The sequence below is a fragment of the Cryptomeria japonica genome, chromosome 4 (assembly GCF_030272615.1).
Source record: "Cryptomeria japonica chromosome 4, Sugi_1.0, whole genome shotgun sequence".
NCBI lineage: Eukaryota > Viridiplantae > Streptophyta > Pinopsida > Cupressales > Cupressaceae > Cryptomeria > Cryptomeria japonica.
In genome coordinates, this window is record NC_081408.1 from 614056322 (window position 1) to 614128410 (window position 72089).

At 35.8% G+C, this 72089-nt stretch overlaps 1 protein-coding gene across 1 annotated transcript; it reads right to left on the minus strand.

Annotated features, from left to right (window-relative positions):
• Positions 1–21771: 21771 nt before the first annotated feature.
• Positions 21772–40563, minus strand: LOC131032201 (aluminum-activated malate transporter 14-like). Its single transcript, XM_057963148.2, has 8 exons — positions 40381–40563; positions 25319–25410; positions 24159–24502; positions 23628–23765; positions 23269–23541; positions 22849–22967; positions 22527–22670; positions 21772–22432 (listed from the first exon to the last, which is right to left on the minus strand). Exons 1-8 carry the CDS (start codon positions 40561–40563, stop codon positions 21833–21835), a joined length of 1893 nt encoding a protein of 630 aa, XP_057819131.2. The 3' UTR covers positions 21772–21832.
• Positions 40564–72089: the final 31526 nt, after the last annotated feature.

Here is a 72089-nt window from a genome sequence, read left to right on the forward strand (position 1 = left end):
GTTTATATACTTGTCAATTAAGGTTGATAGACTGATTTTTCCGACCTTAGGCCGACCAGGAAACATTATTTCCCGAATTGCAAACTTAAAGACCCGATGCCCAAAAGAGACCGGGCCCAAAATAGGGCCAGGGACCAGGGCGCTAGGCGCCATGGTCCTGGGGGACCAGGGCGCTGGGCGCCCTAGTCCTGAAGGACCAAGGCGCTGGCGCCATGGTCCTGGGGGACCAGGGCGCTGGGCGCCCTAGTCCTAAAGGACCAGGGCGCTGGGCGCCATGGTCCCACCTCCCGGGACAGCAGAGTGCAAGTAGGGATCAGGCCAGGGTGCAGAAAAATGCAGTTTTTGGTGTTGTAAACAGGTTTCGGGGTCTCCATTCAGGTTCAACATTGCGTCACCATCGTGAAGACCCAAATGCAGTCGAAATTGCAAGTGTCACAATTTTAGGATGCTACATTTAGCCCCCACTTTAGCGGGAGTATAAGCGTACGCTCATACTTCCGGTAAAGTACAAGGAAACAACATTGAAAGACTTTCACCATGTCAAGGAGGCAAGATACACCAAGCCCCCAGTGGACTAAGGATCTTACGACTTCGATTGACAAAGTAAAAGGGAAGATCACGAGGGAGAACCATGACTGTCAGTAGTAAGGTTCCCTCACTATGAGTCATGCAAGAAAGTTATCAAAAATTTTCAAGGCAAAGCTAAATTTGTCAAGAAATTTTCAAGTATCTTGAAAAGATATGAACGGGATGTATGCCCCCCTACGTTAAAGCAATCACACATGCCTCACCGGGGGTGATTGCTTTAAGGTAGTGATACATATAAGAAATGAGAAGGTAAAGGAGCACGTTATCACAAGGATTTAGCCCCCAAGTGTGAGATAAGCCCAAGGATAATAGACACAAAACACAAATCACAAGGTGACTTCGCTTTCCTCAGGGTCAGTATGCTGTATGATAATTCATGTATATCATATGTATGTATGCATAATTTTTCTCCATTCGCCAATCAAGGAAGGTCACCTAGAAGAAGGGAACACATGTGTCTTTTGAGTCAACATGAGAGAGACCAAAAGAGATCTCAATGTTTTGCATCGTCCTCAAGTAGACAACACTAAGGACAACAAATAGAAGAATGAGAATAACACATAGAAGAAGTAACAAAAGAGATCAAGAGAGGAGGAGAGAGTCTGCTATGCTAATGAAACTAGTCTAGCACGTCATCTACCCCCCGATATTGCTGATCAATATTTCGGGAAGGTAGGAAACACACTAGAGGAGGAACATCCAACACAGCAGATGGAGCTATCACAAGATCCAAACAAGGGCTATGTTCATGTTCCAAGCCACGTTGTTCTTGTCTAGGAGCTAGGATAAGTGCTTTAGAAAATTCGTTAGATAAATGGTTATCAACATCAACATATTCATATTCACTATCAGAATGAACAGGAGTAACATTTTCATCATGAATAACATTTTCATCTATATCATCATCAAGATTTATAAAAATAGGATCTTTAACTCGCACAGGATCAAGACCATCATGCATCTTATGTTTAGGAGATTTTGGCTCTATTTTCGGCTGAGGAGAAAATGGAATAATACTGGCTGAAGGTGTTTTTGGGGATTGCAAAGTTTGAGAAGCAGCTGCCTGAGCTCTAAGACGACGCTTTCGTCGGCGTTCACATGCAGAATGATTTCGTCTAGTATTAGTAGGAAGTTGAGAAGATTGAGGAGGAGGAATGTTCTCATCCTTATCACTTGGGTGTTTAGGTTGTGGTCTCTTAGGTTGAATAATAGGAGAAGAGGAAGGTCTCTTCTCTCCATAAGAGGAAGGAGGAGGAACTGCTCCATATAAGGGAGGAATATTTGGTTTAGGAAGGAGACCAAGCCCATCATGACGAGGAGGTATAGGTCTACTTTTAGGAAGTTTATTAGATATAGGCATAGCCACATTCATAGGGATGGGTTGGGAATCTTCTTGAGGAAAGACATTAGTTTTATCTTTCAAAGGAAGAACTTCCTTCTCAAGAATAATAGGAATGTCAAGGTTGGGTGTTCTAGGTTCACTTAGAGATAGGATCATATCTTTTTTCCACTTTTGATAAGATTTGAAAAGATGATCACTTCGCGGTGGAAGAGATTGGAATTGTTTAGGCCAAAAATAATCAATAGGAATGCTAGAAGTTCTTTCAGCTGGTTTAAAGAGGCTATGATTGACAGTAACAACTTCACCATTATGGGGAAATTTCAAACACTTGTGAATAGGAGAAGCGATAGCTTTCATGGAAGATAGCCAAGGATAGCCTAGCTTCACACGAAATTGTTCGGACGATGGAATAATAGCAAAGCTCACATCAAGGGATTTGTTATGGACCTCAATAGGTAATGTAATAGAACCAATTGCAGGAGAAGAAAATGCATCAAATAATTTCACAACCACATTTGTTTCGTCATAGATCACTTGATTCAATTGCAAAGTAAAAAGAAATTCTTCAGTAATGACATTAACCATGCAAGAAGGTTCAATAAGCACTCCACGGCAAGGTGTATTCTTGACTTTTGCAACTATATATAGAGGACCATCAGGTGCCCTGATAGTTTCACTGGAATCAAATGTGATGGAAGGTTCTTTAGGGATTTTCTGCTGTTCCACAAAGTTAATCACATTCGGAGTCATAGACACTAGATCATCAGGTGAGACAGAGGAATCATTAGTATCAATCGCATTAGAGGTATGAGAAGGCAATGGATCGGTAAAAATCTTAAGATTTTGGTTAGGAGGAGCTACAGATGTGTTGCCTTTATCATTCACACCAGAAATAGAGATAGTATTATTATCAATCAAATCTTGAATTTTACCCTTTAAAGCAAAACATTTTTCAGTATCATGCCCAGGATGACGATGAAATTGACAAAAAGATTTGTTATCAAAATAGGGTGAATTAATCTTTGCAGGATGTATTTTCCTTATAGGAGGAAGAGTAAGCACATTTTGTTCCAATAACTTATTCATAATACTATGCAATGATTCATTCAAAGGAGTAAACTTTCTTTCTTTCTTGAAAAACTTAGAAATAGGAGGCACACCTGATGCTGCATTCACATTGTTGTTGATGATGTTTTCATTGAATTTAATTGACTCTCTATTCGGTTTAAACTTCCCAAATGGTTGTTGACTACTATCACCCTTATCACTCGGAGCCATAGGATTTGCTTGTTCCATTTGACTCACAGTCAGTTGATAATTGTGAAGAGTTGCGCACAACTGTTGGAAAGAAGTAAACTCGGAAAATAGAAGTTTTTCTCTAATATCTTTTTGTAAATTAGAAATAAAGATTCTTTGAATATCATTGTCAGGTACTGGAAAGGAAATTTGAGCATACAAATGCTTATATCTACCAATGAAATCAGTCACTTTTTCTTTAACACCTTGTTTACAATGCATTAAATCAATCAAAGTAACCTGAGGACTTATATTGTTTTGAAATTGTTGAATAAAAGCATTTGCAAGTTGTTCGAAAGAAGTAATAGAATAAGAAGACAATGAGCAATACCATTGTAGGGCTTTATCTCTTAATGTTCTAGTAAACAGTTTTGCAAGCAACCTTTGGTCATAAGCAGAATCAGTACATATTGTTTGAAAGGTCTTAACATGTGTTAGAGGATCACCCTTACCATTATAAAGCTCCAAATGCGGGATTTCAACATGTTTAGGGGGGATAGCTCAAACAATGTCAAGAGAAAGTGGGCTCGCAACATCAAATGTGGGCACACTAAACTTAGATTGATTCAGAGAGGCAATTTGTTGCTGTAAAGAAGAGACAGTTTGTGCAAGATTATTAATGGTCGCTTCAGTCGAAGAGTTCATATTAGACGTGTTAGATTGTGATGGAGGTATTATGTTATTGAAAGAAGGTATTGATTGAGAGTAAGGTGGTGGGACGCTATGATAGTTAGTCATAGGAGATGATTGGAAAGGAGGAACACTACAAGGAGGAATGGAATGGTTAAATGAATTGCCCTCTTGCGTCATGTTCATTTGTGGAGATGTAATAGGAACACTCATTGAAGGAATGAATGAAGAAGTTGGATTGAATGAAGGAAGAGGGTTGATTGAAGAAGAGGGATTGCCCCCATGACTAGTGATCATAGGAGGAATGTCTTGTATTGAAGTAGTCATTATGTTTGATGTAAAAGTAGGTATACTAGCAATAGGAGTTGTCAAAGGAATAGAATGATTGACTTGAGTAGGAGGTTGTGTATAACCTAAAGTTTCAGCACAACTCTTCATAGGCATCACATTCGAATCCACAATGTGTGCAATACCATGCAAAATATCAATTCCATTCTTATCACTTTGAACCATATGTTTTAGACCCTTAATTAATGAAAGAGCTTCGCTATCGGGGTATTCTTGAGACATCCATTGTCGAAAATCATCAATTTGGTTATCCAATTTCGAAAGTTGTTCTACAGAAACCTCATGGAGAGCTTCTTCATCATTAAGAGGATTAGAGGAATTACCCATGTCCTCGTTAAAAAGGCCATTCAAATTAGGTTCCATCTCCTCAGTAATTAAACCTTGGAAAGACTTAATTCTAAGGCTTCGTCTAATGGGAATAGTGTAAGTAGGGCTTATTGTTGTAAAACTCATGCACTAAAGAGAGAGAGAAGATTTTGAATTTTAGAGGTAGCAAATTTCAATAAAATCAGCCAATCTCCTAGATTTAAGCTATTAAATACAATCAGGACAATCTCCCGAAATTTCAAAAAAAATGTCAGGGACCGTGGCGAACGGAGTGCACACGGTCCTCGCAACTTTTTTCGAAATTTTCAAGGATGAAAGTGATGATGATTTTAAAGCCAATATGAAAAAATTGAGTGATTTTACGATCTGTAGATAGGCCAAACTAAAGTTGCAATCTCAAAATTGAACCCTACCAAGATTGTTGAAAAATGTAAAATTTGAATTTTGAAAAAGACAGGGAAACTGAAATTTTGAATTTTATGATTTTAGAGGGAATACTAAAAGCAATGCAAGTTTTGAAATTTTAAAAATTGACTCAATTTCACGCAAAATTCAATTTTGAAAGTGGAAATCAAGGTTGTTGCAATTAAACACTTAATTTCAAAAGTCACAAACTGCAAAAAATTTGAATAAAGCACTGAAATTTTGAATGAATGCCAACACACTTTTCAGATTTAGGACAGTAAGAAACACAATTTTGATATGAATTTTAATTTCAACAATTTTTTGAATGATTATAAGCCTTTATCCAAACAATCACTAGACCAACTTTGACTTTAATTTTGAAAGTGTTAAAATTGATAAAATCAGCCAAAATTCTGGATTTTAGCAGAAAAATACAGTAAGATCTAGCTCCCGAAATTTCGGAAAAAATGTCGGGGACGATGGTGCTTGGGGTGCACACGGTCCTCGCAACTTTTTTCCAAATTTTCAGGGATGAAAGATATTGTGATTTTGTTGTATAATCCAAAGTTACAGCCGATTTGGAAGTGTTTTGATCAGTGGAATTATCAGTCAAAGGTTGAATCAAGAAGGTTTTAAAAATTAGGGTTTTGACACTTAACCACTTAATTTTCAGAATTAAAGCACAAATATGAATTGACAATTTGCAATAGAAGGGTAGATCTGAAACAAGCATTAACAATTAAACATTTCACAAGCTCAATTACTAAAAAGAAAATTTTAGGGTTTTTATGCAATTAACCTCTAAAATTTGCAAAAGATCAAACATGGAAATGTAATTAAGGAAGCAAATTTTTCAGATCTAACCATGAATAATCAGAATTAGGATGTTCACGTCGGGTTCACCAAAATGTAAAGTGGAAAAATCGAACCCTAGTTGTTCTCCCCTCCCCAACTCCAAGGAGATAGAAGGGAGGTCACTAGGGTTGATGGTTTTCACTTAGGAGAGACTTTACATTCAAAAGAGGGGTTGAAACCCACAAGATCCAATCCCACACAATGCAGGATTGGATTCTAAATGAGTTTCAAGGGTTGAGACATCAAGGATACCCTCTTTTGTAAAGATTGTAGATAGAATGATTGAACTAGGAATGTATGTAGAAGCAAGAAAGATTCGCTTGTAAACAGAGATAGGGATACGGGATGAAGCTACGAACTTGGAATTAGCAGTAAAATGTCGAGACAATGCTGTTCTGCAAATTTGAGCGAAAGTTGACGGGACGATGGCGCCCGGAGTGCACACGGTCCTCCGAAAAATCCGGGAAACGAAGGTGGATCTGTTCGTCTCTGCACAAGGATTCCAGATCTTCAATTACAGCCGCGTACCTGCAACCTACACACAGAAAAGAGAGGACGATTGGGGGGTTAGGGATTAGGGGTTTGTCTTTAGGTCAAACCCCAGTTTTGGAATTAACCAAGAAATGAGAATGCTGTAAATGTAAATGTTTGTAATGTAAACAAGTACTGATACCTTGTTGTAAGAATGTTTGTATTCTTACATGCGAAGGTGTAATGTATGTTATGTGTTATATGTTGTAAGTGATCTCCTCTTCAATGGTTGAATCCTTGTCTTGAATGCAACACCTAGCCTTGAATGGAGACTTAGAATGCTCAATTGCTTGAAGAAATGCTTGAATGCTTGAATGTTTGAATGTTTGAATATTGCTTCCGCGTCTTGCTCTTGCTTATTTCCTTCCTTCCTTTCTAGGAGAGGAAAAGTAGTTTATATACTTGTCAATTAGGGTTGATAGACTGACTTTTCCGACCTTAGGCCGACCAGGGAACATTATTTCCCGAATTGCAAACTTAAAGACCCGATGCCCAAAAGAGACTGGGCCCAAAATAGGGCCAGGGACCAGGGCGCTGGGCGCCATGGTCCCACCTCCCGGGACAACAGGGTGCAAGGAGGGATCAGGCCAGGGTGCAGAAAAATGCAGTTTTTGGTGTTGTAAACAGATTTCGGGGTCTCCATTCAGGTTCACCGTTGCATCGCCATCGTGAAGACCCAAATGCAGTCGAAATTGCAAGTGTCACAATTTTAGGACGCTACAGAGGCCTTTAAGAATCCACTTCCAAATTATGACAAAGGCACATAATCATACTCAAACAATAAAGGGGCATGCATCAATCATGTATACAACAATGTTATCAATAACATATCGGCATCTAACAACCAAGTTAATATCATAAAGATCAAAGACAAACAAGAACGTGTTCCAGTCAATGTAACTACACGAGCCCAATTTAGATATTTATTGAAAGGGAGTGCCTCCAAAATGACAACATATCCAAACACTCAATACAACATAGTAGATCAATTGAAGAAGGCACCATCTCACATATCCATATTAGAGCTTCTCAAGATCTCACCCGCACACAAGGATATTCTGAAAACGGCTCTTGTTGACACTACAGTTCTAAATAACCTGGATATTGATCGATTCCAAGCCATGGTGGGACATTTAATTGTGCCTCATAACCTATCATTTTTAGAGCATCACGACGTCTCTCTAAATCATTTGCATAATAATCCACTCCATATCAAAGTTCTGGTCTATAAATATCGAGTGAAATGAGTACTAATAGATGGAGGAGCTGATCTAAATATTTGCACTCTAAAACTTATCCATGCATTGGGTTTCTCAAAAACAACCATTGATCCTAAGAAAAAGATAACAATTAAAGCATATCATGATTAAGAAAGATCATCAAAAGGGCTCATGGTATTACCTATTCAAGTAGGACCATTTCAAAGAGATACTCTATGTCAAGTCTTGGACATAGGCTTGTCTTATAATATACTTTTGGGTTGTCCTTCGATCCATGAAATGCAAGAAGTGCCCTCCACATATCATCAATGATTGAAATTCATATATGATGGACAAGAAATTTCCATCACAGCAGACACAAACCCTTTCTAGTATTGCAATAATCTCAAAACAATTCAAAATATTCTTGTACCACATAATAGGGAATCTCTCGCTTCCACATCATCAAACAGTAAGGATCAGCTCAAAACTCTATCTCTAGATTTTGAGAAAAATATGAAGTTGAAAGACAAAGGCATGGGAGAGTAATCTTTTGAATCCCTGTGTCTATCATAATTTCCAATTTTGCCAAGATCTCATGGACAATCGTCAACTTCAAGACAACAATCTTGACAACCTATCAAAATATTTGATGGTATGTTCATTCAAGAAGGAACTCCAGCAGATGAAATAGAGGACAAGGATGTCCTAATTGGTTGTACAAAGATGATGAAGACACACAAGTAACAACTATTGATATCACTCTCCCGACAAAATAATATGGTAATGGATTTAGAATCATGCAAAGGATGGGATACTCAGAAAAAGGCCTATCGACAAATGTCAAGAAGGCATCACAAAAAAAATTCAACCTCATTTGCAGCAAACCAAGGACAAATCGGGCCAAGGCTATGGACTACACAATCAACCACATGATCAACAACATCATCAACCAAACAAAAAATCAGCACGACAACAAGAACTGATACAAAAATAAGCAGCTGAAGAAACGATCTGCAAACAAAAGGAATAAGAAGATGAACACCAACATGAGGAGCTTGCAATAAAAAAGGAGGAGGCTACTCAGAATTTATATGAACAGATCCACAAGCTATAGGATAGCTTTGAGACTGACTCACATGAAAAGGATATCCTTATCATCCAAAGTTACATGCCAATACCCTATGATAGACAAGGTTCAGGAGCTAGACCATTTGAAGTTGGAGCACAACATATCGATGATTCTAGTGAGGATGATCAGGTTTCAAATGAAATAGATTCTAAAGAGGGTACAATCATATACTTTGATCTCACTAATGGCAACTTTGACAACGTATCCATCATGACCCTCACTGCTATAGACCTGAACCTGCCAAATGATCCTTTACCATTAATACATGTTCAACTCATAGACTAGGAACAAACTAAACAACTCAACATACCTATCTTCCCAGATGATGACACTATTATCCAATACCCTTGTTTTATGAACCCGAAAACATGTTCCACCAATGAATCTCATAATGAAGTTATCAATTAGGAGACTGCCAAGTCTCGTAGTCGCAAAATAAATAAAATTAAAAATTGATCTAATGGTGAAAACCATTTTAATGGCAATATTAGATCATAAAAAGGTTAAAATAAAGGATGTATCCAATGGTGAAAACCTCCTTGAGGTGCCAGAGGATGAGAGACTTGACAGTCTTCTTGAACATTGTGAAGAGAGATCACCAATTTGGATTTAACCAACTCAATCAATCAACATCGACACTGAAGTAGTAGCAAAGACCATACACTTGGCAAAGTCATTAACATGACAAGAAAGGCTTGATTTCAACATTTTCTTCAAAGAAAAGAAAATAAATTTTGCATGGTCTTATGCAGATATGCTAGGGGTAGATCCATAATTCATCATACATCACTTATCTATAGCTCCAAGAGCTAAGCCATTCAAACAAAAACTGAGAAAAATGAACCCGCATGTCGCCATATTGGTTAAAGAGGAACTAAAGAAGTTACTTGATGTTGGATTCATCCTACCCATAGATTGTGCAGAATGGATCTCTAACATTGTACCTATATCCAAACTAGATAAAAGCATCATAATTTGTACAGATTTCAGGGACCTCAACAAGGCTTGTCCAAAAGGTGACTTTCCTTTACCCAATATCAACACAATTGTAGATCTAACAACAGGACATGCTATGTTATCACTTATGGACAAAGACTATAATCAAATCAAAATAGCACCTGAAGACCAAGATAAAACAACATTTACATGTCCATTGGGTACTTATTGCTGGAATATCATGCCTTTCGATTTGAAGAATGCAGTAGCAACCTATCAACAAGCAATGACCACCATATTTCATGACATGATGCACACATTCATGGAGGATTGTGTAGATGACCTATTTGATAAATCATTCACAAGAGAAGGACATCTAGAGATTTTGGATAAAATCTTTCAGAGGCTAGAGCAATTCAATGTACGAATGAATCCTAAAAAGTGTGTCTTCGGTGTAACAACTGGCAAACTCTTGGGATACATAGTCTTGGAAAAAGGAATCAAGGTGGACCCCACAAAGGTACAAACAATCATGGAGATTCCACCTCCTAGAAATATTAGTCAATTAATATCTCTACAAGGACAGATACAATCCATAAGAAGATTCATTTCTCAACTAGCTGACAAGTGCCTTCCATTCCCTCATCTACTCCACCAGAATGTCCCTTTTAGATAGTAAGATCATTGTGAAGAATCATTCCACCAACTCAAATAATATTTGATGAATCTACCTATCTTGGTACCACCAATAGCTGACAAACCTCTCATTCTTTACATATCAGAGCTGCAGAGTTATCATTAGGAGCATTGTTAGCACAAGAAGATTCAGTGAGCAAGGAAAGGGAAATATACTACATCAGTAGGACATTGAATGGTTATGAGCTCAACTACAGCTTCATTGAAAATTTTTGTTTGGTTGTGGTGTTCGCTTCCCAAAAGTTTCGCTACTATATGCTAGCTCATACAATCTAGTTGATAGAAAATATCGATCCATTAAAATATTTACCCAACAAAGCCACTCTCACAGGAGGTTAGCCAAATGGGTCACGATTCTAAGTGAGTTTGACATTCACTACACAAATAGAAAGGTTATCAAAGGTCAAGCTATTGCTGATCAGATAGTAGAAGCACCATTATAAGACAGTCATCCAATCCATGTTGAATTTCTAGATACACATATTCTCACAGTATCAACAAAACCATGGGTCTTGCACTTTGATAGATCATACACACAACATGGATCAAGAGTCGATGTCCTATTCATCACTGCAAAAGGACACCCTATTCCTAAATCTTATAGATTGTTGTTTCCTTGCACAAATAACACTGTTGAGTATGAATCTCTAGTCACATGAATCAAAATGGTTGTTGAGTGGAAGATCATAGAGTTGAAAGTCTTTGGAGACTCACAATTGGTCATTAATGAAGTTAATGATGATTATCAGACAAAGGATGACAAGCTGATGCCCTACAAGGGCTAGGTGAATGACTTCAAAAAGTACTTTGTGGACATCAAATTTGAATAGATTCCAAAGATGGACAACAAAGTTGCAGATGCCATGGCAACCATTGCCTCACTCCTGCAAATACCACACAAACAGAGTTGTTATGAGTTCCTCGTGGAACAATTATTTTCCATTGCCTACAAAAAATTTGTATCCCAAGTCATATGTCACATAGTCAGTTCCGACTCACCCCTCTATGGAAATATCTACACCTACCTAAAAGATAATATCCTTCCAGTAGATCTATCTCGAAACTAGAAACACAACTTTATTTGCCAAGCAACCCGTTATACCCTAACCGCTAACACACTTTACTGCCAAGGTGTTAATGGTAAGTTCTTCTTCGATGTCTAGATCGTAACGAATTTGAAACCACCTTGCATGAACTTCATGAAGGTATTTGTGGCACACATTCAGGTGGTCCTACTCTTGCCAAGAAAATTATGAGGATAGGCTATTATTGGCTGACCATGGAAAAATAATCATCAGTTTGCTAGAAAATGTCCAAAATGCCAAATTCATGGTAATCTCATACATGCACCAACACAAGAGCTGAAACCATTCACTACATCATGGCCATTTTGTCAATGGGGACTCAACCTAGTATGCAAGATCCATCCTTCCTCATCAAATTGACATAAGTTTATCATCACAGCCATTGAGTATTTTACAAAGTGGATAGAGGTTGTCCCATTAACTACTGTTACCGACAAAACAATATCCTCTTTTATCCTAAATTATCTCATTTGTCGATATGGCATTCCTAGTTCCATTATCATAGATAATGGAAGACCTTTCAAGAATCAAGATGTAAAAGAACTGTGTGCATGATTCCATATCCAACATCATTTCTCCACACCTTACTATCCACAAGGGAATGACCAAGCAGAGGCCTCAAACAAAACCATTTTGAAAATACTCAAGAAGACAATGAATGAGACTAGTCATGATTGGCATGTTCAACTCAGCCCAACATTATGGGCCTATAGAACTAGCATCTGCACACCTATAGGAGCAACACTATACTCACTTGTGTATGGATCAGATGCTATTCTACCTATTGATGTTGAGATTCCATCACTTAGAGTATCACTAAAGGGACTCATTCCAGATGAGGAATATCGTGTAAATAGACTGCAAGAGTTAGAGCTGCTAGATGAGTGTCAGCACCATGCTTTTGATCATCTCAAAGCATATCAGCAACGCATGTGCCGGAGCTACAATAACAAAGTAAAACCAAGAGCATTTCAAATTGGTGACTTGGTAATGAAGGAGAATCCCTGCAATCAACAGGATTGGGAAAAGAAGGGCAAATTTGAACCAAATTTGCTAGGTCCTTTTGTCATCATATCCGCTTATGGATGGAGGGCATATCAGTTATCTACATCAGAAGGGGACCTATTTGACGAACCTATCAACAATGTGCATCTTAAAAATTTCTATACCTCAGTTATTCAATGCATAGATATAAAAATAAAAAATAAAAAAATCTTGAAAACAAATAAAAAAAATGTGCTATAAAAACAAGTAGTGAAATCCTAGCAACATGCGCTATTTGTAATAGATCGACTCTTCCATCTATATGTAACCATATCATATCTTTTTCATCCATTTGAACTAATCCTATGGCCATCACAAAACTTTGTAAAATGTAGCACAATCTTAGACACACTTAGCGTAGTCACTGTCCTTGATTATCCAAACAATTATCTGCATAAATCTCTCACCATGGCTTGGTGATCAATGTAGATATCCTCATCGAAAGAAGTGTCTAAAGCTAGGGGCAAAATCCTGATCTCAATGGGGGCATTCCGCTTTATTTTTCATCAAACAGACAGAATTAAAGCAAACAAGGATCAAAGAATACCAGAGTGACACATGTCAAAAACCTAACTGTTAGACTTAAAATCAAAATCACTGTCAGAATCAACACAAAAACAAAACGCGATGGATGATCTTTTCTGAATCATGATTTGTCTACTCTTAGCATGAAGTTTGACTGTTTGTATCTTGATTTTTTATTTATTAGATCTCTTGAGCAACTCAAGGATGCATTGAGCTAGAGAAGCAAAGAAGGAGCTTGATATTTTATTTGGTTTTCTATCTATGAGGTGATCATTCATATGATGTGAATTTGTCTCGAGACATGATTGGAAACATATCATTGAAGACATTTCACATTTTTCTCATAAAAATGGTTAACTCTTGTCTGTTTTACGCAAACAACACTCAGGTCATCTTGGTTCAATTATACCTCGATGCTTGTGTCATTTTACAATATCAAAATCCATGTAAGTGGTACTCAGGTCATCATGGTTCATATATACCATTTATGTTTGTATTAACTCCCAACATTTCAAAATCTCAATGATGACAAAAAGGGTGCAAACAATTGGCTAAAAGGAGTGACAATGAGAAACAATTAGACTTGCATAAATCATTATCATTAGTGCATTTAGTGACATTCATCATCATTATCATCACATCCTATGTATATCATATACCCATCACATAAATGCATTTACCATAATCATCATCATATCAACATTTTTTTATCAAGTAAGCATATATCACCTTCAAAATATATAGATTACCATCATCATATAAATAACATCCATTGCATCCATACATCATCATATACTCAATACATCCACACATTGCATCTATAAATCATCATCACATTATAAAACATCATAAGATAGAACTCATCACATCAATCATCATCACAGAACATCACATGTGAACCAAGGGAAAATCACTGTCATATCTCAAATAATCTCAAAAGAAAGGTTAAAGTATACAAATAAATATCATTTATGTATATAAGTACATCAAAGATGATCTATATCACAAAATGAGACAATCGAGTATGACTATCTCCAGAGGTAGAAGGTCTCATAGCATATGTCCCCACTCCTGGGTCCCCACTAGGAGGATCACACCGTAAAGGTCCCATCACACCTTTGCTCTCCATCCTAGAATGACTACATCGAGATCAGGTGGAAGCTATTGCAACGTAGCTAGGTGCTCTCTGCTCTCAAGGGACCAAATCATCATATAAGCGCCAGTAATACTCGACCTCCTTGGCTGAGTACTATATTTCCCTGAGCGTATCTCGAAGTGGGGTACCTGCGGCTTCTCTATCTAATCTGTCAACAAGGACCTTCATTCATCTTTGTTTCTCTATCATAGTATCTCTCTTGGTCTGCACCTGAGTAATGTGTCGCTGCTGCGCCAAAATCTGTGCCTGCAATCGTTGCACTAAGATCTACAAAGGCCTAATCTGTGCATCTTGCTGATGAGAAGGCACTCTAATCTGAATGGGCACTTGAGAGGAGGTCCCTACTACACCTGTACCTATCCGAGGAACCGATGGAGGGAGAATGTCTGATCTCCTCCTCTGTGCAGCCCGCTTACCTCCCACTGCACCTAGCACAAGACCACCACCACCACCTCCACCACCCGCATCGTCACCCTCATCATCATCATTCCCGTCATCATCCTCTTTGTGCTTCTATCCTCCTCAACCCTGTAGACACTCCTCCTCATCATCAAAAGTTGGCACTGGCTTTGTTGGATCGGATAAATAGGCCACGACATGTGCAATCCAATACGTTGAGTACTCCTCAGTCATACCCGTGTCTACCACTCTCACTCTATAATCCTAGATCTGGCCAGCTAGACTCATATACTCAACTACCGCCACAACACTGTTTATGGTAGGCCCCCACTCTGGTACATCTTGCTGATGATGAGCATATAAACAGGCTCCATGTGGTATACCCTGTTGTCGTCCATACTGTCTATAGACCCGATTGTGTAGAAATCTCTCAATAATAAAGGGTATCCACTTGATCAAGTACCTGGACATATATACATAGGGAATCTCTAGCCCATCCTCCGCCCATACCTCACAATCGATATACGACCTCCAGCTGACTGTGTCTATATCATCCAACACTCGACGATAGTACTTTAGTTTGCCCAACTTTCGTTGGACAACTACACCTGTATATCCATATGTGTAAGGTCGGCCAGCTAGTCTATCCCTATCTACAAGTGGTTGTGTCACCTCTATATGGTCCTAGGCCCACACCTATAGAAATGTAATCCCTATTGATAAACTCGTGTATCCTCGATATATGACCTAGTGAAGCTCCCTGTATAGGTGGGCCAACAACATGACCCCCACGCAAACCTCCTCCCCTGTGTCACCATGTCCTCCAAAACTAAACCCCATCCCACTGCCAGTCTTTTCGAGCTACGGTTGGGACATAAGAAACCACCAAGAAATCCTGCCATTATAGATGGTAGAGGAGAATAACTGTCTGCTATCTCCTGCCAAGGGATCTCATAACCACTAATCTGCTCATCTTGAAATACTCATCATAGGGCCTCAGTGCCACCCTCCTTAGTGTGCTCATATGGTAGCAAGTCTCTTACCACCAAAATCTGCAAGATCCTGTAGAAAACCTCAGGCATCACCATCATCTCCTCTTTTGCTAGATGGAAGGTGTTGGTGTTGTTGTGCCAACTCTCTGCCAAAGTTGTCAATAAACCCTAGTTAATGATATATCGGAGCATGTCAAGAAGAGACTATAATCCACATCTCTTAATCTCTCTCTCTTTGCCTGTGTAAGTCGAGGGATCAGTCTCCATGGCTTCGAGAATCTCTCGAGAGACTGTAGCACACCTAATACCGCTTGCAAATCCAAACATATCCACCATCAGTCATCGATCCGATCAATTCTATCAATACAAATCAACTCAATCAATTACACTAAAAATGTAATATCAAGATCCCACTATGAATCAGAAACATATCAGTGAATCATATCCAGTCAAGACCATCATATCAGCAATAAACTTAACGAATTCATATCAGAGAGCTTCATATCAAGATATCAGTAATCCATATCGTGACTCATATCAATGCACCATATCAGAGAAACATATCCAAAAATTCAATCCAAAGACCCATATCAGGCAAAAAAACTCCATCGGACCCATATCAACATCAAAATAATCTAAACACACCCATCACATCATATCTCAATTCATTCAAAATCAAAAAATATCTCAACAAACAAACATTTCGCAACTTTAGCCTTATGCGCTAAATCAGACGTTCTACATGCTAATTTGCTCGATATGAGTTATTTTTTCATTCAATTCACTAAAGATCACGGTCTATGCGCTAAAACAAACATCAATTGCACTATCTTATGTGACCAACACACCTAAAAATGCTATGCACTAAATGTCAAATCGAATACGCTAATATATTTTTCGTATGGGCTACATCTAATCTATGCGCTAACCTATAATTTGTACATGCAAAAACCTTACCCTAGGTTTTTCATCCACTATTTTTCATCATGTATGCACTAAAACCCTAGTCCTACGTGCTAAAACGTCAAAATTCGACCCTAAAAATTGAAAAACGTGACAAAAATCCATGAAAATCATATAAAAAGATAAGGATTTTTGGCACTTACTGGTGGTCCATACATGACGGGTCTATGATATCGCCTAACGCGCTCAAAATGGTGAGAATGGTAGGGAATCAACATTGTCTCGTTAGAGCTCCAAATGCACAAATCACAAAAAGACAAGTGTAAAATACCTTTTTAAGAGGGTAAAAGGGAGGATTAATAAGTGGGTATATATTTTTCCACTTTTTCGTATTTATTAACCTAACCAACATCATTTTTTTCAGGAGACGAATCGATTGATGAATCTTTAACCAATTTACCAACATCAATACGATCGATAAAATCACAAAATTCAAAAAACAATTCAAACTTTTTCACCAAAAATAAAAAATTCTCGATTCATCTCCCGAGGGGGCATCATCACAATATCATTAATCAAATCTGCATCTGGGGCATTATATCAAATAGTTTGACAAGCGACACCATATCGATAAAAATTTTGCAACATATCAAGAGATTTTTGTTTGAATCAACATGTGTACACACATCACTTCAAAGAGGGGCAAAATGTAGATTTATAAATCTGACCATCTATTCATCAAAACCACATTCCTCTATTAATTAAATCATATTTAATTAATTTCCCCACTTTCATCTATTTGATTAAATAAACTATTCAATTTATTTAATTAAATTCATCTAATCATGTTCTAGATTTTAATTAAATAAATCACAAGTTATTTAATTAAATCTCCTTCCCCTTTTAATTAAATTCACATTTAATTAAAAATTCCCTTCCAATTTAAATAAATCAAAATTTTATTTAAATTAGGCAAGTTGTCATCCACTTTTTGGAATAAATCAGTTTATTTCAAAAATAAAATCCAAAAATACCTCCCAATTGCATTCTCCTAACAAATCCATTTGCATGAATAATCCTCTTCTAAAGCCTTCTAGATTCTTCTAATCATCCTAAATTAGCCTAATTCATCTCTTAAACATTTGCACATTCCTTAAGAGAAGTCATTTCTCAAAAATGCCTCAAAGTCTTTGAAATGCATTGAAGGCTTTATCTCCTCAACAAGTTAACCTTCAAAGTCTTCCTAATCATTAATGGTTAATCCAACATCAACTCATGGTTAGAGGCTTTTGCTCTAATTTAACCCTCATTTAACGTAGGGGTTTCATCAAACATTCATTGTTTTGACCCTAGTTATCTTATTAAGCTTTGAAAAAGAGTTTACCCTTTGGGTAAAAGATTTATCCATTGGTTAATTCTAATTAACCCTAACCACACTCTCCTAGGGTGACCCTCATGTCTTCTTGGGCATTTAATGCCTCTTACATCTCCTCTCAAGCCACCTCTTGTTGACAATTGTCACCATTTCATTGGTAAAACTTGTAAACATGGACTAAGTAACTTTCAATCCTAGCCCTTGTTAAGATTATTGAATCTTAGCCATCCATTTCCCTATTTTCCCTATAAATAGGAGTCACTTTCTTCATAAACCATATCCAAGTTTTTATGCATCTACACTATTGTTTGATTAAACCAACCATTTTAGTTTCTCTTTGTTAGAATAGCATTTTTAGCATTTAGAAGCATTTTATATCATTCAGATAGCATATCCATGTTAGTATATCATGTTAGCATAGTTTGTTAATATCCTTACCATAGCTTCATCTTCATCATAGCTTAGTATCATATCTTAATAATCATCAACATATCATATAGATCTTATATGCATTATTGCATATAGATCATTTTTATCACTTGTTCTTGGAGGTGTCATTCGTAAGTCATTTTGCTCAATGATCTGAGAGAAACCATTGACTTGAGGGATCCTATAAGATAGAGAACAATTAGACACATCTTGGGAAGTTAACTTGTTTAAATTAGTTTAAGCTTAGTTAATCTTTGTACTCAAAATTTTCATTGGTATGTTAGCTTTTTTATCTCAATTTTCAGATTTTGATCACACTAAATCTTGCATACAGTTATAATAATTTTTTTTTTTTGGATTTATAGCTAACATATTATTGTTTACAAAAATGTATCTAAAATGCACCAAGATATCTCTTTATTAAGGTACCTATTTTTGACCAATTATCATATAAAAATGAAAAGAGACACCTTGAGAAAGATATCTCTTCACATATTTTAAATAGATTTTTATAAATATAAACAAAATATTTTATTGAACTGTCTTAAATATATATATAAATGTCGTTAAACCCTTTCATATATTAATAAAATATATTTTCAACTAAATGTGTACTATGATTTCTTGTAACACTATAACCTTATTCATAATCTATAAAAAATAAACATAAATTTTAATTAGTTAGAATTTAGTTCACGAAAGGATTTAATATAACTTTTTAATATGATAGCCTTTTACATATCCATGAAAACTATACTAAATAATTTAGTATAACTTTTTTTAGACAAAATAATATAATTTTTATAAAACACATTAAATGTTATCAATTATATATTTCAATAGAAAAATTATTACTTTATTTTATTTTGATCGGTAACCTGTATTTTCATTAATATTATAAGAGTTTATACAATAATACTTCTAGTAAAGGAAAAAATGGGGTGAACCCTTGAGCCAATCACTATTACACGTCCTCTTCTTTTTTACCCTTGCGAGCCACATTGCCACCTCCCTTTCTCTGATGTATTCCTTCAAATTGTCCCAACCAAGCCTTGCTTCCTTTGCCATTGCACTATGATCCACACCATCATACCATAAAACAAATGGCCTAACCTCCACATCGCCCCCTTCCAACATAATTCCTTCACCAAAGGGGCATCTCAAGCCCCTGGCCACCATCTCTCTCACCAACAAAGAAGTCAAACCACAAAGGGAATGGTTAGGGATGCAAGCTTTAGCAACCTAAAGAACTTCCTCCTTTGTTCCAAATGTCAAGCCCCAAATGATCACCATGGAGATTATATTTGCATTAGTCCTATGTAAAAATTTTGATTGAAGATAATCTTCCCCTAGCAATACCTCCATTATCTATAAAAAGGATGGGTTGTCGAACTTGAATATACCACCTAATCTCTTCTCAAACACCTTCCCAAAGAATGCAAGTTGTTGTTTAATGGAGTAAAATGAGAAATTTGATTCTGTCACAGCTTGTTGTTCACACCACAAGCTTACCCCTATCACCATCTAAACCTTGCCACACATTATGCCACCTTGGAAAACAAATAAATTGTCTTCTTATCAATTTCAGCTCCTTCACCTCACATCAAATCAAACTAATAACCATAAATGCAATTCCCCTTCCTTGATTCCCAAATCTACCAAGTCATCATATTTGAAACTCATCGCACATGCCACCTTTTATCCACCGCGCCATAAAGCTGAGATTAAAAAATGGTGGCGGGCCACATAAAATGTCATAATAGCACGAAAAGGACAAGACAGGAAATGCCCAAAAAAAGCCTAAAAATTTGAGAGTAGTACATCACATGCCAGCTTCGGCAACTGTAGGGGACCCATCATCATTTGAACCAAACTACCACCTTTCTTCATGACAACTTAATTTTCTCCCTTTATTGGACATAAAACCAACCTTTGACCTTCTCTACGGATATGTGAAATTTTAATATCTTGAAATTTTTTAATTTTCTACCCAATAATATTAATTATTTTATTGATTTTCTAACAGTGGAAGATGCCTTTAGAAATAGCCTCCGTTACATTTTTTAATCACCTTCCAAATGCATCTTTAAGGCTGAAAGTTTCTTTGCAAGTGAGACTGCAAGCTTGCACTTCTGCTTCATTGTTTGTTCCATACTGCAAAGGCCTAACTCCTTTTGCCAAAACCACTCCTTCTTCATTTCTTGCAATGCAACCCACACCCAAAATTTTAGGGTTACCTTGAGCCGCACCATCAAAGTCGATCTTGACCCAACCGTACTCCATTTTTTCCCAACCACACCAAATTTTGTATCATGGGTAGGATGAATCCTACTAGGCTCATTAATGAACAATAAATAACTCATTATTTTAATAATATATATAGATTTAAATAATATTTAATTGTTTAATAAATACTATTATATATTTGTTTTCAAATATAAGACTAAATTTATATACTATTTTTTAAACTAATTATACCTGGAAAAATTCATAATAGACATTAAGTTTCCACAATCCATTAGATATTGATCAGCTATTTCTGGATTCGATTGTGTGTAAAATTTTGCATCAACATTTCAGATCACACTTTGTGATCCATCATCAGGATGAAAAGAAGTTAGAGAGCATGCAAAAGTGAAAGAAAAGAAGTTAGAGAGCATACAGAAGCGAAAGATCATCTTTCACTTTCGATTTCTCTCTAACTTCTTTTTATCCTCATGATGGATCACAGAGTGTGATATGATATGTTAATGCAAATTTTATACACAATCAAATCCAGAAATAGCTGATCAAATTCATAATAGTTCAGATCTAAACTTACTATTGATTTATAATCTTTGGATTATTTCTCACCCTTTCTTAAATTCTTGTTTCACAATATTAATGGAAGAAAAAAAGAGAGTTAATGTCTATCACAACTAAAACAATTTAAATTGTATATAAGATTTAAAACACTTGTAGACATGTTCTAATTGACCAATTCAAAATTATCAAATTATTAATTAAAATTAAATTATTGATTTCTTCACTTTCAATTTTTTAAAAATCTTAACAATAGAAAAATGAGTTTAAAATTTCTTAATTTCAATTAGTTAGCCCATGTAGACTTCTATCATGTTTGGTTATAAAAAAATTATTATTGCTTCATAGATGATTAGATCACATACCGTCTACATATTAAGATGATTAGATCACATACCGTCTACATATTAAGAAAAAAATGTGAACAAAAATTTATAAAATAAAGTAATAAAAAATCTACAACAAAATAAAGTAATAAAAAATCTACAACAAAATAAAGTAATTCACTTATAAGACTTGGAGACTAATCTAAAAATGATCAAATACAGTTCTTTGATTGTCTGAGTCTCAATTGTATTTGACCTGGTTGTCCTGTCGAAGCAAACTAATTCTCCCAAACAAATTCCTCAGCTGAAGAATAACAAATTACGTAACTGGCATAGATAAATTCAAATTACGTAACTATTGTCAACAAAACTGTCACAGCTAAGAAATAGCACAGGGCTAATCCTAACAAAATTAGAACACTGCCATTTCTTTGACCATTCCCAGCCTCTCTGAAAATCGTAGACCGACGGCATGAATGCAGGTAAAGAGTATAAACTTCAGAAAAAAAAATCAATCAGTAATACTGCTCGGTATGTATATTTCTGGTGTTCTTCCAAAGCTGCGTCTCGGGGTATTATTAGGGGGACGAGGGGAAGTTATGTTTAGAGTTTCTTGTTTTGAGGAAGGAGTGTAAGGCTTGAAATTTGCCATTGTAGCAAGCTCTTCCACCGCCTCTGCCACATGATGAAGCCTCGCTACAATCTCCACCAGTGTCCATGCAAACGTAGCCAAAGGTAGCGCTTCAGCAAATTCAACACTGTCTCCAGATAATAATCTCTTCTGTGTCTCTGTCTTACCACTTTCTCCATGCCATGACATGAATCTTCTCACCGCCATCCCACCTTTTTCGTTATCTTGTGCTTCTCTGCTTTCATCCTCAGAGATTTTCTCCATAGGCACTACTCTTGTTGAATGTAGTAACAGCTTTGGTTGAGCATGCAAGGCAACCTGCAGATCCTTTAATGCGAGTTGCAGTTCCTTCATAATTGACTCCCAATCGCATCTTCTCATCTGTTGGATGCTGCTCGACAGCTCTCCCAGTAATTTTGCTGCTTCCTGGCCGACCCTGTTGCATGGCTTCTTCAATACTGAACGAAGGGAATGAGGGGTCTGTAATGTATGGAAAATAAGTTTCATGATCTGTAATGTATTCAAAATAATTAGTAATCTAACAATATCAGAGGAAAAGTATATATGTATATACCTCGATCGCGGATCGAAGGCATCCATGCAAGGCCACAATAGAATACGTCAAGTAACGAAGCTTCACTCCTACTTTCACATACTGCTTCCATGGGTGCCGGTATCGAAACCGGCCATGTCTTGGCTCCCAGCTAGCAAATGCCGCCTGCAATTAAGTGCAAGCCCAGTTATTTAACAGGTATTATCAGCACTTTCAGATAGTGGAACGAAAAAAAGAAAAGGCGATCAATTTGGTAACATTTAGCGGTAAAGTTTTTATGGCTACAATTTGATTTGTTTCTTCAATCTGCAGAGATTTCTAGCATAGATATATATTTACTTACCAAAGAGTCGTCGGTGGCCTTTGAGTCTAACACAGACTTGTATCCTTGGTATATGGGATCTTCCGATTCATCTTCGACCTTGTCTTCTTGGCGACCACTAAAATATTCATCTACGCATCCTGCCATCACATATGTTTATGAAAATTAAACAACATTTGAATTCACATATGTCTATAAAGTTATGGTTTTATCAAAATTAAACAATATTTGAATTTTTAAATTTGATTGTGTGTATTATTTTTTGGAATCATATGATTCATCATCAAAATATAAGATACTAATCATAACTCATATCTTCATAATGAATCATAAAATATAATTCAAAGCATCGATGAAAAAAAATACACGATCAAATTTAGAAGGTCAAATCACACTATCAGAAAACCTAATGACTCTTTTGTTTTGGTTCGGTTTCCCTACCTTCAAGAGATTCCATGAGGCCTTGCAATTTCCTGACAGTCGAATTGTGAAGATCCTCGCCAGCCCAGATGGGGAAAAGCAGTAGACTTACGACCAGGCACACACCACATCCGATGAGTATGGTGGTGAGGCGTTCATATGCCATTCGGAATATATTGTGCATTCGGTATCCAGAAACTGTTATCATGCTGAATGTCAGCAGGAATATCACAACTCCATAATCAAATTTTATTTTGATAAAAGGGAAGAATCGAGCATATGTGGAAGCTGCGCCTGCAAAATGAATTCAGTCCAGTAAGAAGGTGAATTGAGGAAAAAGAGTTCCAAGAAAGCTCAAAAAGCAGGCATTAGTCGAGTACCTATGATGAAGAGAGAAGATCCGACTACAACGGCCTCTCCTTGCGCTACTTGCTCTGACAAGTAACAAACAAGAAAGGCTAGAGACCCAGCCACCGCGGTTCCAATCCCTCTATTTAATCCTTTGCTCATGGTAGCCCCTGAAGCAGCCAGTGACCAATCTAAATGTTAGATTAGGGAGAAAGAAGATCTAGTTAAATTGTTTTCAATCTGTTTAGAATTTAGTAGGAAATATGAAAGAATTGCTGTATACATATGTAACAGCAGCACTGCATAAATGAGATAGAAGAACTAATAAAAACAGTAGAAGCGTTTATAATTTTTTTGTGTTTGTCTGAAATTAGTTTTTTTATATTCATGTTTTGCATTCTAAGATAGCAGATTTCTGAACAGAGCAAGTATTTTTCACTATTGTAAATCAGATTTTAAAAAAAAGAGAAGGCGGAGAAGATAAATTACTGCCAAAATACTGCAATATTTCAAATACAAGAAAAACATTCTAATCAAAAGGTGTTTGGCAAATTAATTTATACCTGCAGAGAATTCCAGAACGACAACAACTGTGATCACTGCCCAAATCGCATTATCTCCAACTCCCACCCCTCGGAATAATGGATCCAAAAGACATACAAGAGAAACCACTGACAGTGCCAGTCCAACTTTCATAGCATGTATAATCCTTCTTGGATCTTCTACTCCCACATCCAATATCTTTCTGCACCAGGCCATTATAGCTTTTTTTATATTTAACCCAACTTTTCTTATCAGTCCCCTATTCTTAGACTCACTACAGCCATTTTGTTGATCAGAAGTAGTGTTAACTCTGCATTCACCGCTGGCAACAGCCACGTTTACCCAAATCAATTCTGAAAGAAACCTGAGAAACAGAGATGGTACACAAATCAATTAGATTTCAAATCAAGCAGATCGACTTAAACTAATTTATAATGCTTCTTGGTCTGAATGGTTACAGAAATTCTAACATGAAATGAGCCCCCCCGCCAAAAAAAAATTAAAAAAAAAATCATCCCTAATCTCTAATGATCACCAAAACAGAAACCCCCATAAAATCGAAAGATTACGGTAGCCAAAACCTTTGTGGATCCACCCAGCTGTTCGTTTTCCTCTTTTGCCTACCTTCCTTATAAGATGGAAAGAGAGAAAAGTCGCCTTCTAAAATGAATCAGCCGGTACATTTCTCTTTTTAAAAATGGCAGAGATAGAACTTGCGTTATAAAATGAATTACCGGGTAGATGTTATGATCTATTTAAAAATTAGTGGTTGTTGACATCTGTCTACATTTTATTTGATGTATGTACAATATCTTCATACACCATTTACCTATAAAACCTTTGACTCTCAATGCTTACCGAATAGTGATGAATACACCCTCACCAGGTAAGAATATTGTTCCATATTTTATACAGAAATATTAAATGAAAAGCTACGTGGCAATTATTTTTCATGGGACAAAGAAAGAAGTAAAAAGAATATGAAAATGAAATACCACCTGCACAAGATGATCTGAACAGGGGAAAGCGAGTCAAGGACACCTTTCACATCAGAGAATTGCAATTAACGAGGTAAATAACATGTATATTTTCAACGCGATTGTAAGGTGCAGATTCAGTCCATAGAGTTCGGAGTGCATGCACACCATTCCGTACAATATGTTTGACAAGGAAGTCTCACAGTTTTTCTTTGAACTTGCCGTGCAAATTCATAAGGCAATAACACCTTCCCAAGCTAATTGTAAAGGAGACATCTTCCACGTTTTGCAAAGTCTAAAATATTTAGTAACACGTCTTTTATTCATAAACAAATAGAGAATCATAAGAAGTACAAAGAATTTCTAGATTTTAAAAATATTTAACAAATGTCATGTAGTGATCAGTATTTGTCTTTAGTATTTTAATAAAAATATTTATCATAATTATTAATTATTGTTAATTTACAATCATATTATTTTAATTATATTTTTGTAATATTAACTATAACTCTTATTTCAATAAAGTAATATTAATAATTATGCAGGCCCGTGGTGGTTCCTGTTGCTCCTTTTATGCTGATGAGGCTCTGCCTATGTATTTCTGCTCTCTCTATCTTTAATATAAAAAAAATATTTATATTTCTAAGAATATAATCTTAATTTAATTATAAAATCCATATAATTATAATTATAATAATAAAATTAATCTTAAACTTAATTATTAACTATTAGTTTAAGATTATATATTATTTATAAATATATTTATCTAATATTAATTATAATTGATCTTAATAAAAAAAAACTATTAATAATTATATTATTATATAATATAAATAATAAAATGAAAAAGGGTATTTTTCAATGACTAAATGAAAAATATTTAAGCAGATGTATGGAGATTACTTGTAGACATTTGAGATGGAAAATAATGATTTATTGTGGTGTTTCCATATCTCTAGTGATAGTCTTTATGGCCCACAATTGTGATTCAATGAAGTATGATTGTTCCGGTGAATAGTCTGGCAGTCAGGTCTTTGGTCCAAATTGTGGCGGATATGTGTCAAATGATCATGCGATTGTATTATGATACTTATGAATATATATGCTCATCACATTTCAAATTTCATATGCTCATATGTTTTATAATTGAAGATATTTAGGTTTGAGTTCAAGTTGGTTCAATCACTGAGTAATAGTGTGCAGGAATCCTTTAGTTGGTTAGAGTGATGTGGTTCATCCCTTTGGGTTCATTGATATTTTTGTAGCTATTTTGGTCATCTGCAAGTATGTTTGGTGGTCCACATTAAAGATTAAATCAACGTTGTGTTGGTGTGCGTAAAAAAAAGTTATTATTTAGGGCCAACCTATGGTATTTTGGTCCATGTGGTAGAATGTGGTCGCATAAGATCTATTTTGGAAGTCTCTAGAAGGTGTTCCAACATGGTGTGATCCCTCACACATTTCATTTGTCTTCTACATTGTCACGGAGATTGGTTTTTGGTTTGACCATTTTGCATGTACACATTAAACTTGTTTTGGCTAATCTAGTTGATAATATTATGGTTACAGATGGTATATAAAGGATGGAATGATTAAGTAGATGTAGACACCTTAAAATGTCTCATTGATCATGTACTAATTATTCCTCTAATTGATTAAATAATTTTTTAATTATTTGATTAAATTAATTAATCTTATTCTTCTAATTTCATATTTTTTCATCATCTTACTAATTATTCCAATTTCAATTTTATCATTATTTAATCATTTAAACCATTTCTAATGATTAATTGAATATTTATTATTTAATTAATTATGATTTTTAATCCTCAATTTAAAAAATCTTTATTATATAAATAAATTTCATTTTCAATTTCTATTTCTAATCAATTAATCATTAACATTTTTCTAAATATTAATTATTTAATTAATTATGATTTTAATCTTTAATTTAAATAATCTTTATTATTTAATTAAATTCAATTTCTAAATAATTAAATAGTTTCTTAAAATTATTTAATTAGCTAATTAATTCTTCAATTCCAAATCCCCAGATTCTAATTTAATTTAAATTCTTCTAATTTCATTTAATTTCATAATTCTTCTAATTTCATTTAATTTCATGAATTCTTCTAATTTCTCCTAATTTTGAATACATGTGCATGATTTCAAAAGTCAAATCAAAAATCAAATTCAAGTTCTAAATATATTCAAATAATAAATTCAATATTTGAATTAAATCTCATGCAAAGATTAAATTGAAAATCCAAGTTGAAGTGCAAGAACATGCTAAATTAATTAATTCAATCAATTAATTAATTAACTCAATTATCTCTCTAGTCTCTATTTCTATCTTTTAGTTAGATTTTTCTAAATAAAGCTCTCAATCAGCTTTCAATCAGTTAACTATTTCCCCCTCTTTATTTTCTCCAATCACCATTTTTCATCTTTCAATCAACTTTTTCTCAATCCGTTGACTCATTTAATCTATTCAATCTATTATGTTCCACCACCAAATCAATAGTTCAACTATCAATAAGCATGTGAGTTCACCTGAGTTCCATCTCTTAATCAATTTGTTCCACTTCTCATTCAATTCTCATCCAATTATCTATAAATTGAGCATTCAATCTCCATTTTCAACAATCACGAACTTCGAATCTTTGTGTCACTTGCAGGTTGCCAACGCGATATTTGAGAGCCACCATACCACAAAGAGAAGAAGACCAATGGAAGCCATGATGCACAATAGGGATTTCTACAGTTTTTTAGAATTATTCTATTATGCATCTATTTTCATTGATGTTTGTTTTAAATTCTTTAATTGAATAGGGATTCGTGATTTCCGTTTGTTTTTTATTGTATAAAGATGAATTTTAGCATACGACATTTTGGTGAACCCAACGTGAACTAACATTAGTTTAACCTTCTCTATTTTCTGTGTGATTTTACAGATTGTATGTATTTTTTTCATTTTTTGTAGGTTGTTTTTCTTGTTTTCACGGATTTGGAGAATGACGAGGCCTAACCAATACCCAAATTGCATATCAGAGTCAGAATCACACAATCACGTTTATACAACCATGCAATCGCATAGACAAGATCATGCAATCAAGCATACAGGTTCACGCATTCGTGTGAAACCCATCACGCAGTCGTCTAGATATTGTCACGCAATCTATCAGATCCTGTTACGCATTCGTTAGCTGGTTTATGCGTTTTGTTTTTCTGATTTTTCTCATTATCTGCAGTCCGTTCTGTCTAGATTCTGTAATAAATTTGTTAAATCTGAATATGGTTTATATTTATTGCATGCTTTAATTATGACATCTTATGGCACGTAAGGTAGAATTCAGAATTTCAGGTACCAGGAGGACGAAGGAACAAAGAAGACAAGCCAGACATTATCAGCAAATACTAAAGGCAGAAAAAAAGATACGAGCTCTAGAGGACCAACCGCCCATTAATAGATACAACAACCTAGTTCTCTCGTATAGAGTAAAATACGATTTTCTTAACATAGAGTGGATGATGAGAGATCTTTCTAGGGCATCACAATCTATTTTGTGGGTTCCAGATTAGAATTAACTTTTTTTTTGGTTTCTCTGTGTATCGTGCATTCACCTAGATAGGATCACTCAATCGCTTTGTCAGAATCACGAAATCGCTGTATCAGAATTACGCAATCGCGTTGTCAGAATTATGCAATCGGTCATACAAGATCACACAATCGCTCAAGTATCATCACGCATTCATTTTTTTTATTGTTAATCTTCTATTTTTTGTGGATTTTCTTGGGTTACTAACTATTTGTTTGTAGAATGTGGCATATTTATAGAGAGGATCGAATTATTATTGAATCATAAACACTCATGTTATCATACTTCAGTTTTGGGCTTAAAATAAACCTAGTTAAAATGCACATGCATGTTATCACACTTTAGTTTTGGGCTTAAAATCAACTTAGTTAAAATTGACATGCATGCTTTCACATTTTAGTTTGGTGTTTTAAAATTGGCATGCACATGTGTATCTCACACCTAAATTTAGGTTTTAAAATGAACGTTAATCGGGCTTTTCAATAGAATAGCTCATATTTCATTTTTTCTTAAGGGAAAGAATTTTTTTATCGTGTTTGGGGTGGACCTACTAGTGCATCAACTACCTTTCCACCCGCCTTTGGGGTCTTGGGAGAAAGGGAGAAGGTTTAATAACAACACCCAAATTTTTTATTTTAGTAGTGACAAGTATTTTTGATTAGGGATTTCATCACCCCAAAGAGGTACTTTGAATTGGGATGCATTGGGGATATCATCTCTCCCAGCGTACTCTCAAGCAAGTTTTTCGAGCCGCTATATAAATATACTGGTCAGGCGGCTAGAGTGTTGAGTGAATTCAACGTATGTGGGGGCCTTCCCTTCACCGATAAGCTCAACTAAAGTCTTAAGTGGATTTCTCTGAGAATCCATCGTTGGATTGGGAGCCCTCAAAATTTTACAATAAGAACCAACTTAGTAGCCCAAATACTAGATTTAGTGATTCTGGGAGTGTGGATCATACCCCATAGATACCCCTCATGTACCTTGTATTATGAGACAAAAACCCCTCGGTGATCAAATCTTTGGATCTTCGGGGTAAGAGAGATTGGCATGCCTGAGAAGTGTGTGCCATGGAGTGGAGCCAGTGCTGCCAGACTCTCTATCTATTCATCTTGTTTTGGTATTTTGCTGTGGGGGCCTCATTAAATGGTGTCCACTTTCTAGCCTAAGATTGTATTATATGTTTTTTTATTTATCGTTGTACTGGACCAGTATTGAGTTAGTATTTGGGCTATTTCAAGCCCTATCTTGCATATCTTTGAATTCTCGAAGTTGGCCAGAACACAGTTCAGTCAGCTATACCTATCTTCAAACAATTGTTCTGATATTTGGAAAACAAAAAACTTGTTCTACACACAGAATTATTGGAAACAAAGTTCATCTTGAAACATCAGACAGTCCTGCAAACTCAAAATTTAACATACTTGTGACCATAGGCAATCCTTGCATAGTCCTCATAGTCCTCATTTATGTCCTTATTATCATCCTTAGAAGTTGCATAAGTCCTCATTTACGTCCTTATTATCGTCCTTAGAAGTTGCATAAGTCCTCATTTATGTCCTTATTATCATCCTTAGAAGTTGCAAAGTCCTTATTATCGTTCTTAGAAGTTGCATAAGTCCTCATTTACGTCCTTATTATCATCCTTAGAAGTTTCATAACTCCTCATTTACGTCCTTATTATCATCCTTAGAAGTTGCAAAGTCCTCATTTACGTCCTTATTATCATCCTTAGAAGTTGCATAAGTCCTCATTTATGTCCTTATTATCATCCTTATAAGTTGCATAGTCCTCATTTACGTCCTTATTATTGTCCTCATATACATCCTTAAATTTGGTCCTTTTTAGATGTCATATACATGTCTTAGTTTGTCATCATTTGTATAATAATCCTAGAAAGTCATATCATGCATCTTAATGGGTCTCCCAGGTGATGGTTTTCTCCCCTTCGAGCAACCTAATCTAACTTGCCAAACGATGGTCAACAAGAAATCATTGATGGTTTAGGTAACTTGGCTTGGCAATTAAAGAGAAATACACCTCATTATATAGGAGTTGAGTACGAGATAAATAGAGAGTATAAAATTGCCTATAGAATTGATAGAGAAATTGTTGCAGAACTTCTAAGAGAAGAGCTTGAAAAACTTGCATTGCAAAAATTTGAAAATACTCAACAAGTCTCATGTCAAAATCCTCAATAGAGAGTCTGGTCAAGTGTTGCATATTCCATATTTAGATCTAGGGTCTTCCATTATTTTCATCTTGCATTAGGTTCTAAACCATCCTCATATAGAAGTCTTAAATGTCCATCACAAGGTCACAAAAGGCAAAAAATAAGATGGACCCAAACAACGAATTGTCAGTAAATCCAACTTGGAACATGGACATATCAAGTAGCCAACATTCAAATCCTTAGGAAATGCCCACAATACATGAACTATAACAAAATTTAACACGCGAAGAGATTGAGTCAGCTCAATAGGACCCACATGTCCTTATGATCTTAGATGCTCTTATACATAATGATAGGGACAAATATCTTTCATTGTTATTACAAAATGGGGCCAAATTACCTAAAGATTTTGATATCACAACAATCTTACCACTAGGATATACTTTAGGTCCAAATAGCAGTCAAATACCACATATGACACAAACGCAAATGATGACCTCAAGTTTTCCTCAGAATGCACCAACATCATCTATACAAACAAATATCATTTCAAACGTGACTTCTCAATCAAGTGCATCATCCTCAACAATAAACATTAGCACACCAACATAGGCTATCCTAGCCTCTCATACAATACCGATAATGTCAAGTGTCTCAACACCTATTCAAACACAAGTGTCTCATACAACAAGTGCGACTCAACCTCTGGTTTCCTATTCCATAGGATCTACATACAGTCATCATAATAAAAACCTAGGTTCCGCTAACACAGTGAGTACAACCCAGTCAAACATTGTTTCACATGTCGCTTATTTCACAGTACCTAACGAAACCCATAACACATGGAATTATAATTATAGTACCTTTCAACAACCTCCTAGTTATACCACCACAAATCCTTTGTGGGAAATATACATTCACAAAGTGTACCCCTGACTCAAACATATATTATGTCCCAACAAGTACATTATCTACAACAAAATATGGCAACTATTCAAACTGGTAACAATATAAAGAGCTTCACAATTCAGGACTTACGTCCTTATCCTTTTGATCACACATTATACATGTCATCTTTCCCACCATATTTTGAAATACCAAAGTTTGACAGATATCGAGGGAATGGTGATCCTAGAGATCACATTAGAGAGTTTTTTACAACATGTATAGAGGTTGCAACTAAAGACACTTATCTAATGAGACTGTTTCCTAAAAGTCTGGGAGGCTCAGCCTTGGAGTGGTTTTCCCATCTACCACCAACTATCACATCATGGGGTGAATTGGCTGAACATTTCATTGCTAACTTCTCACATAACATTGAAATCCCAGCCACTTTGATGGACTTATGTGCCACCAAACAATCTGAGAATGAAACATTCATGTCCTTCATACAAAGATGGAGAGCTCTATATAGAAGGTATAAGACTATTATACCCGAAATGGAGCAAGTTGACATGTTCATAGAAAACTTAATCCCTAAAATCAAGTACCTGATACAAATGCAATGTTTGACCATATTTAAATAAATCATTGAAAAAGCCTTAAAGTGTGAGAAAAGACTAGTAGAACAAGGTCTCATAAAATATGGCAATAACAACAACAATGATAAATCCAAAGTTTGGTCAAAAAAAAAAATTTGACCAATGATGGTGTTGTAGATGCCCGTATAGTGAACAAAACTCAACCGAATTCATCTTTACAAGGACCAAGTCAATCATTTAGTCCGCATACAAAGAATAACACTGTATCGACCAATGTAAACATTGCACAAACTACAAACACAAAGTTCCCAAGGGTAAATGCTCCAAAAATGAATTACACACGTCTAGGGAACCTATTGAATCAGCGTTAAAAAAGTTGATACAAATAAACATGATCACTTTGCTAGAAGTAAGAATATATGAACAAGGTCCTTTCAAACCTACATGGTGGAATGATAGTGATTTCTGTGAATATCATCGTACTAAAGGTCACAAAACTGCAAGTTGCTATAAATTGAAAAACTTAATCCAAGACATGATCGATCAAGGTGATATCACAACTGATACCAACAAAACTTCAACAAACACAAATCATACCATCTTTAAGGATCCATTTTTCAAACATGATAAAGGGAAGGCATCTACATTGGGAACACAAGACAATACAACTAACTACATAAAAGTCTTGTATGACTATACTATTCATGCCATTAGCTCAGGAGATGTAGTAAAAGATGATTCACGAGAAGCACTTGATAATGATGAGCAATATCAAGAGACTAAAAACTATGATAACCAAATTTGCATGATGTCAGAAGCACCAAAATATGATGAAGACAAGAATCTCTGTCTTATGGACTGGGGGCATGAAGAACCATTTCATTCATGATGGTTTGAAGATGAACTTATAGCACATATCATGGATATTAGACTTTCACATGATGATATAGGAAGGGATATGAAATAAACCTTGATAACACAACATATGTTATAGACAATTCCCTCACAAGAGATGATATAGTGGCTACAATCATAATAACTCCCAGAGATAGAGACTGTGTAGTAGTTACTCGCAGATCTAAAGTAACTTTACAAGGAGTACCATCAAACCCACCATTAGCAGTAGGGACCTATAATATTATTGAACAACTCAAGAAAAACCCAACATGAATATCACTCTTTGAACTATTGTGTATATCACTAACTCATGAAGCTATCCTGGACAAAGCACTTCAAGATTCAGTAGTTGATAGAGATATAGATGAAAATGCCTTCCAATCCATGGTGGGGAATTTGGCAAATGGTATCCGTATTGCATTCATAGAACATGATATTCCCAGTGATAGACTTCTCCATAATGACCCGCTACATCTAGAAGCTTACATACATAAGAGAAGAATCAAAAGAGTACTTATAGATGGAGGAGCTGGTCTCAACATTTGTACAATAAAGTTGGTTAAGGCATTGGGATGTTCTGAGCTTCACATTGATCCTTCAAAAAGAATAAACATCAAAGCATATGATGATGAAGAACGTCTGTCAAAAGGTATAGTTATGCTACTAGTGCAAGTATGACCTATAACAATAGAGGTTACTTTCTGAGTGTTGGACAGAGAAATAGGGTACAACATGTTATTGGGCCGCCCATGGATTCATACCATGCAAGTTGTACCATCAACATTTCATCAATGTGTTAAATTCTTGTACAATGGCATTAAAATCACCATAAAGGGTGATCCAAATTCATTCCAACACTGTAATCACTTAAAGGAAAGTGTAAATAACCAGGTACCCATTAATCAAGAAGCACCCTTCACTACACAAATGGAGTCATTAACGATCACAGAAATATAGAAGAATGTGCCTACAACATCTTCTTTGGAGATTAAGGATGTTGGTTGTGGGGAATAATCTATTTCAAGTACCTCAAATGGAAAACAATTATCTCTTTCTCCTAGGTCTTTTTGGAAGCCTCAAAACATAGTAATGAAATAAGACAAAGGAAAAGAAATAGTCAGATACTCAGATTCATGCTCTTTCATTAGATGGGGAGATTTACAAGAAGAATCTCTGAATGACGATGTCAATGGTTGGATATACAGAGAACAAGGTGACATGCCAATACCCAGGTTACCTTTAGATTAGTATGGAAATGGATTCAAGATGCTACAAAAACATGGGTATGATGGTACTTGGGATTACAAAAGCAAGGAAGATTAGAACCCGTTGTACCAAACAAAAATCCAAAGAATCAAGGGTTAGGATATAAACATACCAAATATAATAGAAGCAAGATAATGTACACTAGATATACTGAACAGACCAAGGCTACCGTCAGAGTACATATCTCAAAGTCAGTTGTCAAAATGAGCATTTCCTTCTTCATCTCAGACAAGCAAGAAAGTACCAACATCTCCTAGTATGGAATTAGATGGTGAAGATATGAGACAACTTCTACAAGAACCTAGCACTGAGTTACCCAACAATACAATATTTGAAACATCCGCACAAGCAAATATGGTAACAGACATAGGCTTAGCACCAATAACTGAGCCTAACCCTTGGTTGTTGTCAATGATTTTTCTAAGGGAAACAACTCAAGCTCCACCGAATGAATCAAACGAAGAAAGACTAAAATGACTTACACCAGGTTTAAGAAGGGTAACCCCCATACAAAGGAGACCCACGAATCTACAAAAAAAACATATGCAAGTACAAGAGGAGATAAGTGATACAACCTTAGAAGCTAAAACATATATAGAAAGTGAGACAGATTCTCATGATATGAATTCCTATATGATCATGATTCCAACCCATGAACAATAAACATGATAGACAACCACAAATTTCCTATCGATGATAAAAATATATCAAGCCACTCAAATAAATAGGTATGTATGTTATCAGAATTTGTTACAATAGAAGGGAGCAATGAATTACCCCTTGTACACTCACATTTGATTGATTGGGGATGAGAGGGAAAACCAAGTCTAGATTGGTTTGAGAATGATGAAGCTATTGCAAAATTCCTTGGTGTCAGAGAAGAGTTTCCACAAGGTGATCACAAGGCAAGATTTACTATAGACCTGGATAGAATATCATACTTTGGAGAGGCAAGTGCCTTTGTGATAGAAGATATGGATCAAAGTGATCACAATGGCAAGAGTGAGTTAGACAATCTCCCTATTGAAAAAGAGAATTCAACATTACTCATGGAAGAAACTGAAGAAGTCAATATAGCAGAAGGAGAAGTTGTGCATAATATCCGCTTAGCAAAATCATTAAACTAGGAAGAAAAGGACAAATTCATACAGTTTTTCAAACAACGTCCTATCAATTTTGCTTGGTCCTATGTTGATATGCTAGACCTAGATCCAGAATTGGTGTTACATCATTTACCATTGCTACAAGGAATAAAACCATACAAACAAAATCTAAGAAATATGTATCCATAGATTGCATTACTGGTCAAAATAGAACTCTAAAAGCTTCTGGATGTGGGCTTCATTCGACCTATTGACTATGCAGAATGGATATCCAATCTGGTACCTGTGACTAAGCCCACCGGGGGCGTAAGAAACTGTACCGACTTTCAAGATTTAAACAATGCTTGTCCTAAGGATGATTTCCCATTACCCAACATAGACATGATAGTTGACTTAAACGTTGGGAATGAAATGCTTTCATTAAGGGATGGTTTCACAGGATATAACTAGATCAGGATTGCACCAGAAGATCAACACAAGATGATATTTACCTGTCCATGGGGAGCATACTAATGGAATGTCATGTTGTTTGGTCTTAAGAATGCAAAAGCAACATATCAAAGGCCTATGACGACACTATTTCATGACATGATCCATAATATCACGGAAGACTATCTAGATGATCTACTGGCTAAATCACAAAGAAGAGAAGATCACCTTGAAGTCTTGCAAAGATATTTGATCGATTTGAGTAGTACAATGTCAGGTTAAACCCCAAAAAGTGTGTTTGGTGTAACAATAGGAAAACATTTAGGATTTATTGTGTCTAACAGAGGAATTGAAGTAGATCCTATAAAGGTCAAAGCAATCATGGATATGCAACCTCCATCAACACTTAAGCAGTTAAGAGGGTTACAAGGAAGGCTACAGTCTATAAGAAGGTTCATAGCACAACTAGCAGCTAAATGCCATCCATTTCAGTATTTACCCAAAAAAGGAGTTACCTTCAAATGGACAGAACAGTGCCAAGAAGATTTTCAAAATTTAAAGGATTATCTTCTGAATACTCCAGTATTAGTTCCACATACTCAAGGAAAGTCCCTATTACTATATATATCAACAACAAACTTATCTTTAGGAGCCTTGTTGGCACAACATGAATATCAAGGAAAGGAAAGAGCTATCTACTATATAAGTAGAACCCTAATTGGATATGAGATTAATTAAACTCCTATAGAACGAGCATGTCTAGCAGTGATCTTTGCATCTTAGAAATTTAGACATTATATGTTGAGTCACAAAGTCCAACTCATCGCACGTTTTGATCCACTCAAATATTTGTTAAACAAAGCAACATTGACTAGAAGATTGGCTAAGTGGGTCATGATTTTAAGTGAGTTTGATATAGAGTATGTGGACAGAAAGGCAATCAAAGGGCAGATTATAGAAGATCAGTTACCAGAGGCTCCCTTGCAAGACAACCACACACTACTAATAGATTTTCCTGATGAATTTGTGTTTACATTGACAACATATACCATGTGAAAATTATACTTTGATGGGTCCTATAGAAAACATGGAGCTGGAGCTGGCATTCTTTTCATCACCCCTCAAGGTGATTCTATCTCTAAGTCATTCAGAATAAATTTTCCTTGTACGAACAATATTGTTGAATATGAAGCTCTCATCATAGGTCTTCCTACCAATGTACAATGTAGGATAAAACAATTATAAGTCTACGATGACTCACAACTAATCATAAATTAAGTCAATGATGATTATAACACAAAATATGATAAATTGATGCCTTATAAACAAATAGTATAAGATTACAAAGAACATTTTAGTAACATCACTTTTGAACAGATTCAAAGGATACATAACAAGGCAACCGATGTCATGGCTATAGTAGGGTCTATACTAAATATGCCTAATAATGAAACTCAGTTTGAGTTTATTATAGAATAATTGATGATACCGACATATGAGATTTCCTCATCAAAATATGTATGTGTAATTGTGGGTCTTGAATCCCCATGTTATAATGAGATATACACATACTTACATACTCAGTATATGTCTCTTGATTTGTCTAGAAATAAAAATAAAACTCTTATTCATCAGGCATCCAGACACACTATTATTGTTGACACAATGTATAGAAAGGGCTTTGATGGAACCCTTCTCCGATGTCTTGATGAAGAAGAAGTGCAACTTGCCCTAAAGGAGGTACGTGATGGAATTTGTGGGGCACATCAAAGTGGCCTGCCACTATCAAAGAAATTGTTAAGAAGTGGATACTATTGGCCAACTATGGAAAAGGATGCCGATAAATATGTACAAAAAGGTAAACAATGTCAAATGCATGGAGACCTCATTCATGCACCGGCACAAGATCTTCAACCTATTACATCACCATGGCCATTTTCACAATGGGGGTTAGATATAGTTGGTAAAGTTAATCCTACTTCTTCTAATGGGCACAAATTCATCTTAACAGCTACTGAAAATTTTACTAAATGGGTAGAGGCAATCCCCCTTACATACACCAGTGGTAATAAAATTGCAAAATTCATGCCTAATTACATTATCTTTCGGTATGGGATTCCAATGTGCATAGTGACAGACAATGGAAGTCCATTCAAAAATCAAGAAATGAGAGAATTGTGTGAAAAATTTTAAATACAACAAAGATTTGTAACACCAAATTATCCGCAAATCAATGGACAAGCAGAGGCAACAAACTAGACAATATTGAAGATCCTGAAGAAAGTTATCACTGATGCAGGATGAGACTGGCATCTCTAGTTAAATTCCACTCTTTGGGCTTATAGAATAGGAGTACACACTCCTATAGGAGCAACACCATATTCCTTGGTCTATGGTACAAAAGCAATACTACCTATTGAAATAGAACTACCATCTTTAAGAGTCTCCTTAAAAAACATCATATCAGAGGAAGACTATTAGGTTGCAAGATTACAAGAGCTTGAAACGCTTGATGAAAAGAGACAAACTACTTTAAATCATTTGCAAGGTTACCAAAATAGATTGAGAAGGAGTTAGAATAAACACATACGCCCAAGGAATTTTGAAGTGGGAGACCTAGTTCTCAAGGAGAACCAAAGGAACCTAGCGGAACGAGAAAAGCCAGGGAAGTTTGACCCTAACTGGCTAGGCCCTTTTATCATAACAAGGGTTATCATAAATGGAGCATACAATTTGGTTACCATGGAGGGAGATCCACTCACTGACCCTATGAACAACATGCACCTTAAATGATATTATATCTAAGGGATGGGTTAGCTTAGGTTTTTTCTTTCTGCATTGCATCTCATTTTATTCAAAGCATTGCATCCTATATAATTTCTTTTTCAAATGCATCACATTCACAAATTTCATGGCATATATAAGCATTAATAAAACAAGGTAATTGTCCAAGTTTATCATTTGTTTTTCAAGAGAAACAAGGGTCGTCTCCTTTCTTAGATACTCGGACATGAACTCTTTGAGGTCCTAAGGTCATTCATTTTCAACATTACCCTGTGGCGATGCTTTACTTATGGTTGGCTAGTGATTTCACTATTTGAGACTTGTTGACCCAAAATCTATCAATTGTTATCTCTCAAACACATTAACAAAATCTCTAAATTCATTTGAGACACCTAGTTGATCATATGACTAGTGAAAAATCTAAAAATATTACTTCAGTGCCACTGTAATTGTCACACCCAAGTAGGTTTCATTACTTACAATTCAAGGCAAGAAAAGAAAAAGAAAAAGTGCTATGCCAAATATCCATCTCAACGCAAAAGAGAAATGATATATAACTAAAATATCATGCATACAAAGTGCAACAAAAAGCTTGACTATGGGAACATGCGAGTAACTCCATCAGGGCTATGGATGCCTATTGGAAATAGAGCAATATTTGAGAAAATATAGTCTATAACCTCGTTGGAGCTCTAAAATCTTGCTGCCAGTGAGGCTCTATTCTGGCATTATCATACAAAACAAAAGTTGCATCCATATAGCTTTAAGTTGCATTTAATGGCCGCTATTCATAAAAATCATTCATAAATCATATAGAAAGCATTAAACCATTCATTAATCATCACATCATAAATCATATAGAAAGAATTAAACCATTCATTCATCATTACATCATTACATCATAAATCATGTAGAAACCATTGCACTCATAAACATCATTTATAAATCATATAGACATGCATTGCATAACTCATAGTATCATAACACATACATGAAAAACAAAGCATAATAGATCACCGCTAAAAAACTGCATATCATATATATAACTCAAAAATGGTAATGTGTGCGAATACAATAATCATAAAATAGGCCCGAAGACTCGGATAACATGATCTCAGTGTCTCGACCCACACTGCCTCTGTCAATAGGTGGATCCTGTCCACTAGATCCTACCCCAGGATGTCGAGGTGGACCCATGACTCCTCCACTACTAGACTATTGAGATGTAGATTGAATCAATCTTCTCCCCATAAAAGCACTAAAACTAGGCTCCCTCTCACCCTCAGGAATAGCTCTCTCATAAGCCCACTGATAATAAATAGCCTCCTATGTAGTAGCAAAATATCTATCTACCTGGCTATGTGCATCTGTCACTAGCCCAAATAACTCATCATATGCATCCATCGTGATCTGATCTCTCCTAACTGCCTCATCTCTCTCCCTCTGGAGATGATCTCTCTCAGTCTCTAATGCACCATAGCCTTTGTGGAATGCCTCCCGCTCAGCATCTCATTGTTTCCTAAGTCTGGCAACCTCGTCCTCTAGACTCTGAATCCGCGCTCTAAGAATCTGTGGATCACCATCATCTCCATCACCACCCTGTCCTCCTCCTCCCTCCTCTGTGGCAAGAACTTCCTCTAGCTCCGACATATCATCATCATCCCCGTCCTCACTACTCGATGACTTCAAAGAATCGTCGTCATCTCTACTACTCATAGACTCGGTGTCTCCACCAATTTATACGTCCTCCTCTCCTCCCTCATCTCCTCCTTCACCCTCCTCTCCCCCTCTACCCTCCTCTCCTCTGTCATCTCCCCTCCTCTCCCCCATGTCAATCCTTAGTAGCTATCTAGGATGTTGTATCTATTACACTGTGATCGGAACAATCAAATCAGTAAGTGGAATAGGCCTATGTCTAGCCCACCATGCATCATACTTAGGACTAGTCCCTGGATCTACTGCACCTACACTCCAACCCCATGGTAATGCCTAAAGAGAATCAAACTCGGTAGCCGCCATATGTGGTTGTATGCACACACCCCAATCAGAAACCTCACGAGAAACATGAGAAAAGTACGTTGTAACAACAGGTGTCACCTATATCTCCCCAAACTGTCTGAGTACCCATCCTCGAAGAGACATCTCAATAATCCTCTACGTCTCAACAACCCTCCCAATAAGATATCTCTGTTGTCTGCAGAAAGGCAAGTGTTGTGCATCATCTGCCCAACCAGGGCAATCTAAATATGGTCTCCAAATAAAATGCTGCAAGATATCAAGCTGATGTTGCCAGTACAAGGTGTTACCCAAACTCCTGTGTCTAATACCAGGTGTATATCTGTATGTATATGGCTCCTCAGGCTGCAAGTCAACATGAATAACTAGCCTCAAGATAGAAATATGCTCCCACGCCCATGTCTGGAGCAATGTCACACCACAACTGATCGATCGGTATCCCAGGTATACAATATTGTGCATCTGATAATAAACCATGGCTAATAGACAAGGACCCCAAGCATATACTCGACGATGAACAATCATATCATGGAGCACTCTTCCCCATCCAACTAGAAAGCCATGGCCTAGGCTATTAGGAATCAACAAACCACCTACGATACTGCACAATACTATAGTAAGATCATCATAGTCTAAGAAAGCCCAAGGGATATCATAATGACCACTGATCTGTAATCATGCTCCTCATACTAAAAAAGAGAACATAGTCCAACGACGCCATCGTCTGGATCATATACAACTCTCGCACCATGGATGGGAATATGCAGTATACGCCAAACATCCTCTAGGCTAATGGACACCTCAATAGTAAGAAGATGAAAGGTACATGTCTCAGAATGCCACCGCTCTACTAATGTTATAATCAGGGCCCTGTTGGCCATAACCTCTAGCAAATGTAAAACATGATATAATCCCAGATGTCGGATATGTGCAATCTCTTCATCAAGTAACTCGGCTCGAAGATCAAGTGCACTGGGTCTACTCTGTCGGCATTATAACACGCTAATATTCTCCTACATAGAGAAAATATTGAAAATGTCAGATATCGGATAATGTGATTACAAAAAATGATCATACGCATGACAAAAACCTTCAATATACAATGAATGTGTAATGTTTAACACTTATGCGTTACATTATACACTAATGCGTTACATTTAATTCTTATGCGTGACATTTAACATGTATGCATGAACATATGAGCTAATGCATAAATAGATAAACGAATGCATCACACTAAGCATCTATGTGTAACACTTAAGCTCTTACAGTACACTTAAGACATTTGCATGACACTTAATGCTAATGCGTGAAAATCGACAGGCGTATGCATGATGAATAAAACTTAAATCCTTGAATTTTTTTTCAAAAATTACAAAAATAGGCAAAAAATTAAGCAAAAAATTTGGAAACATACCATGCCGCCAATCCCCAGAGGTCTCTGTTAAGAATGTACTCGGTCAGACAAGTGCACTCGTTCCCTATAGCCAACCATGATGATCAAATACTCACAGGAAAGCAAACGACTCACAAAGATCTCCAAGAACTCAAAACAATGCAAATGAGCAAATGAAAGGCCAAACTCTCTATTTGTAGCTCAAAATTAGGGTATTTTCCACTCTGACGCCCGTGGTCCCTGTCAACTTCAAACAAATTGTAAGCTACTCAAATGATCTCAAAATTGCATGAAACTTCACACAATTGCTCATTATACTGATATCGAAAATATGGTCTCAATTTCTAAATTTTTCGACGAGCTTTTCGGAGGGGGCATATTTATACTATACAATGTTACCGAGGCATACTAGGGTAGGAATATTTTTGTTTTCTTTGAAACAACGTCGTTTCGACTTTGTCTCAAAGAGGGGCAAATGTAGACACCTAAAAATGTCTCATTGATCATGTGCTAATTATTCCTCTAGTTGATTAAATAATTTTTTAATTATTTAATTAAATTAATTAATCTTATTCTTCTAATTTCATATTTCCTCATCATCTTACTAATTATTCCAATTTCAATTATATCATCATTTAATCATTTAAACCATTTTCTAATGATTAATTAAATATTTATTATTTAATTAATTATGATTTTTAGGATTATCGAAAATGAAATCTGGAAGGGATTTCGATGGCGTGTGTGCAAAGGACTTTGAGCGGCCGAGCTAGGGTTTCGAAGCCCTAGCTCGCAAGAGGTTCTTGTTGCAGGTGCAGAGGGGGAGGGAAGTGAAGGGTGTCGGGGGAGAGCGGCGGGTTGGGAGCGGCTGGGGGGATAGGGCTGCTTCGCCGGTCTTCGGGGGGAGGATTGGCTGCGCGGGAGTAAGGGTTGGCTGTGCGGGAGGAAGGGCTCCGGACTGCTGTAGGCAGTGGGCTTCCGGTGGGGCTCCTATGGGTTTGGGGGGTCTATTTGGTGTCATCTTTCAGAGGAGCTTGGAAGGGGGGGAGCCTTAGGGGCAGTGCTATCTCAAGGGGCTCCTCGGGTTGGGGTCCTTGGTTGCCCTTTGTCACCTTTTAAATCTTTTTGAGCTCCGATGTCGGGTTTTGGTGGTGAGGCCTCTCAGGTGGCTCTAGCCATGGACTTTTGTGTTGCGGTGGGTTCTAAACCCCCACCTCAGAATATGAAGACATTTTCCAATAATCTATTCTCCTCAGAACCGGGGTTTGGAAGTACTGGTAGTTCTCGCCTTACAAAGATTAATGGGTGTCTAGAGAGATGCAGTGAAAGGCTGAAGCTGGTTATTCCTCCAGAGATGATAGCTAAAGACATTCAGTACTTTTCAAAACACTCACTCTATTGCAAATTTTTGGGAATGAGGGTCTCCCTGCAGTTCTTGGAAAACTAGGCGTAGAGGTCTTGAGCACCAGATGGGGGAATGGAGATTATGTTGCAGGCGAACAACTATTTCTTGGTTACTTTCAACTGTATGGAGGACCACAATAGGGTTTTTGAAGGAGGTCCGTATTTTTACAACCAGGTGGGGTTTTTCATCAAACCTTGGCATGCAGGGTTTAACCCTTTGGAGGAGCTCCCAAACAGGGTTCCTGTATGGGTTCATTTACCACGTCTTCTAGTGGAATGCTGTTGAGAGGAGGTGTTACAGATGCTAGTTGCACTGCTGGGGAAACCAGTGGGATCTTGATTGCAAACCCTAGGGAGAAAGGTAACGAACTTTGCACGCATTTGTGTTGAAATTGATCTTAGTAAACCATTACAGATGTTATAGATATGTGTGCGGGTTCTTACTCATGGGTTCAACAGCTAGACTATGAGACTTTACCTTTTCGTTGTCATCTATGTCATGAGTATGGTCATTTACAATGTAAATTCCCTAGATATAAACCAGTGGTGCACCAACCTCAATAACCGGCCCAAAGTCAAGATAGGGCTAATAAAGGAAAAAGTGCTATGGTGGCTGATGTTGTGGGTGCTCAGGGTTTTGTTTCAGTTAAGACAAGGAACAAAAATCGAGGCTAGAAGAGGTCCCTTCAGGAGAGATAGGAGGAGGATACCTTTAATAGATTTGAAGCGTTGGACGACCTCAGCCAATAGGAAGTGAATCCGAGGTTAACCCCTTTGGATCAGGGGTCTTCAGGGGGTGCTCCAGAAAGAGTTATGGAGGACTTTTCCCAGGCCTTGTTAGTGACTGGAAGCCAACAAATGGAGATGGAGCAGGTTGTAGGGGTCGAGTTGGGACTCATTCCTGGTTCGGAGGTGAATTTGGGTGGGGGGGAGGGGTCCCCGATAGCTCTGAAATTGGAACCGGCTGGAGCTAAGACTAGTAAGTCTTCTATTCACCTGGGTCTTCATCAAAAAGATATTAAGAAAAGTGCTTCAGAAAAAATCTCAAAGGCTGGTAGAAAGAAGGATTTGGATAAAATCAAAATGATGGGAGAGAATTTGGTTGAGTCAGGGTCAGTAAAGACTTTGGATTCTCACTTTTCCAACCCTCCCAAATGATTGTACTCTCATGGAATGTAAGGGGCTTGAACAACGACCCTAGACAAAAAGTTGTTTGGGATTTGATTAGGAATCATTCACCTGATGTCCTTTTCTTGGAAGAGACTAAAATTTCAGTGGAGAGTATGATGGGTCTTGTGCCAAAGCTGTGGGGACGAGGTGAGTGTCAGTGTGTTGGGGCAGCTGGTCCCTCGGGAGGGGTGGCCTGTCTTTGGAACCCTTTAAGGCTTCGCCCTATCTGGTGGGCCACCTCCAGATCCTCATTATCCGGGGTGCTATCTAGTGTCGAGACTAGGGAATTCATCTTGTTTTCAAATATCTATGCTCCCACTGATCTTTAGGGTAAGCAAAACTTATGGTCTCATGTTGCTGGTATGCGAAGGTTGGCCCCTTTTCATCTTTGGATTATGGCAAGAGACTTCAATGCCATTCTGGAGTTGAGAGAGAAGAAGGGGGTGTAATGCGGTTGGAACCTTCTTCTGTCCTTTTTCAAGATAGTATCTCCCTGCTATAGCTAGTTGACATCAAGCCTAGCAATGGCTTGTTCACTTGGAACAACAGGAGGGTGGGAGAGAATTGGATTACTGAACGGTTGGATCATAAATCTGGTTTCTTGCTTTTGGATTGGCGGGGGGTGGTCCACATTTTCTGAGATTCTTGACTGGAGCAGGCCGGATCATTGGCCCATCAAGTTGGTTTCATCTTCGGCTCGGGTTGCCCGCTCGCCTTCATTCAAATTTCAACTTATGTGGCTTCGGGACCCTTCTTTGCAGGTTCTTGTCATGGACTTGTGGAGGAAAGGCAGGCCGGCCTTTGGCACTACCATGTTCTCCTTTACCAAGCAGTTGCAATTTGTTAAGCGTCAGCTTAAACAGTGGAACCGTCAAGGGTTTGGGAACATCTTTCATGAGAAGAAAGCTGCCCAAATTGTGTTGAATGAGATCACCAGGGAAATCAGAGAGCATGGGTTGTCGGAGGAATTGCTTAGAGAGGAAGACAAGGCTGTCAAGGTGGTCGAGGAATGGGAGATTAGGGAAGAAATTTATTGGAAGCAGAGAGCTCGCATTGATTGGCTGAAGGAGGGGGACAAGAATACTGCTTTCTTCTTCAACTTTGTGAAAGTAAGGAGACATGGAAATTCCATTCCTGTTCTGGTTAATGATAGAGGTGAGCAGTTCTTATCCTTGCAGGAGATGTCTAGGGAGTCTCTTCAGTTTTTCCAGTTCCTCTTTAGGGAAGAATCTCAGGGGGAAACAGTGGAGGAGAATCTGGTTCTGGCTTGCATCCCTTCTCTTATCTCAAGGGAGATGAATGAGCAGCTTTTGCGTCCTATCTTGATGGAAGAACTTCAGAGGATTGTCTTCCACATGAGGAAAGGGAAGGCTCCTAGACCAGATGGGTTCCTGGCTGAATTCTTTCAAGAGTTATGGGATATTATTAAGCTAGATCTATTGGATATTGTCTAGGAGTCCTAGATAAATAAGCAGATGCTTAGGGCTTTGAATGTGACCTTCATTGCTTTAATCCCCAAGTGTGAAGGGGCTGATCGGTTAGGCCAGTTCCGCCCTATCTCTCTCTGCAATGTGATTTATAAGATCATCTCTAAACTGATAGCAGATAGATTGAAGAAGTGCCTGGGGAATGTTATTTCGGAGTTGCAGAGCGGGTCTGTGGAAGGCTGCCAAATTCTAGATGGGGTGGTCATTGCTACGGAGACCATTCACTCTATGGCAACCTCCAAGGAAAAGGCTATGTTTATCAAGTTGGATATGGCTAAGGCATACGATAGAGTTCGGTGGTCCTTCCTTCAGAAGATCCTCACGGCTTTTGGTTTTGCTGACGAGTGGATCTAGTGGGTTATGAGTTGTGTTACGTCCACCTCTTTCTCGATGCTTATCAATGGGGACCATACTGAGCTGTTCAGTGCTTCTAGGGGTCTCTGCCAGGGGGATCCCCTCTCCCCTTATTTATTCATTCTTCTTGCTGAGGGTATGGGGAGATTGATTAAGCATAATGTGGGCCTGGGTAATATTCAAGGTTGGAGTTGGGGTAATGACTTGCAACTGCAGTCTCACTTGCAGTTTGTGGATGATACAGCCCTTATGGGGCTAGCTCAGATCAACGAAGCTTCTAATATGCGTAAAGTCCTGGATGTTTATCTTGCGGCGTCTGGCTAGTTGATTAATGAGGATAAGTCTTCTATCCTCTTTTTCAACACTCCTGAATCTATTCAAAGGAGGATTGCTTTTATATTGAGATTCCAAATTGGCTCCCTGCCCTTGACCTATTTAGGAATTCCTATCTCTCCTGGCAACCCTCCTAGGGAGTCGTGGCAGGGAATCTTGGATAAATTCTGATCGAAGGTTGATCACTGGACTCATAGATGGTTATCCTTTGCGGGGAGGGTTCAACTGATTAAGTCGGTGGTTCAGGCTCTGCCGACCTATCAATGTATGCTTTAGGTGGCTCCTAAGTGGTTCTTGAAGGGTTTGGACTCTCTGGCTAGGCAATTCTTATGGGCAGGAAATCTCTCCTCTTCCAAGTGGAGTCTAGTCAATTGGGACCTGATGTGTAGCCCGAAGCAGTTGAGAGGGCTTGGGTTAAGGCAGTCTATTCTTTTTGGGGAGGCACTTGCAGCTAAATTGTACTGGAGGTGGTGTGTTGAGCAAGATCGAGGTTGGGCCAGGATTCTGGCCAACAAATATATGCAGAGGATCCCGTTGGAGGAAATCCCTAGATATCCGCTTGAAGGAAAGGGCTCATTGATCTGGTACACGCTAAAGAGGGGGGCTTCTCTCATTAAGGCAGGGCTTTTTTGGATTTGCAAAAGGGGGGAAGAGGTCCTTTTCTGGAATGACTCTTGGGATGGATACCCTCCCATCCTTGATCAATTTCCAAACCTTGGAAACCTGGGCCAGAGGTTTTTGGATGCCGGATGGTCAAGGGTGAGTGATTTTAAGGTTGTCTATAGGTGCGGTCAGCTGGATTTGGAGTGGTGGAAGAATCCTAATGAGTGGCCAATGGTTGAGATGGAGGAAGAATGTGCTAAGCTGTAGGGCATTTTGGCGAATAGACATTGTAGCTCTCTTAAGGGTAGGGATGGGCTTGCTTGGTCTCCAAATCCTAAGGGCATTTTTTATGTGGCTAATGGTTACTAGGAATTGATGAGCCGAAGACTTGAGGGAAGAGAAGTGAACTGGTGGAAACAGGTGTGGAATAATGCTTCTTGGCCGAAGTGTAACTGCTTTGCTTGAACTTTAGCTTGGAATAGGTGTCTTACTTGGGACAATATCCGCAAGCAGGGATTCTTGGGGCCTTCTATCTATGTTTTGTGTGGTAACAGAGAGGAAGATTCCTCTCATCTATTCTTCATATGCCCCTTCTCTATGCTTATTTGGCACTATTGGTGGGGGGTGTCGAAGCATCCTTGTGTCCATGCAGATTCTCTGGTGGAATTTTGGAGCAGTTTGGGCAGACCTCCTATTCCGTCCTCCTTCCTCCAGACTGTCTGGTATATTGGGCCCATTTTCATTCTGTGGCAGATTTGGCTTGAAAGGAACAGGAGGATTTTTCGTGAGGCCAAATTGTTTGTTCAACAAGTTTGGAATAGGATCACTGTTATGATTCAGGAGACAGTGGAAGCTAAGTGTGAGGTGAATTTCCTGCTGGGTAGAGATGAGGTAGATATTGTGAGTAGGCTTGGATTGCAGGAGTTATCTCCAACCTCTGCTTGTGTCAGGAGAGGTAGACAGGCTATTAAGAAGGTGGAAAGGGTGGGAAGGTGGATACCCCCTCAGGATGAGTTTATCAAGATTAACATTGATGGCTCATCTAGGGGTAACCCAGGCCCTGCTGGCGTAGGGGCTGTTGGCCGGAATAGCAGGGGGGAGGTTGTTTTCTTCTTTTCGGTGCATAAAGGATGGCAGTCTAATAATTTTATGGAGGGTTTTGCAATTCTTTATGCACTGGAGCGGGCTTTGGTATTGGGTTGTAGGAAGGTGATTTGTGAATTGGATTCACAAATTGTTGTTAACTTGTTGTCTGAGCAGAAGGTGAGTGGGATTCAGTGGAAGTTGGTAGGGATTGCTCAACAAATTCTCCAAATTAGCTCTTTAATGGAGCAGGTGTCCTTCATCCATATTCCTCGTGAATGGAACGGAGTGGCGAACTGCTTGGCCAAGTAGGCCTCGGATCATGATAGTGATTGGAAAGTGGAAGGTTGGAAGCATCTCTCTGGGGACTACTGTCAGGAATTGTAGAAGATTTTCACTGAGGACATGGATGGTTTCGAAGCTGGCTGATTTGTGTTTGGGTTGGTTGTTTTCTCTGGGGCCTTGGGGCTCTGGTTCTCTGTGTAATGCTTTTTTTTTATTTTCAATAATGTTTTTACCCTTTTTATTCAAAAAAATTATGATTTTTAATCCTCAACTTAAATAATCTTTATTATTTAAATAAATTCCATTTTCAATTTATATTTCTAATCAATTAATCATTAACCTTTTTCTAAATATTAATTAAATATTTATTATTTAATTAATTATGATTTGAATCTTTAATTTAAATAATATTTATTATTTAATTAAATTCAATTTCTAAATAATTAAATAGTTTCTTGAAATTATTTAATTAGCTAATTAACTCTTCAATTCCAAATCCCCAAATTCTAATTTAATTTAAATTATTCTAATTTCAATTAATTTCATAATTCTTCTCATTTCATTTAATTTCATGAATTCTTGTAATTTCTCCTAATTTCGAATAAATGTGCATGATTTCAAAAATCAAATTGAAAATCAAAGTCAAGTTCTAAATATATTCAAATAATAAATTGAATTTAAAATAAATTCAATATTTGAATTAAATCTCATGCAAAGATTAAATTGAAAATCCAAGTTAAAGTGCAAGAACATGCTAAATTAATTAATTCAATTATCTCTTCAGTCTCTATTTCTATCTTTTAGTTAGCTTTTTCTAAATAAAGCTCTCAATCAACTTTCAATCAGTTAACTATTTCCTCCTCTCTATTTCCTCCAATAACCCTTTTTCATCTTTCAATCAACTTTTTCTCAAACAGTTGACTCATTTAATCTATTCAATTTATTATGTTCCGCCCCCAAATTAGCAGTTCAACTATTAATCAGCATGTGAGCTCACCTGAGTTCCACCTCTCATTCAATTTGCATCCAATTATCTATAAATTGAGCATTCAATTGCCATTTTCAACAATCATGAACTTTGAATCTTTGTGTCACTTGCAAGAGCCTCCATAGCACAAAGAGAAGAAGAGCAATGGAAGCCATGATGCATAATAGGGAGTTCTACATTGTTTAGAATTATTTTATTATGCATCTATTTTCATTGATGTTTGTTTTAAATTATTTAATTGAATAGGGATTCCTAATTTCCCTTTGTTTTTTATTGAATAAAGATGAATTTTAACATGCGACAGTAGATACAAGAATGAATTGTATATATCGTGCAAAGCAAATGTGAAGTAGTATAGAGGTTCGTATGTATAGAAGAGAAGTGATGAAGGAATTTTGAGATGTATTTTGAATAATGAAATGTGACAAACATTTCAGTGAATGTGGTTCTCTACAATTCAACCTTTCTGATGTTTTTGTATCAAAACTCATGTATCTTACCCTAAGAAGTAATCTCCAGTTTTAGCAAGTTCTTATTATATCTTGACCTAAGGTTGTGCACCTTAGTTTTACAAGTCCACTCAAGGGTAGTGAGTTCCTTGGCCTCTGACCTAAACATTGTAATCAGTTTATTATATTGTGAGTGTGATACTTGTCATAGTTTTTCTCATGATATGATAATATAATAATAACAATGAATCTTAATAATATTTTTTGTTTTGATCCAGAGTTTAATAAAAATATAATAATATAATAATAATTTAGTACTAAAGTATATTTTCTTATGTAAAGAATTTAATGAAAACATAAAAAATATAATAATAATAAGAATATATTAAAATATTTAAACATAATCATATCTTATAATATTTTAATATTAATTATAATATAATACTATAATAATTTTTTAAGTGAAATAATGAACAAATATGATATTTTTGACGTACTTTACCTACATTCCTCTAAAGATAGGTATGCTAGTAGAAATATTTGTTATGTAATGAAATAGATTAAGCATTTATTTATTTTTAAATTATTTAACTTAAATGGCTTGAATCAAATCCCTATACAATAGTTAACTTATTTTATTACCTATATTTTCCATGATAAAAAATATATTAAAATTTATATATATTTATATAGAGAAATCACTTTATTTAAACAAGATTATCAATAAAAAATAAAAAATAAAAAACAAAAAACAAAAACTATTTAAAATGGACATATATTTTTTAAATTTAAATAAATATAATAAAAGCCTATAAAATCTATCATTCCTATAAATTTTCTCTTATAATACCAATTTTTTTCATCCAATCATATTGTAGATAAATAATTTCTAGTTGAAAAATATAAATCTCAACTTTATAAAAATCAAGTTTATTTGAAAACAAAAATAATAGTCACTTTTGATTGGGACAATAAATCAATTAATTATCCTTAAGTGAATGCAAAAGTATTGCGCAAGTACTAATAAAATTGATTCTTTCTTTTTAATTTTTTTTATGAAACTTGAAAAAGATAGAATATTCTAATAAAAGAAATAATATTAAGAGAAATTTTGATTAAAAGTAGATAATAATAAAATATAGATTTTTTATTTTATACATATTTTCTTTCTAATAAATAATATTAAAATGTATATTTATTATTTTTTTATTATAAAAGACCATTTTTAAAAAATTAATATAAATTTAAGTAGTTTAGATTAATTTGTAGTCTTGCATTATTCTCCGCAATTTTGAACCATTTATATCAATAAGTAGGTGGTTCACTTCATATAAGGAATGCCTTTGGCACAATAACTATAATATAATACAAATTTTATAATGAAAAATATATTTTTCTTAAAAGCATAATCTTAATTTAATTTTGAAAACTATATAATTATAACTATAATTATAATAATAAAATTAATCTCAAATTTAATAATTAATTTGTAGTATAATATTATATTGTTTTTTATATTTATGTAATATTAATTATAATTGATTCTAATAAAATAACTATTAATAATTCTAAAAATGAAAATAGGCGTTTTGTGAATAACTTAAAGAAAAATATTTAAATTTATGATTAAAAGTTATTAAATTATTTTGTATATATTAAAATGATTAAAAAAATTATGATTTTAAAAAAGTATTAAAAAATAGAATGATTTAATAAATAAATAAAATATAATTATATAGAATACATATAATAATTAGTTTTTTCTTAATAGAAATATTTGTATTTAATTTAATTTAAATTGAATCAAATCCTTATAATTGGTTTTATTATGTATATTTTAAGGTAAAAAAGTAATTATTAAAATTTATATGTCTATTTAGAAAAAATATTTTATTTACAATATTATAAATAATAAAAAATAAAAAAAGCTATTTAAAATAGATATTTCAATTTTTTAAATACAAATAAATCCAAAAAATAATATTCTATCATTCCTATTTTTTAAACCAAGCATAGTGTAGATAAACAATTTTTACAATATTTTAAATTTAAAAATATAAATCTCAAGTTTACAAAAAATAAGTTTTTTTAAAGAAAAAATAATAATCACTTTTGATTGATTCAAACTAATTCATTAATTGAGCTTCAATGAAAGCAATAGTATTGCCTATGACAAGTACTAATAAAAAAATATTATTATTATTAATTTTTGGTTTGAGGTTTGAATTTAGTTAAAGAAGTGTGACCAATATTTGTATTGAAGAAGATTGAATGTTAATCATTAATTTAGTTTGGTTCATATGAACTTATAAATTTAAATTGAATAATAGCTTGATTGTAATTTGTAGAATGTTAGAAGAGATTTAGAGTTTGCATTGTTCTATAGAAGTCAATAAGCTAGTATATATATGTTAGTCAACCTTGCAATTGATTCTCAAGACAGTCATAATAAGAGTTGAGATCTTCATATTTTGAATTATTTTATTTTGAGTAATATTGTTAAAAAGAATGTATAATACACAACTTATTATCCTAATTGAATTCCCTATTTACATTTCCCTCATGAATGGTCAACTATTCATTGGGACTTGGCAATGAGGACCTATGTTTGTTTTGATGCATCCAAGATGGTTCAAGGAGAAAAAAATTAATCATTCTCGCATGCTAGATTTTTTTGGATGCAACATAGCTTATTAGATTGTTACAAACAACTGATGTAGGAGCATCCAGGGGGTCAGGTGACATTGCACACCCAAAAATATTTCATTTTTATGTATTGTTGGAATTTTTTCTTTAGGTGGATTTTTTTGTTTAAATGAGGCCAAATATGTTGGCATGGCTTGTAATATACCTTAGGATATAATATTATATAATTTGGTGGCATTTAAAATTATCAAAATTCAAAAAAAATCAAAATGGGCATTAGAACTTGTGGACCCCGCATACACCCCGATGGGAGCCAAAATAAGGTTCAAATTAAAATTCTTGAATTAAATTCTATGACAAGAACATATCCTCCATCTTGGGTGTACCATAAGGGAGAATCTAGGTTCTTCCATGTTTAGATTCAACTAAGTGTGCTATTAGTCTCACATGGACACCTATCTTTAGCTAGTTTCAAGAGTGGTGTAGGAGCATGAAATGGGAAGATTCCAAATTAAAATTGTATAATTTGATGATACAAAAATAGAAGCGAAGATTCATCGGCAAGCAAAACAACTATCACACAAAAGAGATCAAGAAAAGATAATATACTCCATAACAACCTGAGAATTGTATATTGATTACACACAAGAATATTAGAGATACAATTACAATGAATGAATGGATCCTTATAAAAGGATGAACGAAACCCTAGATGCAAAAACCTAAAGAAATATTACAAGCTAGTGCCAAGTGTCACAATCATAATGAATGAGACAAGCTATTATTAGCCTAATTGAATAAAAGGAGAAAGTACCTCGGTTTAGCCTAAGTGAAAATGAAATTGAAGCACCTAATTAATATTTAACGAGATAAAATATCCTAATTACTCTAACACCCTTCTTAATATATTCTTAGGGAGAAGCTAAGAAGATAAAGACAAATGCATGCATGAATGAGTCCTTACAATGAAGGCCTGATTAGGTACTCATGTACAAACCAATACAAAGCAATTCAACTCTATAGTTATAGAGAATCCATGTAAAATATAGATCTAGGATGTAGATTAGTTTAGATATAAGGAGTAAAAATAACGATTAGGTTATAAGTGGTGATAAGTTAATTGTTTTTATCAATATAAGTTGGCAAGGGCTCCAACCCATATAGATCAAAAATAAACTATCAAGAAACAAACTTGTCTATTACATACATAGAATAGCTCAGAGTTACCCAAGAGGTAACCAAAGTTAGGAAGACAAAAAATTTACATCATTCAAGTCCTTTTTCGAACTAGGAACAACCTTAGAAAACTTTACATTTTTCTTCCTTCTTTGCACTACTATCCAACTAGATTTTTCTTCAACTTCGTGAAACCTCATTAACAACCCCAAACAAGGAAACAAAAGGTGGGACAATAGAAGTAGATTGAGAAAGAAGTGAAACATTAGGGATAACGACTTTATCAAAAGAATCCTTAAACGTAGTATGAACCTCAATGCAAGGTGATAAGTTAATAGTTAGGAGTCGATTAATCCTTTATATATTTGGTTACATAAAGTGTTTTAAATGGTCTATATATAGGATAACTAAAAAAAATTTAACATAATTTTTTTAATAAATTATATTTTGTGTATATGAATATTTCAATTATATGTATTAAATATTTAAATATGTAAATATTGTATTTGACATTCTACAAATACCATACAATAGTTAAGTACAACATATTATAAATATAAAAATTTATCCTTGTGCTTGCAGTTTCTTTATTATTTGCTTTGACACTATGGATGATATGGTTAATTTATTGATGGGTGTTTGGTTCAATGGTGCTCACATGTTCTGTATCTTCACCCTTGGACACCCTCCTTCAATCCCCTTGCGGATCCTATTGAGTATTCACATGCCTAGGTTCTGCTCCCCCACCTCTCTCTCTCCACTTTTGGTGCATTGCAGCTTATGAATCTATTGGTAACAAGTTGGGCCACATTATCAAAGTTGACCCTAATACCAATCCTTTCTCCCACACCTCGTTTCTAATAATTTTAGTGGATTCGGACCTTTCCAAAATGCTTTTTACTGAGATCACTCTTAAGGTTGGAGAGATGTAATGGAGATAGATATTGGACTATGAAGAGATCTCATTCAAATGTAGATGCTAAATTTTACAAATGGGCACTTGGTCTCTTCCCATCCTCACAACTCTCGGGTTCACTCCTCTCCTACTTGGTGGAAAGAAATTGAACAATGCCATCTCACAGTTTTGCTGGTGGAATTAGACTCCACATTGAACTTGATGCTCTCCTCTCTTATGGTGACTCTTTCTCTGGTGGCTCATGTCAACTTGGCTTTGGTGGTCCTTGCCTAGGTGTTCCCTATCTCATTAGTTGATACAATTCCTATTTTAGTGGCCTTTATTCCTAGCTTTGTGTTGATTCATGTTGTGGGTGTTCCTCTGGCTTCTTCAGGTGCTCTTTTGAGTATTGGCCTTATTCCCTCCATGGTCCCTAATTCCATCTCTCAAGAATCCTAGGTCTCCCTTTTGGGTTCAACAAGTCACCTTTTTGACTCCTCTACTAGCTCAAAAAGTTTTGCAAGCATTGTTCCCCTTTCTTCTCTGAAGAAGGATGTTTCATCTTGGACATTTGTGCATGGAAAGAAAAAAGGTCATTCCCTTCCAACCCAAAATCCTCAGATTGTTCTATTAGTTCTGAAAAATGCGACTCTAGAAAATATTGGAGAGCCTTCAAAAAGTTTGAGTTAGTTCATTCCAATATTTATGGACCAACAAATATTATTTTTGTAAAAAAATATAACATATAATACTCCACCCATCACTACATGGAAGTACTTTTTGTGAATCTTGTATTATGAGAAAGAAACATCAAGACAAATTTAATTCTAGAAAGCCTTAGAGAACCTTCAAAAAATATGATTTAGTTAAATCTAAGCTTTGTAGACCAATGAAGATAATTTTTGTAAGGAAATCATGATATTTCATAACATTTATTAATGACTTCACTCAAAATATTTTAGTTTATTTATAAAAAAAAATCTAAAACATTTGACTTTTTCAAAGAGTTTGTACATAAAATTGAGAATAAAAGTGATGGATTAAAATGCTAAGGTCAAATAATAGGAAGGAGTATACCTTGAATAGATTTTATCTACGCAAGTGACCTAAGTACAAATTCAATGTAAATGCATTATTTCTAGTGCTCAAATTTGAGGTCTTCCTATATTGATTGCTTCTTGTAACATGAATGTTGTTTCTTAACTTCAAAGTTACTTAAATGTATGAATGGATTCCTTTATGTTGGGATCTAAGAACACTGAGAGGGGGGGTGAATCAGTGTTCTACCGGAATGAACATTTTCAACTTTCTACACCATACAAGTATGTACCGATAAACAAATAAGCATATAACAAGAAGCAAATAAATCATCCACATAAACGAACACCATAACACATAGAATTTATATGTAAAAAACCTCAATGAGGAAAAACCACGTTAGGATTTGTAACCCACAATATCAATTCACTGGCCATATGAAAAGATATTACATAAACAGGGGCCTGCACTTGCAGGAAGGCATACTGCTCATCACCAAGGAGTCTCACTGACTACAAGCTTTCTGCTAAAGTAAATTACTAAAAATGAACACAAGAATGCATCTGCTATGCCAAATAGAGTTCCAGTTCTGGTTCTACTTTGTGCCGGTTCACAATCTTGAACTAATACCAGTATTACTTCTCCTCCAAGAATGCTTTCCTAGCTATCTATAGATCATTGCATGATACAATGTTCGCATACAAAAATAGTCTCCATACATATAATTTGCATCATAGTTCTGCTATACTTATTCACCTATTACATCATTCTCTCATTCGCATCCTATATCACTTCTATCAAAATTGACTTAGCAGACTCACTTATATACCTATTACATATGACATGCCTTATGTCGGCTTACAATGCATTTACAAAGAATATTCGATGTCGGCCTCGACAATAATTACAAAACGATTTACTAAAATAAATCTTTCTTGATGTCTGCTTCCTTGAAGTACTGATGCTAGTGTTGGTGCCGGTGTAGCCCTAAATGCTTCCAATGTCAGTAACTGCCAGTATATGCCTCCTAGTGTCAGTTTGTGACTTCCATCAAGTCATGTTATCTTCTATCTGATCTTGTTTCCATGAATGACAACAAAATGAATCCAATGAGTGTCAATTTTCAATAATCTCCCCCTTTGGCATTGATGGCAACACTCATGTGAAAAATGGATTCCCTGTCAGTGTGCTCCCCCTAAGCAACACACTTCAACTGATAACATATTGCCTGATATTTTTCACAAATGTACATACTCCCCCTTTGACGTTAATGCCAAAGACTGATGAAAGAATAAAGAATGAAATAATACTATTACAGTCATTCGAGCTTAGTCATCTTCAAAATTTCTGGGTATGCTTTTTGCAGCAACTGAAGATATGTGCCCCAGCCTGATTTGAAAGTGTCTGATACCGATGCAAGTCCACTGAGTAATTGGGCAAGTTATTCCTTCTCCTGGGTATCTACTGGTGTGGTCTTGGCTAGCATGTCCATGCATTCTCTCTTGTGAACACCCAGAGAGTGAAGTCTTGGACTCCCAAGTCCTCTTAAATTTCTTGCTCTCCTCGGTATTTTTATCATTTTCTTTCTCAAAAGCAAAAACTTGGTTCTCCAAGGACAAAATTTGTCCATCAATAGATGTAGTTAGTGTAGTTATCCCATCATAAGAATTAGCAATAGTAGTCATTTTGTCATATAATTCTTTCAATCTGCCATCTACATTGGTTGTTAGACTTCCTATATTACAACATACTTGGTAAATATTGGTGCATTGTTTCAAACAAACCTCAATAGAGATAAGCTTTTCCTCTGTCGGTCTGCAATCTATCTCAAGGATTGATAGTTATTTGATATGTGTTTTGTTAAAGCTTTGAGCTTACCGGAAGGGCTTGCTCCATCCTCTATTTGATAGTCACGCATTATTCTGTGTAGTACAGAGACTGATTGATCAATTAACCCTTTGTCTACAGTTCCTTCCTTTAACAATTTTTGAGTGGCCATAATCATTAGTTATATTAGACTTAACTCAGAAACTGATTTCTTCTCGACTTGAGAAGTCTCAATTGCAAAACCTCTTGCCGGTGAATCTATTTTTCTTTCCGATATGGACTCAGTTGATTTAATCTTGTCCATCTCAACCTCTTTTGCACTAGTGGCTTCGCCACTTTTTGCAGTGTCGGTTACTGCCAATGGAGTATTATCCACAGTGTTTCCAGTGTCCTGCACACTCTCTTTCTCAAAATTGGTTTGTACCAATATAAACTATGCACTCTCTATGGCTGCCAGTTGTGGTTTTGTGCCTTTAGTTATAGCCCATTGTGATTGTGTCAAAATTGGAGTAGAACTACCTAAAATACCCTTTCCTTTTGATTTGTCTGGAATTGTAGGGGATGTTGTCTTTGCAAATTCTTCCTAAGATGTGAGAAAGTCTAGTTTTTTTTTAAAGAATTTTGTCTACCCCTTACTTGTCTCATTTACCACCTCATTCACTCTACCCATCATAAGACTTATCTGTCGGTTTTTACTACTAAAAATTGTCCTATTAGCAATATCTATACATCTTTTCATCTCTTCATTATTTATAGTTCCACATTGTTCCTAAAGTTCTACTTTCTTTATTTCCATGTCCCTCTTGACAATGTCAAGTCTCCTAGCTTTAATTTTATTGTATAGAGATAAAGGTATCTCTTTCAAAATTTCGACTAATGCCTTCTTATAAATATCTATATACAATAAAATAGCTTCTTCTAATTCATTTTTCTCACTCTCTTCAAAAACTTCATAATATTTTGATATATTCTTTAATGTCCCATCTTTTGTCACTTCATCAATAATTTCAGCACAGGTCATTGTTGTCTTACCAGAATCAGTATCATCACCCTTCTGCTTTTTGCTTGTTGTTGCTAGTGTGACTGGTTTTCTCTTCTGCATAGACTTCCTTACCAGTGGTGGAGGTGCAGTAAGTTGAGCTACCTTTCTGACAAGTCTCCTCCTTGGTTCCGCCTTTTGTTTCTCTACCGGCAGTTTTACCACATCCTTCCTTTGCACCCTTCTAAAAGCTAGAGGCTCATTATCCTCAGGGTCAGAGTTAGAAGTGATTGGGGAAATGTGTGCTTGTGGATTCTTCACTTCTTCAGTAACAATCTCTGTCAGTTTGACTCCCTGTTTAGATTTGGAACCTAGCTGAGTATCTATCTTGTAAATCACATTCTGCACATATGCAGACATTTTCTCAATTTTCTTCTCTCTCCTTTTTCTATTGAAACCTATTTTCACTTCAAGATCCTTTTCTCCTCCTATACCTAAGTGCTCTATTTTGTCATCCAAAGGGGCATCTAACAGTGTCTTTGCATAGACTTAAAAGATCCTGTCATCTACCTCATAGCCTAGTTCAGTGATCCAAATTTGCCTCGGTTCAACTGCTTCCATGAGTGTTTCATCAGTTTTCACCATGAAACATATGTCAGTGGAATACATCTCCACAATGTCCTTAGAGATTCTTTCCCTTTGCCTCATGTTCTCTTGAAATTTCTTGAAGTAACCCTAGAGCTTCTCATCCATGCTGGTATCAAGACCAGTGATAGCCATTTTGACTTGCATACCTACCGGTATGTCATGAGCCCATTGCTTCTTTCCTAAACCAGGTAGCGCATTCAGGAAATAAATCATTAAACAAACAATTGAGTTTCCATATTTGAATGTGCCTTTCTTGGTTCCTTTGATCCTTTTAAGTTTTAACATTAATTCACTCCTCATCCATTCACATAAGTCATACTTCACATTATTTCTTAACATTTGATATGCGACATGAATGTATGAACCTGCAAAAGAATTCAAGTGATTTGATTGAGTTACCTTATATCCTATGATCATTCTTGCAAATTTAATGTCTAAGTCGGTGATTGTGCTTATCCTCATTGATATGTTATTTGATGTGGAACCAGTGAGTTTTTGAACCTCTGTGTTGGAAGTTTTCTTACCAAGTTCTTGTCCAACCCTAGGTAAGCCAGTGACAACTTGAATAATTTCCTTTGTGATCATGTAGGGTCTGTCTAACCAAATGAATTCATTGTGAACTCTACTCAGGATGTATCTAATAACTTCATCCTTGAATTCCGGTAAATACAGAATACCAATTAACCCTAGATCCTTAATTGCCTTGAATTTTGGTTTGATCTTTCCAATGTCTCCCAGTATCATTGATTGATACATGATTTTAATGTCTTTGGTGCCCAGATCCTTAAGAATGCAGTGAGTGTATGCCCTCACATCTTCAACATACATTACTCCTTCAGGAACCCTAGAAAATGCTCCCGCAGAGTATTCCTTCTTCGCAATTTCGGGAACCTCCTTAAAGACTGGCCTTAACCTATCCTTAACTTTGACGATTGTCGGATTTTCAATAAAAGTAGGAGTGGAAGATCCAAATGCCATTTCGGAAAATACCCGAGTGAATGCTGGTGAAAGATTTGAGTGCTTCAGATAACTGCTCGAAATCCTCTCTTAATGCTTTGCTCGCTCTTAGTTCACCTTTTCTTTTCTCTGATTACTTGAATTCTCAGTGAGTGAAAAAAAATTCACTTATCTTCTTTTATCAGTGAATAAAACCCTAATGTTCGGTCATTAATGCTTCACCAACAACCCTACGGATGTCAGTTTCACAGTTAAGTGCCGAGATAAACTTCATCGATGATGAACACAGTTCTCAAGATTTCTTTTTAGATCTCTTCCGAGGTAATATGAAAAATTTAGCAGTGACTTTGCCAACCCCTAAGACTTATGCCTTTGTTACTGGTGGAATTTTCTGTCGGTGGAGGATTACACTGTTCTACTAGTGGATATACTGATATAGATCCATCTCCACTTTGTTCTTCAGATTTTCTAACCCATCTCTTGGTATGATTTTGTTGTATTTCATCTACCTTATGCTTCCCTTTCTCATTGTCTTTATCATTATTATCCGGTTGAGTCTTGCTTCTGCAATACTTAGCAATATGACCTATTTTGTTGCATGCATAACATGTAACATTGTTCTTCTGAATTGCTTTGACATATCTGGTATTATTATTATTTCTTGATGGGCAAGTGCAAGGTAATGAGTCACAAATTTGCGGAAGTCCGCGTGTTGGAAAACTGGGGGCCCGTTTTCAAAAACTGGGGGCTCGTTTATGCTTCGGGCTCCTGAGCCGAAAGGTAATTGGGGCCCAAAGCAAAAATAAACGGACCCCCATTTTGTTCTAAAATGGGGGCCCGCTTTTAAGCAAAACGGGGGCCCATTTTTAGAAATGAGGGCCCGTTTCTAAATTGCATTTTTCCTTTTTTTTTCACAAGCTGCCCTTGTTTGAAAACGGGGGCCCGTTTTGTGGAAGTTGATTCCACAACCCGCCACTTGGCTCAGGATTAGGCCCAGGATAGGCCTGGGATGGCCACACCTGAGACATGGACCTGCAAATTCAAATCTCCATGAATGAAAGCACAAATATGAAATTCTGAAATAGTTTTCGTGCCTCTAATTAGAGAATTTTTATATGAAATTAAAACCCATTTCAGATTATACTGTCTAGATTCTAAATATATAAATTTATTTAAAAATTGATTATTTTAACTATTTTTCTTTTAATTTATACTAAATCGGGTCTTTTAAATTTGAAATATTAACTAATTTTGTTAATTTAATAACTTTTTTATTTTAAAGAATTTTGGAAAAAAAATTATATGTCATCAATCTACACAAAATTCTTTTGTATTTAAAAAAAAAAAATCAAAAAATGTTAAGATTACATCAAATTATGTGGGTCGTACACATCAAATTTTTAAAAAGATAATTATGGCCATTAATAAATTAATTAAAAAAATTATTTTTGAAAAAAAAATACAGAAAAATATGCTCATCAATCTTCAGTGTGTTACAAACCATTTCCCAAAATGATTTGAGAAAATAATTTTAATTGTGTCAAAAAGTGTGGGTCGTACACATGCATGGTATGGTCCTGAAACAGGCATTTTTAAAACATAGTTTTGAGAAATCCATTCAAAAAGTTATTTTTTATTATGTGGGTATTAAAATAAATTACATATTTGGAAAGTACACTCAGAGGGATATCTTTTATATTACTGACTTTTTCCTAGATTCAATCTCTAAGTGTTTCAAAATTTAAGCTCAAATGAGACAAAATCTGAAAATCGGGGAAAACACTTCCACTTTTTGGCCAAAAAGTGGACTCATCTTCTTGCACTGACCCTGACCTACAATGATTAGAAAAATGTCCAAACTTTCCACATGCATGACATTTAACATTCATTTTGCAGTCTTCTGATTTATGACCATATTTCGTGTAGTTTGTGCATTGATCGGGAACAAAATTGTAGTTTTGATTTGCCTTATTTCTACATTGTTTAGCCATGTGCCCAAATTTATTGCAAACAAAACATCTACCATTGAATTTATAAGCATTAGATTGCCTTACTGGTTTCCTCTATTCTGATGAGTTCTGCATACCGGTTGTTTGATCTTTATTAGCAGTACCAGAGCTTTCACCTTGTACAAATCCAAGTCCTCTAGAATCATCAATCTATCTTTGTCTTTTCAGTAAGTCATCCAATTGTGCAGAACTGATCCTAAACTTTTTTTTACATTCACTTGCAATAGTCAAATAATCTCTCAGACTAGTTATTTGCCTTTCAAGCTCTTGTTCATTGTTCCGGGAGCATGCCAAATTGGTTCTCAACAGATTATTCTCATGAGTCAATCTTCCACATTCATCAAACTTGTTTTTCAAAGATAAAACAAGACTATCTTCCTTCTTCTTTCTATCCTCAATATCTTTTGATAACCTCATGGTCAGATCTTGCATTTCATTCTTCATGAGCATATTTGCTTGACTTAGTTTATCACATTGTTCCTTAAGAGCATTCTTCTCCTCATCATCTGGTTGTTGAAAAAGTTCTTTTCTTTTGGCTTGAGCAGATGATAACATTTCTTACAGGATAAGAATGAATTCATTTGTAGAATTAAATTCTTCTTGTAATTTCAAGTTCTTCATCCTTTCAGCATCATAATCCTCAAGAGCCATCTCAAGTTGCTTTTCCATAGCCATGTTCAAAGATTCTGGTTTAAGATCTTCCTCAAGCTGTTAAGCTTCTTCCAAGGTACCAAGCTCTGATACCAATTGTTGGGATCTAAGAACATTGAGAGGGGGGGGGGTGAATCAATGTTCTACCGGAATGAACAGTTTTCAACTTTCTACACCATGCAAGTATGTACTGGTAAACAAATAGGCATATAACAAGAAGCAAATAAATCATCCACATAAATGAGCACCATAACACATAGAATTTATACGTGGAAAACCTCAATGAGGAAAAACTACGGTGGGATTTGTGACCCATAATATCAGTTCACTGGCCATATGAAAAGATATTACATAAACAGGGGCCTGCACTTGCAGAAAGGCATACTCCCTAGAGCATACTGCTCATCACCAAAGATTCTCACTGACTACAAGCTTTCTGCTAAAATATCTGCTATGCCAAATAGAGTTTTGAGTCTAGTTCTACTCTACACCAGTTCACAATCTTGAACTAATACCAATATTACTTCTCCTCCAAGAGAGCTTTCCTAGCTATCTATATATCATTGCATGATACAATGTTCACATACAAAAATTATCTCCATACATATAATTCACATCATAGTTTTGTTATACTTATTCACCTATTATATCATTCTCTCATTCACATCCTATATCACTTCTATCAAAATTGACTTAGCAAACTGACTTAAATACATATTACATATGATATTCCTTATGTAGGCTTACAATGCATTTACAAAGAATATTCAATGTCGGCCTTGACAACAATTACAAAATGATTTACTAAAATAAATCTTTCTTGAGGTCGGCTTCCTTGAAGTACTGATGCCAGTGTCGGTGTAGCCCTGAATGCTTCCAATGTTGGTAACTACCGATATATGCCTCCTAGTGCCGGTTTGTGACTTCCATCAAGTCATGTTGCCTTCTATCTGATCTTGTTGCCATCAATGACAAAAAATGAATCCAATGAGTGTCAATTGCCATAACTTTAAACATTAAGACAATAAATAGTCACATAAAATCTTACCAAATCAAAACTCGCAATGACTGGTGGAAAAGATATTGGACCTAACAATCTTTTATATTTAAAATAAAAAATTTGGAATCAATCCCGAGAAATTAAAAATTGATTCCAAGCACTACAAAATTGACCTAATATTTAAGAAATGCAAAATCTTAGGATCTAGGATAGGTAAATAAAAGTTTGATTTAATAATGAAATTAATAAGTATGTATATGAAAGGATAAAATTAAGATAATGTCAAGATAAAAAATAAATAAAAATAGATAAGAATTTTTAAATTATCAAACACAATAGAAATCACCATTTTTCATTGTAATAATATCGAGGAATCCCCATTGAAAGAAATCCTACAACTAAATGCTATTTTATATAAATATAAAAATTTCATAAAATAGTAGAGATATCTTAAATACATCTATTTTAAAATATCATCCTGAATAATTTTGTTTATTAAAAATATATATTATTTACTCAAGAGTTATTTTATTATACTTTATAATTATTTAAGAGTTATTTTATTTTAATTACTTCAAAATTATTTTATAGTTTAAAGATTTTTTTCTTTTTTCTTTATTAAATAATGTTTACTATCTTTTTATTTTGATATTCTTTTTATTTATACCTTAATTGCTACTATATTTTTTTTTTGTCATAATTATAGCTAGCCTTTTAATTTTTATTAAAATGTATCTATAATACACTAAGAGATATCTTTCTTAAGGCACCTAGTTTTGATCAATTCTCTTATATAAATGGAAGACACCTTGAGAAAGATATCTCTTGACATATTTTAAATAGACTTTTGTAAAGATAAATAAAATAGAATATATTTATTATCCTAAATTATATTTATATAAATGTAATTAAACCTTTTCATATATTAATAAATATATTTTTGAACTAAATGTGTGCTATGATTCCAAGTAACACCATAACCTTATTCATAATATATATATATATATATTCAATAAATATATTTATTATTATTTACATCAAAATTCATAGATAATTTAATATAATTTATTAATATGATAGCCTTTTTCGTATCCATGTAAACTATACCAAATATTTTAGTATAAATTCTTTTTGACAAAAGAATATAATTTAGTTGTAAAATACTATATAATATTTTTTATTAGGATAAAACAGGTTTTGAAGGGTCCCCAAAACCCTTACAATCAAAGAATTGTCATCGAATAATGGTCTAGACTACCCGACGGTGAACAACAGGTTTTATAAAGGACTCAAAACCCTCTGGACTTATGGGCATCCAGAACCCAAAACCCAAAGACTTCACAAAGCATAAACAACAATACAGAGCAACCACAACTAGTCAAACACCAGCCAAACTTCCAGATTGAAACATTACAAAATAGGCTAGCCCAAGTAGAGGATCTAAATCAAAAAATATATATATATACCTCAATAAACCAAGAACGAGGGTTTTTTAAAGCACCCTCGGCCAAGAAGAATGTTTTTCCCAAGCTCCCATAACCTATAACAAAAAATCCATGACACAAAAAGCCACAAAGCCAAACCTAACCAAAAACAAACACTGACGAAACTGGGCCCTTGAAAACAACTAGCATCTAGCCAGTTCCTGAAAGAAATAAAAAAACATAGGGTTTTTACAAGCTCCCTCAACCTTGAGAGTGGGTTTTGCAAGGCTCCCACAACTTATCAAGGCCTAGACAACAAGATCTTTTCTTGAAAGCACAATCTAGGACACGGGGACACGGGGACATGGGGTTTTAACAAGGGTCCCTTAATCTTAAACTTGAGGAAGAAAAAATCTAAGAAAATCATACCCTCCATCCTCTCCACCTCAATAGGAGAATAAGGAAGGAATTAAGCATGAAGACTAGTCTTCACTCCCAAATAGTCAAGAGACAACACATCAACAACTTCCTAACAACATTTCGCAGTCTCAACTGCAACATCCACCTTCACCTCAATAGAAGATAGGTCACCTCCAATACCATCCATATTTGTCTCTAAAGAACATAGGGCCACCTCTATAAGAAAATCCAGATAAAATGAGAGATGCTGAGGAAAAAACCAAAGAAAAAAGGAGAAGCCAACCCGAGGGCCAAAAGGGATAGAAATATTCAAAACTGCTCATAAAAGGGGTGCATCAAACAACACCGAGGGGACCACAATGAAGGGCACCAAAAAAACAAAGATAAGGAGGAATCTAGCCCATAAATTAGAGAAAAGGTTACCATCCCTCGCAAAGAACATCAGGCCGAAAATCCTCAAAAAAATGGAGACCTCCTTCCAAAAAATAGGGCCATGCAACCGGGTCAGCAATATCTCCCAAAATGACGACAAGAGCAATAAAAAAACCACAAATGTAGCCCACCCACTCTGGCCATAAACCAATCTAGCCATATGGAAGAAAATCAGGCTGAATAAGGGTGTCTCTGCAAGAGGAGAGCCTCCAAAAGTAGCCCTAGATGAGGAAAAAGTAGTCGCCCTGAACACATAAAGGAGACTAGCAAGAGATCCCCCACCAACAAAGGACAAAACAAAGAAAAGAAAGGGAAAGGGGAAGACCTGAACACATCCCCCACAACCCTCAACCCCATCAGAACCTCTGATAACCCCTTCGCCCACAACATCCTTTAGAGTCCCAGTCCAAGGGACCCCCATCCAAACACTCCAACTGCAGAACGGTTAGACCACTGAGTGCAATCCAACATCCAAACATAGCCTAAGGGAAATGATCCAACCATCATTGTCATTGTCCACTTCATCATCTATGCCATCAGAATCCCCTGAAACCCTCGCTACCGCCTCACCTCCTGCTCTCATTTAAAATTCTCAACTATTGAAACCATAGATGTTGTTGTTGCAACATGCTATATAATGTTATCAATAAACTATTTCAATAAATAACTTATTATTTTAATAATACGTATAAAAATTAAAACCAATTTTATTTTTTTAATAAATATTATTATATATTTATTATTTCAAATATACTTAATTATTAGACTAAATTTATATATTACTTTTTAAACTAATTACACCTTAAAAAAATCATAATGATTCATGATATATAATTACTATTGATTTATAATCTTTCAATTATTTCTCACCTTCTCTAAAACTCTTGTTTTATAATATTAATAAAATATTTTTCTAAAATTAATTATAGTACTTAATATTTATAAATTATACATATAAATATGTAATCTATATAATATTTTGGCTTAAATAGAAAAAGAGAAGTTAAAGTCTAGCATAACTATAAAATTAGTATCGATGAGGCAGCCAAAGGAAATCCTGGGCCAACTGGCTGTGGGGTAGTGGTGAGGAACCATTTGGGTTTGCTAGTCTCTATAGTGGCGCTCCCTTTGGGCACCCAGACTAACCATTTTGCGGAGGCCAGTGCTGCCTACATAGGACTACACATGGCAAGCAAGGAGGGGTTCAAACCGGTCTGGCTGGAAAGTGACTCGCTTAACATTGTCAATTGCATTAAGGGATGTACGATGCCTAGATGGACTATTTCAAAATTAATCAAGGATTGCCTTGAAATGATAGTCGGCCTGGAGGATTTCAAGATCTCGCATATTTTTTGGGAAGGAAACAAACTGGGGGATCATTTAGCCAACTTGGCGGTGGGTAACATGGCAGTTAAATGGTGGAGAGGAAAGGAAATTTTCCTGAAAACTGTGTTTTGACTTGGCAAGAAATGATGTCAAGATATTTGGCCTTTCTAATGAAATTTATGATGAAAGAATATAATGGGATGGGAGCCATTGGGGTGGTATTTCAAATTATTACCACTTTGAGAAGTTTAGAACTTTCAGTTTGCCTTGTTTCTGGTTTGTTTTCCTCCTGGTTTTTCTAGAGTCTTGTTGTCTGATTTGGTCAAGCTAGAGAATGGGAGGTGAAAATAATAGGTTTGAACCCACAACCTATGATAAGTGGCAGAAGAATTAGGAGGTTTGGGAGGAAATTTGTGATGGTGGGATGGTGCCCTTTTTGGAGAGACTGCATGGTCATTCTGCCATTGTTATGGAAAGATTTGTTAAAGGTTGGAATAAGGGTGTGTTGACTACCTTTGGTGCGGATTTTCAAGTCAATGAAACCCTGCATGCCACTGTTACTGGTCTGGATATGAAAGATGGGAAATTCAATAGAGACAGGAAGTCGGGTGAGGAGGCTATTATTGCCTTTTATTGTAAGGAAAAGAAACAACAGAGGGTTATGAAAATGGCGGACGGTGGCTATAACAGGAAAGAGCTGATTTCCCTCTTGGTTGATATGGGAGAATTCATCATAAGGTACATCACCCTGGATGGTAGATATGCTAGCATTTTTCTCACATCATTTTTTTATCTTAAATCATTTTAGGCAAGGTAGATTTATTTCCATCCCCTTCTATTTGGTTTCATCCTTGGATAATAGTTTGGTTAAACATTTTGAAAACCAAGATAACCCTGTGATTCATGAAGGGCTTACCTTGTTGATTATGGAATACACTCAAGCTCATGAAGTGAAACCCTCCTCCACGAATAAAACCCACATTTCCTCCTCTAACCCTGATGTGCAGTTGGTTTCCGAGACAAAGATGGATGAGGATGACATTGGTAATGCCATGGATTGGCATGATATCAAGGATACAGATGACCCTGAGTATAGACCAAAGAAAGAAGGGGATCTTATGGTGACCCCGAAAAGTAACAGTAGTAGGAAAATCAATCCTCCAAGGTGGGCAGCAAGTAAGTTCAAATCCAGCAGCAGGAAAATGTAAGACTTGAATCCCCCACCAAAAAGAAAATGAAATTAACCAAATCTGGTGGGTCCAAAGTCCGTGACCACGAGATTAGGTTGGATATCCCTATCAATGTGGATGATAAAAAATAGGGGTTTGTGAATAAAGAAAATAAAGGATAGGAAAAGGAGGAGAGGGTGCTAGGAAATATACTTTTGGAGGCTACTAGAAGTTAGGAGAACTGTTGGAAGTGGGTGGATATGGAAATTGGATCCCTGAAAGATGGGATTAAAGGAATTGTTGATACTTTCATGGAATCCCCTAGGCCCAGTAAAACTGAGAAGATCATGAGTATGATCCAAAAAATTTCTTAGGATGTTGAAACTATGAAGGTTGACCATGAGTGCGAAAGTAAGAAGCTAGCAGAGGATGTGAATGAAATCAAGGAAAAACCTAAACAATCTGGTGGAAATCAGTAGGTAGGTGATGAACAATAGTGCTAATGGTTTGGAAAAAATTAATTCCATGATGATTGATTATAGAACCAGGACCATCGCTAGTGACCATCCCTTCGAGTAAAAGTAGAAAAATAATGCCTCCGAGGGTGGATAGAGTGCTCCCGGTGGGAAGACTAGCTCGGGTCCTTACACTAGAACCAGGAGTTAGAGCCAGGACTAGGGAACCTCCAGATTCATCATGGAGGATTTGAAGAAAATTAATAAGAGGATTATTCAGAAAAATACTAAATTGATGCACTCTCTTAGTTGAGTGCTTTGCCCTATTTTTTGGTTTAGCTGTTTTGGTTTTTTGGCTTTCAGTCTGTGTGGGGTTTGTCCACTGTTTTGCTTAGTTTTATTGTCTAGTTCGTTGATGGCCTTGGTCTGTAATACTATGGGTTTTAGGTCCCTATAAAACCTATTTATCTTTATCAAAAATTGTAAAATTTTAATTGTATATAAGATTTAAAACTCCCACAAACATGTTCTAATTGACTAATTCAAAATTGTTAATTGCTGGTTAAAATTAAATGACTATGACTTCTTCACTCCCATTTTAAAAAAAATCTAGAGATAGGAAAGTGAGTTCAAAATTTCACTTTCATAAGAAAAGACTACATTTCTTTCATTAAATTTGTATGCTTCCATCTTTTTAGTACTCTTTCAATTTTGTTTTTGTTTGAAGATGAAAATGCCCATGTAGATTGCTATCATGTTTGCCTATATTTTTTTGTTATTTCTCTTTAGATGATTAGGACACGTACTATCTACATGTTAAGAAAAAAGATGGAAGAAAAAATCTACAGCAAAACAAGGTAATCAATTTGTAAGATATACAAACTAATCTAGAAAATTTATTAAATACAACTTGAAATGATTTGGTATTCAATCTTCCATTCCAAATTGAAATGAATTTCTTTTATTGAGTTTTCATATAGAGTGACTCTTCCTTCAACCCAAGCTTGGAATTTGATGGTCTATATGTTTGGCTTTTCACTTTTGGACCATATATGATGGCTTAAAAATTAATTGGACAATATTAATTGACATGCTATATTTTTGGAAAACCATATTTATGACTCTTTAAGTTATTAATAAATCGTGAAAAAATATTATAGGAAAATACACTGTACTATTCTAGTTTATAATATTAATATATATTATTTTATAATATTTTATAAAATTATAAATTAATTGGTGAAAAATGAAATATGAATGAAGAATGAGTAGAGGGAGCATATGCAGGGCACACTAGGGGAAACCCTAGCCACCATTTTTATGATCATATGTTTGTAGGTTCAAAAGGGGTCTCGCTGTGTGGTTTAGGCTCGAGGGGGGGGGGGGGGGTTGAGCGCTTGGTGGTGTGACTCAGTGGGTGTGTCACAGATCTTTTTTTGTGGCTCTGTGTGTTCTTATTTCTATAAATCCATGTTTGGGTGTGGGTTCTTTGGGGCTGGCCCACGTGTTTTTCTAGGCTAGGTTTGTATTGTGCTCTTGGTCGAGGTTGGTTTTCTCGTGACTGTGGGTCCAACATGGCCGTAAGAGTTAAGGGTGGGGTTTCATTTGTGTGTTGTCCTTGGGTTTTTTTGTTCTTTTAATGGAGAATCGGGGTGTATCCCCAAACCAAGATATTTTGGGTGATTTCAAGATGGCAGATCCATCTTATTCTTTACATGAAAGTGACCAGGCACATTTCAACAATTCTCAAGCTAGGGATGGGGTTTCCTCATCAAAAGGGGCTCTTCAAATTAAGAAGGTGAATGGTTATCTAGATAGGTGTCACGAATGACCTATTCTGGTTATTCAACCTGAACAAATCTCAGATGAGGTTTCATATTGGTGCAATCATGCCCTTATATGCAAAATTATGGGTCTTCAACTTTTCTAGTCTGTCTTTGGAATCTTAGGCACATTGAGTTTGGAATCCAAAAGGAGACATGGAGATTTTATTGGCAGCTAATAATTATTTTCTGGTGATTTTCTTTTTCATAACAGATAGGAATAGGGCTTTAGAAGGGGGCCCTTATTTTTTTAATCAAGTGGGCCTTTTTATCAAGTCTTGGCATGTTGGCTTTAATTTAGTTGAGGAGATCCCCTCAAGGGTGCATGTGTGGGTCTAGCTACTGAGGCTTCCACTGAAGTTTTGGAGGAGATCCACTCCATGGCGTCTTCCAAAGAAAAGGTAATGTTTATCAAACTGGACATGGTAAAAGCTTATGATAGATTTAAGTGGGTCTTCATAGAAAAAATTCTTTTCGCTTTTGATTTTTGTGGGGAATAGGTGGATTGGGTCATGAGCTATGTCTCTTCCACCTCCTTTTCAATTATGGTCAATGGTGATCCTTCTGAGTTGTTTCAAGCTTCTGGGGGTCTTAGGCAAGGAGATCCTCTTTCTCCTTATTTGTTCATTACCATGGTTGAGGGGCTTGGTAGATTTATCAAAGATGGGGTTAGACAAGGCATGATTCAAGGTTGGAGTTGGGGAGATAGTTTGCCTCTATATTGTCATCTCCAGTTTGTTGATGATATTTCTTTGAAGGGAAAAGCCAAAATCAATGAAGTTGTTAATTTTAGGAGAGC

Excerpts from the sequence above, each read along its gene's own strand:
- LOC131032201 (XM_057963148.2), bottom strand. The coding sequence starts at position 40,563 with ATGAGTAGTAGAGATGACGACGATTCTTTGAAGTCATCGAGTAGTGAG. Across the intron at positions 22,968-23,268 it reads CCTCATGGAATCTCTTGAAG|GATGCGTAGATGAATATTTT; the intron begins GTAGGGAAACCG and ends ATGTGATGGCAG. Across the intron at positions 22,671-22,848 it reads AGGCCACCGACGACTCTTTG|GCGGCATTTGCTAGCTGGGA; the intron begins GTAAGTAAATAT and ends ACTTAATTGCAG.